This window comes from Oryzias latipes, chromosome 16, assembly GCF_002234675.1.
Source record: "Oryzias latipes chromosome 16, ASM223467v1".
Classification (NCBI taxonomy): domain Eukaryota; kingdom Metazoa; phylum Chordata; class Actinopteri; order Beloniformes; family Adrianichthyidae; genus Oryzias; species Oryzias latipes.
Window position 1 is genome coordinate 10,775,140 of NC_019874.2, and position 72,089 is coordinate 10,847,228.

The 72,089-nt window shown below is 39.9% G+C and overlaps 2 protein-coding genes across 2 annotated transcripts; both read right to left on the reverse strand.

The window, feature by feature from the left end:
• Positions 1-27,146: 27,146 nt before the first annotated feature.
• On the reverse strand, positions 27,147-29,459 carry opgb (osteoprotegerin b; the record flags this gene model as incomplete). The annotated part of the gene is given in 4 exon segments (NM_001252239.1): positions 27,147-27,372; positions 27,457-27,538; positions 28,647-28,826; positions 29,078-29,459. Coding segments are annotated over 4 exon segments (870 nt in total), but the record flags the coding sequence as incomplete, so codon positions are not given.
• A 2,909-nt stretch (positions 29,460-32,368) lies between these two features.
• tnfrsf11b (TNF receptor superfamily member 11b) lies at positions 32,369-52,941 on the reverse strand. The gene is made up of 6 exons (XM_004077752.4): positions 52,787-52,941; positions 41,300-41,527; positions 40,818-40,962; positions 36,810-37,025; positions 33,724-33,948; positions 32,369-33,648 (listed from the first exon to the last, which is right to left on the reverse strand). The coding sequence occupies exons 1-6, from the start codon at positions 52,826-52,828 to the stop codon at positions 33,254-33,256; spliced, it is 1,251 nt and encodes a 416-aa protein (XP_004077800.1). The 5' UTR covers positions 52,829-52,941; the 3' UTR covers positions 32,369-33,253.
• Positions 52,942-72,089: the final 19,148 nt, after the last annotated feature.

Genomic DNA, 72,089 nt, shown 5'->3' on the forward strand with positions numbered 1-72,089 from the left:
CGTTTTGTTGTTTTGTTATGTGTGGGAGAATTAAGACTACAAGCCGTCCCACCGCTCTGGGTTAGCAGCTGCAGGACTCAGGAGGAACCGCCAGCACACAGTGGCAGCGGTTTGTTTACAACGGGACCTATTTCCTCATCCGGGGATTTTTTACACTACTGCGCATGCCCAAATTATTCATTCCGACAGAAAGTGTGACCCATGGGAACGTTTGTTCTAATCGGTAGACGGTTTCCTGATCCCATGTGCACGGGTGAATTTTAACCCGACCATTGATCTGATCAAGATATTTTGCCCATGTAACCGCGGCTACTGTTTGGAAGAGAGAGGTTCTGAACCTTTTTGTTAGATAATGGACAGCGCACAAGTTGGTGAATTGGTCATAATAAAGAAAGGATGTTAATTCAGCTTCCTTTAATGGTTCAGTGATTTAATGGTTCAGTGATTCTTTAATGGTTCAGTGATTCTTCACAGTCAATGAACACGAGTCACAGGTTCACCTGCGCATTAAATCAACAATCTCCATCTCCAATTTCTAACAAAATTTTCACTTTATGAAAATCTGGTAAAACTGAAGCCATTTTATTAAAAAAAAAAAGTACTTTTTAAAACCTTTTTTTAAAACTATATATACTATAAATGTTTAAGCTAACCTCTCCCAAAGTGTTGTGCAGAATACTCACCACAGTCATGGTGTCTCCACTTCTGTCACAAAGTGTGATCTCATTCATTTTATAGGACATTTGATTATTTTGATTTGATTTGAAATGGTTTATTTCAAGCAATCAAATAGAAATAATACACAAAAGCAATACAATCATCAGTTATACATTCATACAGCAACTAATCAAACTTAGGATAATTAGGCATATTAATAGATATTGCTTGAAAGGGATTGGAAGGAAGCGAATTTGTATGATCCCACTGTAACCATTTTATTACATGATTTATCATTATCTGGTTCCTAGCTTTTATCAGACAGAATTAAGAATCGTAAAGTATCAATAAAGCACATGACAAAGATGAATTACTTAATTATTATGTAAAAATAACTATTTCAGAAATCAACATTGCAAATGCAGATCAGTTATCTAGAATATATGCAGATTATGTTACTTATAAAAGTCATTCATATGATTAAAATATAATACTTTATCAGTAAAATACACAACACTGTTTCAGAGATTTTTATAGCAAAATTTCATCAAGTATCAAAAGATAAAAACATGTGCAAAATTAAGTTACATTAGAAAAGATTTTTCAATCAATTTATCAATTTCTTTTTGGAGCAAGTGAAGTAATATCTTCTAAAGTCAATCAATTTAACCATTTTCCATAATTTATCAATCATTTGTTTTACTATTTTTTTGTATTCTTCATTTTTTTATGTTTTCTTTAATTTTTATAATAAAGTAATGCTGTAAGGGAAAATAAAAAAGGGTCCATAATCTGTCGATTGTCCAAGGTTGGCATTTCTTCTTCTGCTGATTGTCAGCCGTTCTTCTGGGTTCAAAACAGAGTTTATAGTTCTTTTCGATGTTATGTCTGCAGACATTAGATTCAGGTCCATATCCTTCTTCAGCTGATATCAGCGGCGGTGAAAGTTGAGGTCAAGTTGTCTGCAGGTCAAACTGCGGCCCGCGGGTCTGTTTTAATTGGCCTGCAGCAAATTTTGAAAATATGATTGAATATGGCCCGCACGTGGCGCTTGAGCTCAACTCTGTTGCACTTCTCAGTTTCAACACTAGATGGAGTCAGTCACAGAAAGGTCCTTCTCCACTAAAAGAAAAAAAATGCAAAGAAGAATATATACGAGTCACCACAAATGGCAGCACCGAAGAAACGCAAGATAGCAAGTGAATGTAGATTTCAAACACGGTGGGAAAATGAATATTTCTTAGTGCTTCTCAAATAGTGAGGGGCGCCCGAAGCGATGCCAAGGGGGGCGCGCGGTAGTGGCTGTTTTAGGCACAGGTAATACGGGCAATTGTCCGGTGCCAAATTTGACGTGGGGGAGGCGGTGGTGACAACGGCTCAGTGCTTGGAAAAATATCTGGTCCACTATTGGGTTCCTATTATCTGTTCTATCAGAGTTTGTAACAGCCTGAAGCCTTTGAATCCCCGTCCCTACAGCTGCTCCTGTCTGTGTCACACGTAGGGGTGTGTATTAGCAAGAGTCTGGCGATACGATACGTATCCCGATACGCGCCCTGCGATACGATACGTATCCCGATATTTTACAGAAACATGTTTTCTGTTTTTTTAAAATGACTCAACCTGAATTTTAATGTCTTCCACTGTAATAAAATGGTCAAATTCGGTTAAATGATCACAATGTTAAGCACTGTAATTGTATCTCATATATAAGTTGCGTTTACCAAAGCAAATTCATAGTGCTTTTATTTTGGTAAGTTAAAATATAGAAAGGGAACTGTCAACATTGTCTGATTTAAAAAGTATATATATATTTTTTTCAGTGTAAGAAAAAACAAAGAATGAATGGGCCTTAACCAATGAGTTTCTATTAGGGAAATAAAATGCTGTTTATTTTCAGCATTAATGTAGCTTCTCTAGTGCTTTTAAATAGTTCAGGAACCTGATTGGTGCTTTAAAAATAAAGGGTGGGGGACACACTGATTCTTTCCAGAAACAATAAAGTGTGATGATGAGGCAGCATGACAGAACGAAGGAAAGTTGCTTTAATGTGACAAAAAAAGGGGCTTTGTTTACATGTCTGCTCTGTTGCACCTTTGCAGCCACGCTTCTCACACACGGAAGTAAACTGGTAACGCTGATCACCACAACGTCAGCCTTTTTCAGAGCATTGTACACATCCCTTTGATCCATCAGGTCCCTAAACTAGAATCCATTGCTTTGAGGTTCTGCAGAACTTTAGCCCGATTTGCTAGCACGTTAGCAGATGCTAAGCGCATTAGCCTATTAGCTGCTGCCGTGCTTCATTGTCTATCTTATTTATCTGAGCTGCTAAAAAGCACAGCAATCCACGTTTTTATATCTTACTGGCAGCAACATGGCTCAGAGTTTCTGTTTGGTATCCATTCCAAGTAAAAACTAAATAGTTCATGTCTCATAACAACAAAACAAGCTGCCTCTGGCTGCTGTCTTCCTGTTGTCTTGTGCAGAGTAGAGCTGCTCAAAGAGGCTCAGTGTTCTCTGCTGCCAAATAGCGGTCGGAGGGTGAAGTGGACAACAAGAGTCAGACGCTGAAGGACACTCAGAAATAATTAAATAAATATCGATCTGGCAGCATTTTGAATCCATATAAGTATTGCCAAATGACGTATTGCGATATATTGCCGAATCGATTTTTTCTTACACCCCTAGTCACACGCGGCTGCGCGAGTGAGAACGAAACGGGAGGGGTGGTGTGGGCTCTGTCTACCAGGTGAATGGGGGTACGCGCACCACTGCTAGCGCTGCCTGTTGCCCAACACCAGGATCACCACGTGCCTTTAGATTCCTCAGCTCATGCTAATAATGTCATTCTTTATGAACTATTGTAGACATTTTAATGACGTTTTTATTTCCCATCTAGAGATAGACAGAGATAGAGTGAACCTAAAAGGTGACGAAAATGCATTCTGAACTGTGAAAAAGTATTCCCTTTATGTAAAAAAGAACTTGTTTTGTTTTTGGAATTTTTTTTTTGTTCATAGCTGCATATTTTGTCACAGAGTGTAATTGTAAAATAATGATTTTTAAATTGTGTGCGTTTAATATTAAAATTGTCCTTGTTGGTCACCCATAAGCCCTTTTTTTTTTTGGTCTACTTTTCTGAGAAAAAAGTCGTCTCTTAATAAACTACAAAATCGTGCACTCTGCCAGTCAACCACACTAACGGCTACGTATGTAAAGATCTGCTGGCTTCAGCTGCTCAATAAACCAGTTCTGAACTGCCTGGTAGGAATGAGGTTTCATTGTCTGAGTGAATGTTTCATTTTGACGTGCGCTTGTTTTATGTGGCACAGATCAGCATCACTGCTCCCTCTGAGAGCAATGTTCTTCACATTATAGGTGAGTTAGAAATACACAGTAATCATCTGTCAATATGTCACCTCTTGTTTGCGGCCCGGATCTTTGCTCATTTTTCTGTATTTGGCCCTCACCAAAATAACTTTGGACACCCCTGGCATACGGCCATAGCTCCTTGGGTAACTTGCTTTCCAAAAGCTTACATTTAGCCATGTCAAAGAGAGTCCTCCAATTGTGTTCAGCAGTACCATTCTGGTGTGGCGAGTATGGTGTATATGTTTCATGCCTAATCCTATTCCTACGGAGTAGTGCTTGATGACCCTGTCCAGTAAATTCAGTACCATTATCAGATCTGATACATTTAACTTCACCATATGCAGCTATATCAGCTAGGAACCTCTCTGTAGCTTCCACAGTATCACTTTTGTGCTTTAAAAAGTACACAAATACTGCACTGGAGGAAAGTGCATATAACCTTCTCTGGACTCTGGGTTAATGGGGCCTGCCAAGTCAGTATGTACCAACTCTAATGCCAACTTTGCCCTCACATCAGACTTCCTGTTCCTACTTTGAATGAATTTACCTTGAACACACACTTCACATTGCAAAGATTTTGGTACTTTACCCAGAATTGACAAGCCATCAACAATACATTCCGACTTCTGAACATCATTATAATTGCAATGTCCAAAAATCTCATGCCACGTCTGAATGTCATGGCAACTCATAGACAGATCACAGTTATTATTCTCAGGCACCGTAGGCAAATTGAACAGTCTATTATGTTCATGAATAAAAGAACCGTGTACCGTCTTTATACTTCAGGACGTCTTCACCCTCTTTGAAGATCACTGTTGCTTTGTTAGAAGTTGCAGCTCTCACGGAGAAGATGTCTTGGGGATAGGAGGGGATATACAGCGCCTGTTTCAGTGTTGCACAAATGTGACGTCCCCTGCTGTCAACCAGCCACACCTCTTTTTCTCCTCTGCGCTCTGCAACCCCTTGCACCTTGTTCCATCAGCCAGTTCCACACAGTGTGTCTCAACCTGGAATTGCTCGTCAACGCTCTTAAACTTAGCAAGATTGATAACGATGTTGCACCAGTGTCCACCATCAACCCTTGGGTTTGGGATTCTGGGGTCTGGGGGCTGGCTGCCCTCGGTTGGTGTTTTTCAATTCAATTCAATTCAATTCAATTCAATTCAATTTTATTTGTATAGCCCAAAATCACAACAACAGTCGTCTCAATTGGCTTCGAAGTAAAACATGAACTCAAAAGGATCATGAATAATTTTCAATAGGAAAATACTAAAATGAACTAACAAACTGACTAAGCTATACTGGCATCCCTGCCCTTAGACCCCCCTTCGCGGTAAGGAAAAACTCCTAAAAAAAACGGATTCCGGAAAAAACGAAGAAGCCTCAGGTGTGCCCACATGAAGGAGGGATCCTCCCCCAGGACGGACAGGCGATTTACCAGAACTCTTAGAGAAGAATTAACTTATCTAAATCTACAACTACATATATAAAGTCCAGCAGACGAGCTTCATCCAGCCGTGGTTGGGGGGACAGTCAGGGGCGCGAGTCGAGCCTGAGACAGGAACCACAGCCAGGTGTAGAAGCAAGAGCAGAGACGAGGTACTCGGTCAGGTACAGAGCAGAGACGAGCCAGAGGCAGGATCCACAGCCAGGTGTAGGAGCGGGAGCAAAGGCGAGGTACACGGTCAGGAACAGGAGCACGGATGAGCCAACTGGAGTCTGGAAGCACTCCCACTCCCCAGGAGGGGAGAGGAAAAGAGGGACAATACATGAATCGCACTGCACCAAACAGAGGCATGGAGAACTAAATGATAAATGATGATCAAAAATAGAGAAGAGAGGAAGGGTAGAAGTAGATGAGAAAGGAGGACAGAACCCCAGGGCACCATAGTTACCCCAGCTTCAACTTCTAGCAGCCTTTTAAAACAAATAGTTATTGTTATTAAGTTTAATTGAAACACATTAAGTTAAATAATCTCTGAATACTAACTAGTCTGACAATAAGCCTGTCCAAAGAGGAATGTTTTCAGTCTAACTTTGTATGCAGAAACTGAATTGGCCTCTCTTACATGAGCTGGGAGCTTATTCCATAAAACAGGGGCTTGGGGGCTAAACGCTCTACCTCCAACCGTACTTTTACTAATTCTAGGACACGTCCTCCAAATCCTCCAAATCCTCAACGTGTCTGTTAGACCCAATTCCCACTAGACTTTTTAAAGAAACTTTTCCCCTAATTAATGATCCCATATTAACAATGATAAATGCCTCTCTGGAAACGGGTTACGTGCCACAGTCTTTTAAATATGCAGTTGTTAAACCTCTTCTGAAAAAGCCCAGTTTGGATCCTAGCATCTTGGCCAACTATAGACCGATATCAAACCTGCCCTTTATTTCTAAAATCCTAGAAAGAGTTGTAGTTAAGCAGCTTTACTGCCACCTACAGGACAACAGCCACTTTGAAGACTTTCAGTCGGGGTTTAGACCTCACCACAGTACGGAAACTGCACTAGTTAGAGTCTCTAATGACTTGTTATTGGCCTCAGAAAAGGGACTACTTTCTATTCTGGTCCTGTTGGACCTCAGTGCTGCCTTTGACACTATCGACCACGGTATTTTACTCCATAGATTAGAGCAGGACATAGGGATCAGAGGATCTGCTCTCCAGTGGTTTAAATCCTATCTGTCTGATAGGTATCAGTTCGTTAATGTAAATGGCCATTCCTCTCAGTGCACTCGAGTCAACTATGGAGTCCCACAGGGCTCAGTCTTGGGACCGATCCTGTTTATGCTTTATATGTTACCCCTAGGAAACATAATCAGGAAACACAGCATTAATTTTCATTGTTATGCCGACGATACGCAGTTGTATTTATCCATGAAGCCTGACCAGAATGACCAGATAGAGAAACTGAACGCCTGCATCAGTGACATCAAGACCTGGATGACAATTAATTACCTCCTCTTGAACCCAGAAAAAACTGAGGTCATTATACTTGGTCCTAAAAACCTCAGAGATGCTCTGTCTGCTCAGATAGTCTCCCTGGATGGCATAAGTATAGCCCCTAATTCCACAGTTAGAAACCTTGGGGTTTTACTTGACCAGGATTTATCATTTAAGGCTCACATATCTCAGGCATGTAGAACTGCCTTTTTTCACCTGCGAAATATTGCTAAGATCAGAAATATACTTTCTAAGAGTGATGCTGAAAAACTCATCCATGCATTTGTTACGTCGAGGCTGGATTACTGTAACTCCTTGTTAGCAGCGTGTCCTAAGAGTTCCTTAAGAAGTCTCCAGCTTGTTCAGAACGCAGCTGCTAGATTGTTAGCTGGAACCAGCAGAAGAGATCACATCACTCCTGTGTTAGTTTCGCTCCATTGGCTCCCAGTTGATTCTAGAATTAAGTTCAAGATCCTCCTGTTAACCTATAAGGCCTTACATGGAATGGCCCCGTCCTATATTAAGGACCTCATAGTCCCTTACCAACCAATCAGAACACTTCGCTCGCAAAATGCAGGACTGCTTGTGGTTCCTAGAATTAGTAAAAGTACGGTTGGAGGTAGAGCGTTTAGCCACCAAGCCCCTGTCTTATGGAATAAACTCCCAGCTCATGTAAGAGAGGCCGACTCAGTTTCTACATTCAAAGCTAGACTGAAAACATTCCTCTTTGGACAGGCTTATTGTCAGACTAGCTAGTATTCAGAGATTATTTAACTTAATGTTAGTTTGTTTAAATTAAACTTAATAATAACTATTTCTTTTAAAAGGCTGCTAGAAGTTGAAGCTGGGGTAACTATGGTGCACTGGGGTTCTGTCCTCTTTCCTTTTTTACTTCTACCCTTCCTCTCCTCTATTCTTGATCATAATTTATCATTTAGTTCTCCATGCCTCTGTTTGGTGCAGTGCGATTCATGTATTGTCCCTCTTTTCCTCTCCCCTCCTGGGGAGTGGGAGTGCTTCCAGACTCCAGTTGGCTCATCCGTGCTCCAGTTCCTGACCGTTTACCTCGCCTTTGCTCCTGCTCCTACACCTGGCTGTGGATCCTGCCTCTGGCTCATCTCTGGCTCGTCTCTGCTCTGTACCTGACCGAGTACCTCGTCTCTGCTCCTGCTCCTACACCTGGCTGTGGTTCCTGTCTCCGGCTCGACTCGCGCCTTTGACTGTCCCCACAACCACGGCTGGATGAAGCTCGTCTGCTGGACTTTTATATATGTAGTTGTAGATTTAGATAAGTTAATTCTTCTCTAAGATTTCTGGTAAATCGCCTGTCCGTCCTGGGGGAGGATCCCTCCTTCATGTGGGCACCCCTGAGGTTTCTTCGTTTTTTCCGGAATCCGGTTTTTTTGGGAGTTTTTCCTTACCGCGAAGGGGGGTCTAAGGGCAGGGATGCCAGTATAGCTTAGTCAGTTTGTTAGTTCATTTTAGTATTTTTCTATTGAACTCTTTGTATTCGTGATCCTTTTGATTTCATGTTTTACTTCGAAGCCCATCGAGACGACTGTTGTCGTGATTTTGGGCTATACAAATAAAATTGAATTGAATTGAAAATTGAACAAGCAGTCCTGCATTTTGGGAGCGAAGTGATCTTATTGGATGGTAAGGGACTATGAGGTCCTTAATAGAGGACGGGGCCAGTCCATGTAAGGCCTTATAGGTTAACAGGAGGATCTTGAACTTGATTCTAGAATCAACTGGGAGCCAATTGAGCGAAACTAACACAGGAGTGATGTGATCTCTTCTGCTAGTTCCTGCTAACAATCTAGCTGCTGCGTTCTGAACAAGCTGGAGACTTCTTAAGGAACTCTTAGGATACGCTGCTAACAAGGAGTTACAGTAATCCAGCCTCGACGTAACAAATGCATGGATGAGTTTTTCAGCATCACTCTTAGAAAGTATATTTCTGATCTTAGCAATATTCCGCAGGTGAAAAAAGGCAGTTCTACACGCCTGAGATATGTGAGCCTTAAATGATAAGTCATGGTCAAATGGTCTAACTGTGGAATTGGGGGCTATACTTATGCCATCCAGGGAGACTATCTGAGCAGACAGAGCATCTCTCAGGTTTTTAGGACCTAGTATAATGACCTCAGTTTTTTCTGGGTTCAAGAGGAGATAATTAATTGTCATCCAGGTCTTGATGTCTCTGATGCAGGGGTTCAGTTTCTCTGCACTGAGGCTGCACTGAGATCTAACAGGACCAGAATAGAAAGTAGTCCCTTTTCTGAGGCCAATAACAAGTCATTAGAGACTCTAACTAGTGCAGTTTCTTTTTTTTTTTTTTTTTTTTTTTTTTTAACTTGTCCTGTCCAACAGCAGGGCAGACAGACGAGAGCTGAGGGCCTCTTGTGTTGGACATATTTTGCTTTAACAAGAGGGGTTATTAATCTTCTGACAAACCAAAGGTATGTCTGAATAAACCCCTTTTGTAATTGAGGCCAAACTTTATTAATTTCAATCATGTCTGAAAATCTTTGGTGTTGGACCGGACGGAAAAGGAAAGAGGGGAAGAAGAGAGAGGGGCGCTAGAGAGGGGGGGGTAGGGGGTGATAATAGGAGGGGAAGGGGGATAAGACCATGAAGCAGCATACAGCAACAAGTTTACTGGTTGTTAATCATTATGGTAAGGTTCAAATGCAGTACAAAAAGGGCGGGGCCCGTCCACACAGACACTCAAATGTTATAAACACACCTGCTAGCTGCAAAAATGTCCACCTGTCGACATGTACACAAAACAGATAGTGTTCACACACGCATACTTATGCCTTTAAACCAACTAGTGTGAAATATTTCAGTCATTCAGTCATGCAAGCTATTAGTGCAAAGGTGAGCTAACACCAGTGCTCAGGTGAAGTTTTATGTTCTTCTAAAATGGATGGTGGAACGTGAAAAGAAGGAGGGAGAGTGCCCAGCCATCCCCACCCCAAGACCCCCACCGCAGCAGCAGCGGCAGCCGGAATCCCCCCAACGCCACACGGGAACCGGCAGGGAACAACCGCCGCCCGGGCGACCAAGCCCGCCACCCAGGCCAGGGCCAGCAGGGCCGCCGCAAGGCCCCCAGAGCCAGAGGCCAGGGAAGCACGGAGGGAAAGAGAGCGCCGCCCCAGCCCAACCAGGAGAGCAGCCCCCCCGCCGCGCCGGGAGAACCCAACGCAGAGCCCCACCGGAGAAGGACGCCCACAGCCCCAAACGAGCACCCCACCACCACCCAGGAGTTCCGGGCATCCCCCCGCCTCAACCCCAGGTACGAGCCAGGACCCCCCAAGGGAGACCCGCTCCGCACTCCAGGCAGCCATCCGCCCGGCCCACGGTTGGTCCAGGGAGGAGCGAGGCAGGGGGCCCGCCGCCCCCGCCCAGGAGGGGGGAACCCCGGGGAAAAAAAGAGGGCCCACAAGGGGTGTTATAAATATGGCCCGACCAGGCTCGGCCACAGTTGGAAATTTGGCGGGGCCCAGCACTCAGGAGCAAGGACCAGAACCCACCCCCCAGGGACCAGACACCCCCGGCTCAGATGTAATGTGAACTCCCCCACCGCGCGGAGAGAGAGAGAGCACCGCCGGGCCCAGGAAGCCGGCACCCCGGGGACACGGCCGCCGTTGCAAAGGGACCCGCACCCTCCACCAGGGAAGAGGCAGGGGACAGATGGACCCAGGTCCCACCTTCATTGCAAAATGTGTGTGCGTGTATGTGTGTTTGAGATGGTGTGTGTGTGCATGTGTGTGTGTTTATGTTGGGATGTATATATTGAGGGGGGAGGGGTGTGTGTACTAAGGGGGGTGCAGTTAAAATTGGCGGGTAGGGCACTAAGGGGACATCTCCTGATTACTCACAGTGACGTCCCCTCACCCTCCCCACCAAGGGGCCCTAAATGTCTAAGGTGCGGTTAAAATTGGCGGGTAGGGTGCTAGGAGGACAACCGCTGCTTGCTGGCAGTGATGTCCAAGCACCCCCCCTACCAAGGGCCCTACATGTCTAAGGTGCAAATAAAACCGAAAGAGGGGGGGCCCACTCCATACGGCAACCATAGGAGGGGGGCCACTGCCTAGTAAACCCCCCCCCCCAAGGCTCATCGCAGGCTAAGCCCCCCACCCCCTCACCCTATTATGAGGTTATATGAGGAAGGGGGTAAGTTGGGGACAGCTGATAGACTGTCCCCCGGTGGTCAAACAGCTGTCCCCCGCACCCCCCCAGCAAGGGGGCCAGGCCCACCCAGCCCAGGGGCCCCACCCCCGGAGGCGCCGACACCCCAGGCCCAGCACCACCCCCCCCACACAGAGAGAGAGGAGCCAGAAAGCGCCGGCCCCCCCCGGAGCAAGCCCAGGCCCCCACCCCCAAACGCCGGCCCTAGAAGAGCTCTGGTCAGGCCTCGACGGGACCGAGGCAGCCAACCGGCCGGGGAAACCGCCGATGGCCTCAGCGGAGACCCCGACCCGTCAACCCCCCCTGCCCCGTACCAATAGTGGACCCCCCCCTCCCCCAGAATGCCCCCCCACAGGTCAGGGCCGACAAGACCCCCCACCCCACCCCCCCCCAGACCCCGCAGCCGAAGCGGAGGACACCCAGAGCGACCGGGGGCCCCAAGAGGGTTGTCCCGTCCCGCCCCAGAGCCAGGGAAGGGCCGATCCCAGCCCCAGGCGTAGATGGGAAGCCCAACCAGCGCCGCTGGGCCCCCCCCCCGAGCAGCGCCCCCCGCCAACCCCCCCCAGCACAGGCAAAGGGACCACCCCCCCAAGCCAGGCCAGACCACCACCCCACCACGCACCCCCACACCCAAGCCCAAAGGACCACGCAGCGCCCCAGCCCGCCCCACCCAGGCGCCGGACCCGATCCCCCGACCAACGGAGCCCCCAACAACCCCCGCCAGGCACCGGAGGCCCCGACCCCCACCCCGGCCCACGGCAGAAGGGCAAGGAGCAGCGACGACCAGGCCCCCCCCACCCCCTAAGTCACGGAGTTAGCTATGGGAGACCAGAGAGACCGAATTCTTTCGAAGTTACTTGAACTTTGGGCTGACATTTTTTCCAAGCTGATATGATCAAGCAGCAGATTTCTGTGTTGACTTATATTTATATTTTTTTTGCTTTTCCAATTTATTAAAATAGTTTTTTTAGCAATGCAAAGAGTTATGAAAATGATAGAGCCTAATCCTCCTTCTACATCGATGGCACTCATGTCACCAAGCACACAAAGTGACGGTGAAGCTGTGATTGAAACCTTAAGCCAGACTGATAGATCGGCACATACCTGCCGCCAGAGAGCCTGGACAGGCGTGCAGAACCATAGTGCATGCATGTAATTGTCGGGTAGGTTACTGTCACAGTGCTGACAAATGTCTGAGTTACTGAGACCCATCTTGAACATCCTCTGTCCAGTGTAGTAAATTCTGTGAAGAGTTTTGAAATGGATTAGCTGCAGATTTGGACTTTTTGTCATTTTAAAGGTGTTTAGACAAAGTTCTGACCAAAAACTTTCATCTGTGCTGATGCTCAAATCCGCATCCCATTTTGTTGTCGGAAGTGAAATATTGTTATATAAATTGCATAAAAGTTTGTATATTTTGGAGAGAGTTTTATTCATTGAGAAATTGATCAGAGTGGTAACTACATCTGGTAGCTTTAAATCGTTGTCTCTGTATTTAAACTTTTTAGTAATAATTGATTTAAGTTGCTGATATTCCAAGAAGTTATATATTCCATGTTTGTCTTGAAGTTCCTGGGGAGTTATGAATCTTCTATCAATAATTATGTGCTCTAGTTGTTTTATGCCCCCTGCTTGCCAAGCTGGGAAGTGGATAATTTTTTTGTTTATGAGGATGTCTGGGTTGTTCCAGATGGGTGTCATTTTGCACGATTGAATTGATGATTTTGATATTTTTAGAAATTCCCACCAGGCTGTTAAAGTGGCATTTATATTAATACTTTTGAAACAATCCTATTTTTTGACTATTTGGCTAATAAATGGAAGATCTGACAGGTTGATCTTTCCACATAACGCCTGTTCCAAGTCTAACCATGAGTTGGTTTCTGGATTATTTTTTAACCATTTTAAGATATATTGTAATCTATTTGCAAGAAATTAATTGTGGAAGTTAGGTAATTCTAATCCTCCACAGCTTTTTGCAGATTTTAAAGTTTTTAGACTAATTCTTGCAGGTTTATTGTTCCATAGAAAGCTTGATATGGATGAGTCTAATGTTTTGAACCATTTTAATGGCGGTTGTGTGGGAATCATTGAGAAGAGATAATTAACTTTGGGTAAGATTTTCATTTTTACCGTGGCTACCTTGCCCATAAGGGACAAAGGCAGTTTGGTCCAGCGTGTTAGATCGTCCTGTATGTTTTTCAGTAATGGGGTGTAGTTTAGCTGCACCAGTTCTGAAATTTTGGGGGAAAAATAAATACCTAGATATTTTATATTGCCTGATTTGACTGGTATTGTGAGTCCTTGCTCCGCATTACTGTTCAGTGGTAATAAAACAGATTTATTCCAATTAATGGAATAGTCTGATATAGAAGAGAATTCATTAATGATTGTTGCCGTTTCATTTACAGAATGTATATTACTTAAAAACAGTAATATGTCATCTGCATAGAGACTAATTTTATGATGGCTTTGTTTGGTTTTAATTCCTTTAATACTCTCATTCTGTCTTATTGCTGCAGCTAGAGGCTCGATAAATATTGCAAAAAGAGAGGGGGAGAGTGGGCAACCCTGTCTAGTTCCTCTTCCAAGAAAAAACCTGTTGGAAGTCTGTTTATTAGTTCTAACTGATGCATTGGGGTTGTGATATAATATTTTGATCCAATTGATGAATGATTCTCCAAACCCAAACTTATGGAGGGCAGCAATGAGGAACTTCCAGTTTACTCTATCAAAGGCTTTTTCAGCATCCAGTGATAGTATAGTCATTTCCTGGTTTTTGATGGTGGCAAAGTCTATTATGTTAACGAGTCTGCGGACATTATCATCCGAGTGTCTGCCTTTGATGAATCCAGTTTGATCAAAGTCAATTATGTGAGGAGTGACTTTTTCTATTCTCTGTGCTAGTGCTTTGCAGATAATTTTTACATCTGCATTAATTAAAGAAATGGGGCGATAGCTTGAAGGACACGTTGGGTCTTTGTCTGGTTTTAGAAGAAGGATAATGTTGGCAGAGTTCATGTTAGGTGGTAGAGATTGGCTTTCATTGATAAATTTTACCGTTTTATAAAACGTTGGTGCCAGTTGTTCCCAGAATTCCTTATAAAACTCTGCAGGAAAGCCGTCAGGCCCTGGTGCTTTACCATTAGGCATAAGTGACAGAGCTTCATGAAGCTCAGACAACGAGAGCGGAGAGTCTAAATTTGTGATTTGATCTTCGTTTAACTTGGGCAGGTTTATATTGTTGAGAAATGAGTTGATGCTTTGTTCTGATGGATTGATCTGTGGAGTGTATAAGTTTTGATAAAAGTCTTTAAACGCATTATTAATTTTTACCGGGTCATGGGTGACATTCCCTGTTTGGTCCATAATAGAAGTGATTGTTGATTTTTCTTTATTAATTTTAAGCTGATTAGCTAGAAATTTGCCAGATTTATTTGAGTTTTCGTATCTTTCCAGTCGAAGCCTTTGTATCTGGAATTGTGTTTGTTTATTGATGATGTCATTTAACTGCAGCTTTAAATTTTTCATGTCGCCCAGTATGTGTTCCTGTGCAGAAGCAGCATAAGCAGTCTCCAGAGTTTTTATTTTATTTTCTAATTCTAATAAATCTGCTTTCTCTTTGCGTTTTTTATGCGTTGAACAAGAGATGATTTTCCCTCTCATGACTGCTTTTGCTGCTTCCCAAAGAATACTTGGTGATATTTCAGAAGTATTGTTGAATTCTAAGAAGGTTGCCCACTCTTTTTTAAAGAATTCAATAAATTCCTGGTCTTTTAACAGAGATGTATTAAACCTCCAGGTTGAACCCGAGGGTCTGGGTACTTCCCTTGAAATAGTAACAGAAACTGGTGCATGGTCACTGATAATAATGGGATGAATGTTGGAACTTTTGATTTCTTTCAAAAGGGAGTTACTGACTAATAAATAATCTAAACGAGAGTGTGAATGGTGAACTGGAGAAAAAAAGATGAACCCCTTAGTGCTTGGATGACATGAGCGCCACGCGTCGCAGAGACCCAGATCATTCATGTACTGCTTTAGAATACTTGCAGACTGCCATGTACGCTGATTTGCTGCTGTGCTGAGTCTGTCAAGTTCAGGGTCCAAAACCAGGTTGACGTCTCCTCCTATAATGATTGTGGAGTCAGAGTGAGCTGAGAGTGAGGTGAAGAATCTGTGAAAGAAGGAAGAGTCGTCAACATTAGGGCCATAGATACTGGCGATATAAAAGTCCTTATTCTGAATGGATATATTAATGATTACAAATCTGCCTTCTGGGTCAGTAACTGTATCCTTATGAGTAAATGTAACATTTTTATTAATCAAAACTGCAACCCCTCTTTGTTTGGAGTTGAAACTGGCAGAATACATAACTGGATACTGGGAATAGCACAGGAGTTGACCAGCTGATAAAGATAAATGGGTCTCCTGCAGCAAAGCTATATCTGCTTTAAGATCATTCAGGTGATTTAACACTTTCAATCTCTTTGGCCCAGAACCAAGTCCACGCACATTCCAGCTAACGATGTTAAGACTGCTCATAGCTGTTCTAACCGGGAGAGTGCAAGGCTAAATAGTGCGTGTGCCCGTCCGTGTGCGCGTGCACGCTGTGCGTTCCTGCTACACTGACAAGCGCTGTGCGTTGTGGGTGAACGTGTCTTGGCTATGAGCTGCATGTTACGTGCGTCCTGTGTGAGCCTAAGTGAGGTTTTTGCAGTTTATCAACGTGTGTGTGCGGGATCGCGTGTGCATGCTCTTATGCGCGCTAGTATGCGCGCGCGCCCGTTCCGTGCATAAATAAATACTCACCGAGGTTGCGTTGACTTTACCTGATTCACATATGAGAACATGGGAAGGGGGGGGGACAAGAGAAAAGAGAGAGGGAAAGAGAAAGAACAAAAAACAAAAACAACGAAACAACAACAGAAACATGAATGTGAGAGAAAGAAAAAACACTTTTCCTGAGAGGTGTGGATTATTGATGATCCGATTATTTCCTATTCAATTAAATAAGTTTGCGGGTTTCTTCTGGGCAGCGCAGATGTCAGTGCGCCTCTGAAAGCCTTCAGCACAGCCAGGGTGTTACCTCTGGGTCCCGGAACAGCTTGCCATTCACAAAAAGTTTATCTGCTCCAGCAGACAGGTGCTTCCTCCTCAGCGGGAAGAGGATTTTCCGCCGGCGGAGGATCTCGCCTGGAAACTGATCATTCACGCTGTAATGTGTGTCTTTCAGCTCTCGCCCTCTGCTTTTTACCTGCATCTTTTGTTTATAATGTTCAAATTTAGCAACAATAGGACGGGGACGCTGATTGTCCGGCCTCTTTCCTCCGAGCCGGTGAACCCTGTGGAAGGAGATCTTCTGGACTTCTTCCTTGGGGAGTTTCAGGTGGACCTCTATGAAGGACTTAACAATGTTCTCCGGGACTTCTCCTGCCTCTTCTGGAATCCCTGCGAACACTAGATTGTCCCTCATGCTCCTCGCCTGAAGATCCAGGAGGGTTTCCTTGATGGATCGGTTTTCCTCAGAGAGACGGGCGGTGTCGTGGCCCAAGGTCTTGACGGTCTCTCTGAGGGCCTGGTTCTCCGCTGCGAGCTCCTGCACCTGCTGTTGGCTGAACTCCAGAGACTCTCGCAGACCTTGGAATTCCTTATGGAGGATCTCCAGCAGATTTAAACGGCAATCAAGGCTGGAGAGCCTTTTATCAATTGAATCCAGGATGTCACTCATGTTGCTGCCTGGAGAGGAGACAGCCCCCGGGGAGTCTTCGGGACGGTTGCATTTGGTGGACGGAGTGGCGGTGTTGGATTTCTTCATGAGGCAGGTATTGAAACACTCGTCGATGTAATTCTCCAGATCCTCCAGGTCCTCCAGGTCATCCAGGCTGGCAAATGCTTGACAAACTTTTTCAGATTTTTATTTTTTAACTTTCTGGATTATTTAAATATGGCGGTGTAATAAAATAAATCAAAAATGTTTGTTCACAACTTACACGCCGCCAAGTAAACTCACCACACTCCTCTCGTCGGCTCTCGCGATACTACAGCATCACGTGTCCTAACTATGTGCAACTAACTAGTGCAGTTTCTGTGCTGTGGTGGGGTCTAAACCCTGACTGAAAGTCTTCAAAGTGGCTGTTGTCCTGTAGGTGGCAGTAAAGCTGCTTAACTACAACTCTTTCTAGGATTTTAGAAATAAAGTGGAGGTTTGATATTGGTCTATAGTTGGCCAAGATGCTAGGATCCAAACTGGGCTTTTTCAGAAGAGGTTTAACAACTGCATATTTAAAAGACTGTGGCACGTAACCCGTTTCCAGAGAGGTATTTATCATTGTAAATATGGAATCATTGATTAGGGGAAAAGTTTCTTTAAAAAGTCTAGTGGGAATTGGGTCTAACAGACAAGTTGAGGATTTGGAGGATGTAATAATTGATGCTATTTCCACTTGATCCACAGCAGTGAAGCAGTCTAATGTTACAGAGGTTTCTATGGATGCCTCCACTTCTACCGCTCCAGCCTATTCTGGGCTGATGGTAGGAATAACTTGATTTAACTTATGTCTAATATTTGAGATTTTACTATCGAAAAATGTAAGAAAATCGTCAGAGCTGAGAGAAACAGGAACATGTGGTTCTAATGAGCTCTGACTGCGAGTTAATTTAGCAATAGTGCTAAAAAGAAATCTTGGATTATTTCCATTCTCTGATATTAAGGTTGAATAGTACTGGCTTCCAGCTCTACGCAGAGCTTTTTTATAATTTAATAGGCTATGTTTCCAGATCCAGAGACTGCTCTGAACCGGAGCGGCGCCATTCTCTTTCCAACTTACGGGTTTCTTGTTTAAGAGAACGAGTTTCAGCGTTAAACCACGGTGCTACTCGGTTTTGTCTGACGAACTTAGGTTTCAGGGGGGCAACAACATCGAGAGTACTCCTGAGGGCTTGCAAGGCATCATTAACAAACTGGTCATTTATACTAGGACTGATGCTATGGGAGCTGGACTCAGAGTATTTTCTCAGAATATCACTAATTACTGGCTGAACTGTGTGTTTAAACTCAGACACAGAATGGTCAGTTAAGGTTCTTCTAGGCTGTTTCTTATTCACTGGGGCAGTAGCATATTCAAATGTAAACTGGAAGGTAATCATAAATGATGGGGTTAAGAGGAAGGACACTCAGCTGGCTGATCTCTATACCATGGGTTAGAACAAGGTCCAGGGTGTGCTTATGACAGTGAGTGGGTTCATTCACACTTTGGGTGAAACCAACATAATCTAATAAAGCTGCAAAAGCATTTCCTAGACAGTCACTGGGGTCATCAACATGAATATTAAAATCCCATATTATTATAGTTTGATCAGAATCTAAGACAATAGTCGATAGGAAGTCGGAAAACTCAGTTAAAAATTCTGAATATGGGCCGAGGGGGAGGATAAATAATTATGAATAAAACAGGTTTTCGAGCCTTCCTGTTTGGGTGATTTATAGACAATATGATGCTTTCAAATGAATTATAAGCATTTTTAACTTTAGGGCTGAGAAGTAAGCTAGACTGTGATAATACTGCCAAACCACCTCCTTTCCCTGAAATCCTGGATTTCTGATAATTAGCATAAGTGTGTGTGTGTGTGTGTGTGTGGGGGGGGGGGGGGTTGCTTCATTCAATCTAACATAGTCATCCTGTTGGAGTCAAGTTTCCGTCAAGGCTAAAAGACTGAGGTTGTTATCAATGATTAACTCATTGACTAAGAGGGACTGGAAGTGGATTGAATGTTTAATAAACCACATTTAATGACATCATATTTCTGCTTGTGAGTACTGCTGTCTGTCACTTTAAGGTTTCTATGACGCGCTCCTTTTACTTGTCTTTCAGCAAATAAGCTAAAGCTAGGACCTGCTTGACTTTCTCTGCATGGGTATTGCACCGGCACTAACCCTAAGGGAGGTTCAGAGGAGCGTTTTACACTGCTGCTCTGCGCCTGGGTCTCGCTCTGTGTTGTCAGGTTGTCAGACAAAGGCTAGCAGAAATGTTTCTAGAAAGAAGAGCGGCACCGTCCAGAGTAGGATGACACCATCTCTCCGCATGAGACCGGGCTTCCCCCAAAACGCACTCCAATTATCCACAAAACCAATGCCGTTTTCTGGGCACCATCTAGAAAGCCAGCGGTTAAATGATGAAAAGCGGCTGTACATTTCATCACTGACTAAGTTCGGCAGGGGACCAGAGAAAATTACAGTGTCGGACATCGCCTTAGCCAGTTTACACACCGAAGCTACGTTTAACTTAACCACCTCTGATTGTATCCGTCGGGCATCATTACCGCCTGCGTGAATCACGACTCAACGGAACCTGGACTTATTCTGAGCTAACATCCTAAGGTTCCTCTCGATGTCACCAACTCTGGCCCCCGGATAACACCTGACAGTAGCCGCTGGGAGCTCCACGTTTCTAACTTCAGAAGAGCCGATAACCAGAGTTGAGGGTTCAGTGGGTGTGTCGCTGAGGGGGGAGAACCTATTACTAAAGTGGAGTCTCGGATGCTCTAAGTTTTTGCGTTTAGCACTATGTTTCCTCCCAACCGGTGCAAACCACTGACTGTTTCCCGGCTGTTGGGAAGGCGGTAGAGTGTTAACTAAGTTAGCCCTGGGAGCGCGGCCCGCGCTACGAGTAACAACCTAGCTTCCACTGTGCGGAGCCGCGCTTCTAACTGCTCCAGCCTGGCCTCCAAGTCTAACACAAGACTACACTTAACACACCTACCGCTATCTTCACTAAAGGAGGCAGGATCCTCACTAAACATATGGCACATGGGGCAGGAGAGAGGGGGAAAGGCGGAAGGAGTGGTGGCCATGCTAGGTTCTAAGCTAAGGCTAGCGGTGTTTAGGTAAAGAGAAGTGGTTTATTTAGCAAAATGAGAAAAGTGAACAGCAAGCGGTTTAACAGTAGTGTATTCGCTACTAAAAGGTGCTAGATGTGAATATTAACCCAGATAACTCTTAGAGTAAGCAATACCAAACAAGAGAAGAGCAGTCAATCACGACTAGCACTGGAAAAGGCCCACCCAGAAATGACGTCACATGCCAGCCCGTGGTTGGTTGCTTGGCGCTCGGCCATGCCCCCGGGGTCAATGATGCATCCACAGCAGAGGGGTAAAGGGGTTAAATGTTTGCTTTTATTTTGGGGTTTCTGTGGACAAAGGACTTACCGGTAATTTATTTATTTTCATTTTATTTAAATACTTTACCATCATTTTTCTTTTTAAGTTTTTGTTATTTATTATTATTATTATTTTTAAGTTATTATTATTGTTTTTATTTTCTTTTACCCCCACCCCCCTTTTTTTCCTTCTTTTTCTGGGGGTGAGTATTATTTGATATTCTGGAACATTGTAAAAGTAATAATAAAACAAAATTATAATAAAATAAAAGTTTTATTTCTCAGTTGAACCTATATGACCACATTACAAGCATTTTCAAGTTTTTAAGTGCATTCAAGTTTTACACAGCGTTTAGAATGACATTGCTAATGCTTTTTCACAGCTATTTTAATTAACAATAGGATCCCACATAAATGATTATTGGTTTTCCCAAAAGCAGCTTTTGTTCAGCTGTAGTACACACAAGGCCACATCACAGGTCTGACACTTCTCTGCTGTGTCCTTCCTGATTTTGTCCACCAGAGGGCAGACCTTGCGTTTCAATCTGCCTCAATTCGACTGCTAGTCACCACCTGTGACCATGGGCACAGGAATGTGATCAGCCGTCCTGCTCAAGGAAACATGTAAGGCCCTGTATTTTGTAACTAGTACACGCACATACAATTTCAATGGGAACATCCCAATTGTTAACCCTGTCCTTTCCAGGTTATTGGCAGTGGAGCCAGGTAAGTCATCTTTGGGAAATTATTCCAACTATTTCTTCCATTTTTAATATTATTATATGTAAAAAAACAGAAAACTGCTTGTTACCGAACCCATAGGTTACATGGGTAACTAAAAACCTGATTAACCATCAGATCAGTAACATTTATATTTTTACAAAGCATGAAAGAAAATAAATGCCTAAAATAAGCTTTTCATCTGAACATCAACTTCTTACTTTAGTGTGATGCCCATCCTTCAGTTCAAAATTTACCATTTCTTTCAGTTCCACAAGACTAAAATTCATAGTATTTTTCCCATTTCTTTACTAGTAATATATTTTTTCCTATGTCTTAATAATTGTCTCCACAAGGTGACAATTTTAACCCAAAATGTAGGAACTTCATGTAGGAACTTAGAAAAGCTGCATGACAGAACAAAATTCACCTTTTCTCAGTAAATTGTACTGAAATGCATGTTTTTTCAAAACTGTGGTGTTTCCATTAACCCTTGTGCTTTCCTAGGCACTTTAACATTGGGAATTGGGTCATCTAGACCCCACAAGACAGTGCGCTGAACCTTTTTTCTTCAATGATTTGTGATCATCATTGGTGTCCATGGATTACATGAAATCCTCTTCACCTTTATCCACCTCTGTCATGGTAAGAATAACACGTCAATGTAAGGTATGGGTCATAGGATAGCACAAGGGTTATGCGAATTTAATATCGCAAATCCAACTTGGACAATTTCATAGTTGATGGAAGCGTAGATAATCAGTCACACCATCCTGCTCTCCCATCTCAAGAACTGTTTCAACATCACTGGCTCTGCTCTGCCTGGCTTTAGTCCTACCTTACCAACCGTCAACAGTTTATCAAGGGAAACAACTGTGAATCCTCCACAGCTCCTCTGTTGCAAGGTGTTCCCCAAGGTTCGGTGCTTGGCCCACTCCTGTTCATCCTTTACCTCATTCGCCTTGGCAACATAATCCAACAACATGGTCTAAATTTTCACTGTTATTGTGATGACATACATCTCCACCAAATCCATCAGCTCCACCACTTACTTCACACTCACCCGCTGTCTAACAGACATCAAAACATGGCTTGAGCACAATTTTCTCAAACTCAACGGTGATAAGACAGACATAATCATAATTGGCCCCAAACCATCACAAAATCCATTCCAAATTCTCAGTGACATTTCAAAAACATCAAGCTTTTTTGTCACCAGTCATCTGTAACCTTGGGTTTCTTTTTGACACTAATCTATCACTTGAACAACATGTTAACCAAATCACTCGGTCTGCCTATTTCCACCTGAAAAACATTGCCCGCCTTCGCTCATCCCTCTCCTTTGCAGCTGCTGAAACCTTCTACCTTCCGGTTAGATTACTGCAACAGCATACTCCATGGTACACCCTCCAAAATAATAAGTAAGCTGCAATATGTGACAGACAGGGCTGTGGGTGGGTTGAAGATAAGAGTGGGGGATACAAGTGCTGATTTGAACAGGCTATTTTTAACTGTAAGAATTCTACCAGATCTGCTGGAAAGACAAATATTACATCCGAAGGCGAAATTCTGACACTAAGATGAGCGGAAGATATCTGGCCATCAATACACTGTGGGTTAGGAGGAGGGATAGGCAGACAGGGAGCAGTGTGGCAGTGTGCACATGCAAGTATGGGTGGAGATACCTGCATGCTCCGGAGTGAACAGTGTGTTCATAAGGGGAAGCAGATCCGCCCCAGCCAGACCAGGGGAGGGGGGGAGAGACCCCCAGGCCAGGAGCACCCCCGGCGTCTGGGCCCCCATGCCACAGGATAGGCGGGCTTGGCTGTACCTCTACCCTCTGCAACCCCCTCACCCGCCATGATCCTCGCCCCCTTCCTCCCATATCACCCCTAATGCCCTCCCCACTCTTCAATGGGGAGGGTGAACCCCTGCGGGTCACAGTGAACCAGCCCCCAGGTCTGCCCCCCCCCCCCCCCATGCACTCTTGCACGCACACACACAATCTTCTGGCACCGCATGCCCGACCACCACGACAGTCGACAGGATACCCACAAGCCAGGCCACCCTGAGAGGACCAGGGGGGTGAAGACCGGCCGCCTCACCCCGACCCCACCTATGTATGGTGGGTGTACTGTGTGTGTGCTGCAGGTAAAAGATAATGAGGGTTTTTGAGAGAAGTGTGGTCTTGATCATTTTATAGTGCCGGTAAATGAATTTGGATGTGTGTAGGCGAAAGTAAAGGTCAGTGCTTTAAACAAAACAGAAATGCATAATGTGTTTTGAACATGTTCATGGCATTTCTCATTAAGGAGGATGCATATATATATATATATATATATATATATATATATATATATATATAGTTCATTATGAAAAACATATAGTATTATGAAAAAATACTCTGAAATGGAATTTAATTTTATATTCAATATATATATATATATATATATATTTATATTCAATATATATATATTTATATTCAATATATATATATATATATATATATATATATATATATATATATATATATATATATATATATATATATATATATATATATATATATATATTGAATATAAAATTAAATTCCATTTCAGAGTATTTTTTCATTTAAAACGTTTTAAATTAGGACCAGTTGAAAAAATTATGTTTGAATGCTTGTAGTTATGACCTAAAATCTCCAATTGGCAGACCACAAGCTTCCTGATCTGCTCAATTCCGTGAAGCATTCTAATGAACTACTGCTGCTCTGCAAAAGCTAAGTCCTAGAAAGCAACACGGGTTTTTTTATTTAGGCCAAAAACTGCACAATCATAACTAAAAAAACACTTGCAATGTTTTTATTTTAGATCATAAGCAGATTTTAGTGGCTTTAGTGACTTCAAAGAATTATTTAAATGAGATGAGAAAAAGAGAACAAAAGTCACATTATGAATTAAAACTTTCAAAAATGTTCTATTATAAATTTATATATTTCAATCAAAATAAAAGCCTTTATTTATCCAGATTCCATGTTATTTCTTTCTGCAATGCGGCGGATTATCAAAACACACCATGTATCTGCTCCTGGTCCAGCCCTTCTGGCAAATGTTTAGAACTGTTTTGGCCCACGAGTCAAAACATTTGCCCACCCCTGATCTAAAACCAGACAGATTTTTTTTAAATATCTATTTTTAATAATAAAAAATTAACACAACGGTTCTTAAAAAATGTGGTAACATTTTTTGAGAAATTTTTAGTAGTTTACTGAACTAAGTGATATTTTTAGTTGGTAAAGCTTAATATCAATGACTTTTTTCTATTCAAAAGTTTCAAGTTAAATCAACTTAAAAATTGAGAAAAATGTACTTTTAAAACACTGCTCATTTTGCATGGACGCATTGTGCGTTTACTTAAACATTTTCTTTTTCCTGTATCTAGATAAATAAATAAGAATGTTTTAGGATCTTCGTTTAAATCTTTTCTGTGATTTTAGTTCTAATACTTTCAAGAACGACAAAAGCAAAGAACTACAAGCAGGCTGGGTACTAACCTCACCTATTTATACAAGCTACACTATGAGCTGCTATTAAAATTTGAAAAGCCACAATGTGTCATAAACATTATCCTGTGTATGTGCTCGTCACGATGTCACCAGGCTGTTTTGTTCTTCCTATTTAAGTACAGTATGTACTATTGAGTACGTACTTAAATAGGAAGTATGAACAATTTATTTTTGTCCGTGGTGATGCAGAAAATGAGTCACAGCCAGAGTTTGCCTTGTGAAACTGGATGTAAGGCTGCAGATGCAGGCAGGGACCGTAAAATACAAGAAAACACCTCAGACAAACCATAGCAATTTTTCACCAACTCACCATAAACAATCTCAAAAACACCACAAGTGCTCATTATTGTTAAAATAAACATCATAGAAATCCTCAACATTATTACTCTTTATGTGTAAAAGTTGAGTTCCAAAAATATTTTCAATCAGTACTGAGTTTATTTTCAGACATGTACTTTAATAAATTGTGTGACATGAACAAAACCCCTTGAATACTTTTGATAATGCAGCATGCTTGTTCTATATTAGAGAAGACAAATTTCTACTTTTGCATGAATTGCTCATCAATAAAACAGCTTTAGTCAGGTACATAAAGGTTTATTGTCTTAGGCTATGACCGAATTGAATTGCTACCCTATTCCCCAATTACAAAAAAACTATATAGTGCGGGACCATGTAGTGCCCTGGATTTTAAAAGCAATTTGGACACCATGCTCACTACTTTTTTTCTTTTAAACGCCGAATATGATGTCATAGTTTTGATTTTAGTGTTTTATGATGACTTATGAATACACTGTGTTCTGATGATAAAAATGATAAAAAGAACATTGTTCCAATGCAATGCATTATGGTTTATATTCGTCAATCTAGTTAGCATTGATGCACACTTGTTTTTTGCAGAGACTTCAAGGAAATTTCGAGGGCGATCGGATTTTTTTAAATATAGATTCGGACAGCGCACTTTAAAATGGCGCCGTTAGCTTTACCTTGGTAGCCTTTTTTGATGCATTAAAGACCCACTCTGATGAAAATAATGCTTTTGGTGTTTTTAACGCGTTCTTGTGGCATTTCTAATGGTGGAGGACATATATAAATATATAAATATATTGTATACACAATTACCTAGAAAACATTTCAGAGTATTTTTTCGTTGTGAAGGATACGTTGTGAATTAGGAGCAGATGAAAAAAATGCTGTTTGAAAATGCTTGTAGTCATGACCTAAAATCCCCAATTGACAGACCACAAGCTCCCTGCTCTGCTCAATTCCAATACCTCTACCTGCAGACAAATAGATCCATTAACGTCTTTGTTTTCCTTGTCCGAACTGTGACGTAGAACCTACAATGACAAGCCATAAACTCCCTTCTGATGCATCCACTTAAAGATGACTAAATCCATGTTCATCTTCATTTTTCTTGTTTGAGGTGGCATCTGGCTCAAACTGACTGGAGAGCTCTGATATCGCTCGCCATTTTTATTGCACCAGTTAATTTGGAGGTTTGAGGTAGAGACCAGCTTGCCCCACACCAACGGTCCCGCTCACAACTCCGAGATGCATTCTAATGAACTACTGCTGCGGTTCAAAAAAGCTATGTCCTAGAAAGTGCACAGGTTTTTTAACTTAGGCTAAAAACAGCAAAATCATAAATTAAAGACCACTAGCAATGCTTTTATATTAGATCATAAGATGATTGTAGTGGGACTTTAAATAAATATTAGCAAGCAAAGAATGTTGTTTCTGTATAAAAACATTCAAAATGTCTTAAACTTTAGATGTCTGTTATATAATAAATTATATATGTTAAGGCAAAACAATATTATTTATTTGAAATGTACAGTGCTGTACAATGGATGTATGCAATAAGACTGAAAAATATAAATGGTGCAGCGGTAGGGCGGTCGACCTATAATCGTAAGTTTACAGGTTCAATTCCCGCCTTGCACGCCCAATGTGTCCTTGGGCAAGACACTGAATCCCACCTTGCCTCTGGTGGTAGGTGGGCGCCTGTGTTTGGCAGCAGAGCTAACACCAGTGTGTGACTGGGTGAATGGGTCTGTGACTGTAAAGCGCTTTGGGCCTTGTAGGTAGAAAAGTGCTATATACAGTAAGTATACGTCATTTACCATTTAACATATAAAAAAGGTGTATTTTATTTAAAAGTTGAAATCCCAAATTTGTATACCATTGTACTCCAATTATGACCTGGAACTAAATCCAAATGTTCAGACCATGAAGTGTTTCCATAGCTAAACAGGGACAGCATTTTTTTATCTTAATATTTTCATTTTACATATAAAGGTCCATTTTAATATTTTTTTTCAGTAACATATTATCACATGGGAAATGAACAAACAAATTTACTAATCAGGTTACAACATGTGGTGGCTTAAATATGACACTCAACCTGGGTCACCGCTGTATCTATGCCTGGCTTTCTGATAACAAAAACATACTAAACAAATCTTTCATTAGCTGCTCAAGAATCACACAATAAGAGGTAGACTAAATGTCTCACACTATTGGACTTCAAGGAAAAAAAATTGACATATTATGGAAAAATCAAGCTACAATTGGGGCTTTGGAGGTTTATTGTATGAAGTCTTGCGTCTATTTTTTTTGCCAGAGTGGTGAATGGGGAGTTCCTCAGCTTCTGTGGGATCTGTCTGAGCTGCTCTGCTGGAGTGTTGGCCAACCACTCTCTGATTTGCTTCAGAGGACTGACTTTTTGATGGTAACAACTCCGCCCACTTCTTCTCCCTGACTTACGGACAAACCTATTAAAACAATAAACAGTTATTTTGTATTTATTGATTTTAAAAAATAAAGATTATTGCATTATGAATTAAATATCTTCTTACTTTGCCACAAATCTCTTCATTTTTCTGACATGGCGCCTGGGCACATCAAGGAATGCTGAGAGGAACTTGCGCAGCGTCTCATCTGAGAATCAAGAAAATTCATGCCAAAATCAATTGGGAGGCTTCACAGTTCACACACGTTCTAGTGGCCACTTCAAGTGATAAGTCTATGTAAACGCACGTAAATGCGCATTTCAGGCTTCCATGTTCCAAACTCTCACATTGACGCCCACCGTTTTTTGCTCTACGTGCAAAATGCGCAGCCATTTAACACGTGTTAAAAGTTAAACCAGGTCAAACTTTGACCAATCAGGGCTACATGTACAAGAAAGCGTTTTTCCACGTTTTTGAACACGTGTCACATGCCCAATGTAGTTTAAAGCTACGCTGACACTAGCTGCATCGACTTGAGTCAACTTGCTTCCAATGAGGGTCTACGCAAACGAACGTTCATGCATTGCAACACAGGTTTTTAGGTCCAGTCACATGATTTTTAAACAAATTGTTGGATTGTTGATCGCACGCTGGAAGTTCAACCAGTTGAACTTTTGACAATTAAATCGCAAAAACGCTAAACTTTGACCAATCAGGGACTTGAGTTTGGTAGGGACGTGTGGATAAAGTCCTTTTCAAACACAGAACTACCAACCAATGTAAACATGATCACGAAGGAGAAATTAATAACTGCAGTTTATGTCCAACACTGGGTTTTTCATAAAACCCAGAGCTGTGAAAGAAAAAGCAAAGATTGGCAAGGATTTGCACCGCCCCAACATTTTCCCCCGAGCTTCTGCCATTTGTAGGTGGCAGACAAGCGCTAGTAAGAAGTAAAAAAGAAGAGGAACGGCCTTCCTGCCGTTACCTGCTTGTGCAGTGTGTGAACACCACCAGCTGAATGCGCTTTCATGAAACTGTGTATAGCATGTTCTTGAACCTGCAACACATGCTAGGTGTGAATGAAGCTTCACATTCCCGAGTCGCAACGGAAGTTTCCAAGTCAGTTTGTTGGCTCCACTTATAAAATGCAGGGCCACTGAACGTATGTTAGAAGTTCACCCAATTTGAACTTTGACTAGATTTAGTAGTGACATTTGGATGATGTCCCCTCCCTGCTTGTTCAGAGTGAAAACACTTGTTATGTACAGTACCTTCGGGAGCATAAATGCAGCTGAACACTCACATGTACTTACCATCATTTGCAAGATCGTCGCAGGAGCCACATAATGTGTCGTGGTACACAGAGCCAGGCATGAGTGGGAGCTGCCCATCTGCACACTCCTGATGCTTTACGCACATATCCAGCACGGATGAGGACGGGGAAAAGTAGCCATCTGCGCATTTTTTACAGATAGTATCCTGCTGGGAGGTACCTGTTGAAAAATAACAAAAGCTGTTAATGAACAACTTTACTTTCAGGAAATCTATGTTTGAATTCAAAACCCTGAGATTAATATGTCACATAGCTATTTAATATGTAAATTTAATTACTATTATCTGTATGTTTTAGGACGAATAGTCTACATCAATTTTCAAATTGTGAACCACAGGCGTTGTCCTCAGCCTTTTATTATTTATTCTTTTTCATTGCTCATTGAGATGTCTCTCGTAGGTGCAGTGATACCTTTGGTCCTAACCCCATGTCCAGGGCCACATTCCGAGTGTTGGATACAGAAGTCATCTTTCATGTAGTAGCCTTGTTTGCACCGGCAGACCCTGTTTTTAGTTGCAGAGCACTCGATTTCCACCTCTTGGTTCAGTGAGCAGATGTTGTTGCAGTACAAACATTTGGGCAGGTAGTTCCACAGCTCGGTGTAGTGGGCTGCCCCACACGGTAAACACTTGGTGTCCGTGGTGGCTGTGCAGTGAGCTGCCATGTATTTGCCTGGTTCACACTTCTTGCATGTGAGGATTTTACCAGTGGACGGATCCCGGTGCTTGTAGGTGGGTGCAGCGTCATCCTCACAGTGAAGTGCAGGGAGCAGGAACAAAGCTGTCAGGTAAAGCTGTAGAGAAGATCAAAGGTTTAAACATATTTCTGCATCTATTCAATAAAATCTAACCAATTATAGGCACAGAAATACTTTTTAAACAGTGGGAAATGTTAGGGAATTTTTCTATAACCCTAAAATTAATAAAACATTTACAGTCGTCTCTGAGGAATCTCTCACAATAAAGCGTTATTGCAAAACTTAATAGTGACTTCAAGAAGTTTTTGACATAAATATTTTTGCAATTTTTAACTGTAACAACAGTCTGTTTTTAAAGATCGCTCTGGTACAATTTTACACATTTTTACTTTTTATTGTTCTGCAAAGTAATCCCTCCTTCTGCATTCTGTTTTTTAGTTTTATATTACTAAATTTGAACTTTATGAAAATCTTGTAAAATTGATGCCATTTTATTTAAAGAAAAGTACTTAAACTTTTTTTTAAACTTGATCTTCCAGAAACGTTTAAGTTAACCTGTCCCAAAGTGTTGTGCAGAATACTCACCACTGTCATGGTGTCTCCACTTCTGTCATGAAGTGTGATCTCAATCCTTTTATAGTACACGAATGTGGAAGTGCGTAGGCGACAGTAAAGGTCAGAGTAGAATGCTAACTGAATAGAGAAGGAACCTGAAAGTGGTTGATTTATTTTATGGAGAAGCTATAACCAGTTGGAAAAAGCTGGTTAAAAATAGATACAGCTTCCCAAGCATGACATCGTTACATTTCTTTTTTATTCAATAGGATGTTCAAAGTAATTTCTTAAATGGCTCAGTTTACAGTCTCCACCTCTTAAAGAATTCACTTCAACGGCCTTATTAAGAAAAATAGTTTGGTGATTGCCAGAGTGTTGTATTTTCCCTCAGTGTACTGGAAAGCTTTAGAAATATTGTAAAAATGTTAAATAAATGTCTGGTTTTACACAGTTACAAAAATATTGGTCTTTTTTTCAGTTTCCAAGAAACACTTCCTGACTGACAGCTGCACATGCATGTGTCAAAACCAAAATTGCAAAATTTTGCAATATTAAGTGAACTTGAATCATCCTGTCTACTAACTGGTGATTCTTTTTAAAAAAACAAAAATGTCACTGAGTCACTGGGTGTACTGTGAGAATTTGCTGATTTAAGGAGAGAGACAGTTAAAAAAAATAAGAGTCAAAAGGTCCCTCTGACCTCTTCCTTTTCCTTTTCACAATGATAAATGACAAGGTTTATGATCAACAAGCTATATTTCATTTCACTCTGTAGGTCACTTTGAGCAGCTTCTGCTTTGCAAAAGAAGGAAAAGGGCTTATCTTTTTTCTTCTGTGTTAGATGTACATCACCTGAAAAAGCAGATGTAGAGTAAAAGAAAAAACAAATGAAACTGAGCAATTTAACAGATAAATCTACGGAACCCGTGTCCTGACATTAAAAAAATCAAATATATCTCGTTCCACAGAGATTAATATCTTGTTACCACAAATTAATATCTTGTTCCCACAAGATAATATTCCATTCCAACAAGATAATATTCTGTTCCCTCGAAATAATTAATTCATGCGAACAGAATTATTATTCACATCATAAGTCATTCATAAACACGAATATGCTCTCCACCCGGCTGCAAAAGCCGCTTTCAGCAGTAACTTCCCTGTCTCTGTGACCCACATTCGTTCAAGAAAGCAAAAGAGCTCCGCGGCAGAGCTATGTCCGGTGAATCGTATGGCAAAGCAGCAAAACTAGGTATCATAAATCTTATGATATTTTTCTTATATTTATTGAGACAATAATAAATTGATCATTCTTGTTTTTCTTTTTCCTTTCTCTCCCTAAAACTCTCCCATAAACGGTACGTTCAGTTTTCTCTTTAAGCTTATGCAAAGTAATCTTTTTAAACAGATTAACAAATTTACAGTCATTTTAGCATTTAGGTACAGTACTGTTGCACTGCTATCAAATATCTAAACGGCTGACAGGACTCATATTTATGCAATCGCACTGTACTTCTTTTGAACTGCACCTTGCACAATCATGCTTTCTTATTGGACACATCAGACACAATTTACTCATTGCACTTCTGCTTAAATCTATTTTGCATTTTTAACTTAATGCATTTTTATTTTGTTTTGTATTTTGTTACTAACTGCATTTATTACTAGCATGCTGTTGTATTTGTTTATGTACGTCAGCAAAAGGCATACGACAAAGGAAGGATTTCATTGCACTGAAACTTATCTTCTCTGTTGCAGATGACATTTGAATCTAGAACCATTTGCGTCATCATATTAACTTCCAAACTGGGCTGTTAACTGGATCTGTAAAAGCGCCGCTCCTAAACAAAAAGACTAATCTTCTATTTCAACATAAAATAGTGGCCGTGGACGGGATAGGCTCCGGCAGCCCCGTGACCCCGAAAGGGACAAAACGGCAGAAGATGAAGGAATAAATAAATTATTAAAAATATTAAATAAGTAAATCGTTTTTGCACAAATACAACAAATATATTGATTGCAAAAAAAACAAACAGCATTTTATAATAAGATCATGGCAACAGTCACCGGTGGTGGCATTGCGCTGTTGTGTTTTAGGAATAGCACAACTTACACAACCTGCACAACTTGTGGTGAAAACAAAATAGCTTACCAATAAAAAAAAGTCCTAAAGGAAATGGTCAGCTCCTTAAACCCGGGAGCCATCTGAAGGGGTTTGCAGCAGAATATTGATCTTGAAAATCATAATACTGACTTTCATGCATTAAAAAAAAATCTCTTTCACATTATCTTTGATGATCTTTGCATAATCACTAAAAATGATCAAATTGTCCAATTTAACCAGAAATAATATTAATGAAATACACTTTTACATTAATAAAAAATCAGGGACAGATTAAAGATTCACTGAAACCTAAAACAAAAGCTCCATTTGGCCATTAATTAGACAGTTTTTTTTTAACAAAAAGGATTTATTCAAATTGTTTTAAATGTTCATAAATCACGTCATTTCAATAAAGAACCAGCAAGGCAAATATACAAAACAGACCATATATTTATAGTGAAAAAAGTGATAAAAACCAAATGTAAAAAAATCTCATTTAACAAACTTGCAGCATTTGAAATCCAGTATCTTTGATAAAAAGCTATAAAAATGTTTTTTTTAACATGTTTTGGAAATAAAATAACATTTTAAATAAAATAAAAAATACACTCCTTTTTACATTCATGAGAGAGAGAAAAATAACACATTAAAAGAGCTTTTCAAATCAGAGTTCCAGAATAAAGAACAATGGACAACTTGGAAAAAATAATGTATTTCATTATGAAATCAAATCTCTGCTCTCAAACTGGTAGAAAGCACTAAAAAAAAAAGAAAAAACAACACCTCAGAATCTGTTGGCCAACTTAGAAAAAATGATATTTACATCTTTAAATAGTGTTTCCTTTTGTTACAGATGATGGTCAAAGGTTTCTGGGAAAGTGATCTTTGATCGGGTCAAGAGTGTGATTCTTCTTGTTCTCGTCTCAGTTTTTTCTTTCATTTCAGGTTCTTTGAATCAAGCAGAATACAGAACAGAACACCAACAACAGCATCTGGTGTTACCTCACAGGATCATCATCCTCGTTTTGGTTTAAAGCTTAGATACAAAAGGTTTTACATTCTCGCTCATGATACATCTCATTAAAAATCATGTCTACATGCAGAATTTTCTTGAAGAAAACTTGGCATTATTTTGGGATCCGCATCTCCGTCTCATGATTTAACTCGTTGTGTGTCATGCATTAGTGTTTGATTGTGCTGCAGACTGCGCCGATTTGGGCGCTTTGGTGCTTTATTCATTTAGAGGCTTGTGAGGTTTGAAACACAGCTCATCCTGCAGCATGCTAACAAACATCTTCTCGTACATCTTGTATGTGGACGTTGTTTCTATGATTCTGCTGATCTTCTTGAGGCCTTTCAGGAGATAACGGGGTGCCCCCTGGCTGCGCAGCACCCTCAGACTATGGGACAGGCCCTTTGCCAGATCTATATTGCTGTTTGCTGCTTTCCAGAGATGGAGAATCTGCAGGATGTGCTGTCTGGGCAGGCAGGTGGAGAAAACAGCCAGTACATCCACCTCCTGAACTTTTTTCCTTGGCAGGCTGTTGGCTACCTTCATGAGGTCCTCAAAGGTGATGTTTTTTAGACCATTGCAGCGGGAGACTTTCCTCTCACAGTGGTTAACTCCTAATGATGTGACATGCAGCTGTTAATAAAAGTTTGGAGGAGGAATCCTTGATGCCAGATATTATTGTTTCTCACCTTGCATGATGCCATTTAGCTTGTCGTGGTCCTTATTTTGCTCCCGCCACATCCGCAGCAGGTGCAGGACCTGCTGCTGAGGAGAGCAGGCCTTCTTCAGCCTCTCCAGGCTTTTGTGGTCCACCCTGCGTCCAGGAAGACTGTCCAGAAGACGTTCAAGGGGAACTGAGGACAGATGCAGTGAAGCCAAGGACTGGAAGAAGGCCTCCTCACAAAGGGTCACATCTGATAGAAACATGGGAAAAAGGTAGGGCGGATTTAGCCAAAAAATGGTTACACTTCACATCCCAGTTGCATTGGGCAAGAAGAAATTACAATCATCAGGAGCAAATTATTAATTTAGTTCACTTTATAAACTGTTGATTTTTGTGTACTACACATTAAAGATTGTTAATTCATAGTGGTAGCTAATAAACATTGGTTGATTAAATTCCAAACCATTTTTTTTTTAAACTAAAGGTTGCCTAATGGTGTCTTAGATAACAAAAACCTCTGCAGGGCAGACAGGTGGACTGCAGGAAATATTAAAGTCGTAGACCACTCTGTGAACCTGTAGAGTGACGGGTCGTAGCAAACACACCATGCAAGAGTAATAAAGGGTGAAAGAAGTAAGACACAAACATGTTGTAAGGACTTTTCACCCTCCAAGTGGGTCCAATTACTACATACACAACAATATTACAAATATTCCCCGATACACTTGGGATCCATTTCCATGAGATCCCTTAAGGTGGCTGTAAGAGCCTCAAGAGAACTGCAACACGTATCTGTCCCCCCCATAAGTTGCGGCCCTACCTGTCTACAACCCTCTACCAAGGCTCATGTTAGCAAAGATTTTTTTTTTTTACCGCACTGACTTTTTCAATGCACCTGTTAACTATCAACTAATTGTTAGTCCAAAAACATTCTTCATAGGTTAATTGGTTACTTTAAATTTTCCATAGGTGTGAAAGTGAGTGTGCATGGGTGTGCGACAGACTGGCGACCTGTCCAGGGTGTCCCCTGCCTTTGCCCACAAGTGGGTGGGATAGGCTCCAGCAGCCCCGTGACTCCGGAAGGGACAAAAACGGGTTTAGAAGATGAATGAATGAATGAATGAATGAATGAATGAATAATTGTTAGTTTTCTCAAAAGAGCTATGAATTGAATTGAGCAATACTTAACAGTTACACCCAGGACATCGCTAATTTGTTTCTCACAAGCTTTTCTATAAATTTATAACTATTACATTTCCGTTTTTAAATTTTTTTTACAAATAAATGTTCTTTTGTTTCTTAACTAAAAGTAATTGATAACTTTACCAGGTAAAGCTTAACTACTAATTTGTTTGTGTAAATAGTTACCTAAGCCTCAGTTTGTGTACCTGATGCCTAATCTTAGTTTCCTTATCTAGTTTCTCTGTAAAAGTGAGTTTATGAGCTCAGACATAAATAAGCCTTCCTTTTCACATTACACATTTAGGGCTATCATAAAAAAGCAAGCTTTGCAGCAGCATTTCCTAGATTTCTATAAATGTATTTTAAAAAGTATATCTTGATGCTCACACGGAAAATCCCTTTTCTTGATAATAAAATATACTTGTCTCTCTCCCTTTTTATTTTTGTGTTATTACCACAGCTGTTTTGACACATCAGCAATCTTCAAGGTATGTTTTAAAATCGCGTTGATGATTTTTCCATTATGTTTGGTTTTGGATTTGCACTCCATAACAACTGTTCAGTTTGTGTGTATGTGCGTGTGTTGTGTTCCTTTTTAACCAGAGAAAAAGGATCTCTTTTGTCAGTTCCCTTCTACTGACGGAATCAAGCTATCACTGTCATCAGGCAAATACGCCAAACTAAATTGCTTTTTTCCAAATGAAGCACAGTTTTATTCATTTTTTCCTCCTAAAGCTGCCCAGGTGTGCAGAAGCTTCCTTTTAAGGCAAAGTCATAAAGAACAGCAGGATTGTGACATAATAAATTGAAAAAAGAAAATAGTGCAACTTTGGATGTTCTTGCTTTGACTGAAGTCGATCCCAATTCAATTTCTGCAGTAAGGATAGTAGGTACTTTGTGAAAAATGTATTCATAGTATTTTTGTTACTAGTCGGTCATGGAGGATCTCTGTGTAACCCTTGTGCTATCCTAGGCCCTTTAACGTTGGGAGTTGGGTCATCTAGACCCACTAGACAGTGCACTGAACCTTTTTTCTTCAATGATTTGTGAACCTAACTGGTGTCCATGGATTACATGTAATATTTCCCCCTTTTATCCACCTTTGTCATGGTAGGGAGAACACGTCAATGTAAGGGTAGGGACATAAGAGAGCACAAGGGTTAATAAAAAGGAGATGAGATAGTTGGACTAGAGCTGCCTTTAGATCTGATGAAGTTTCTTTTTTTTTTTTTTTCCCTGAAAGGTTAATGATGCAACTGTGGCTTTTTATGACTGACACTAACATCCTGGTGGTTTGTTTAAATTCTTTTCAACTTTGGAAATCCCACTGCTTTCATTTTTGTATAATTAAAAAAATTCTCTATTGGTGGATGTATGTCATTCGGGGTCAAGTAAGTAGCTCTAAGACAATCAGTTAAAAGAAATGTCTTTCATTTTGGAGCTCCTTAGTTTTCTAAGACTCTAGGAATGTAGTGTCATAGTTGAGGCGTCCTCTCCTGAATTATATGTGAGCATCTGTTATAGTTCAAGTCTGAGTAATAAAGCCTAACTGGCTTACTTTGCTTGCCTCATTTTTCTTTGTTTTTCTGTTTAAGGATGTGAAATATAAAGCGGTAATTGATCCGTTATGGGTCATTTTGAAAACAGAGCCATAAACAAACATTTCAGCCTTGAGCTTTTCTCTCCTGTGATGGTTTTAAAGAATGCCAGAATCTGGAAAAGAATGGAATGAGGACTATGAAGCTGACCAAGGAAATCCCCTTCTATGAAAAAGAACTAATTTTTGCGATATTTTTTTTTCCTGATGGACTTTACCTTGCTTTTAGTTTGGATTTATCCGTCTGATAAATGCTGCCATGTGACACTGCATGACTCTGCAACTTCTGACATTCATGTAACTAGCTTTCAGAGGATGTTGCGTGTTCTCACCAGTATGGCACAAAATGTGATTCTGAGAACAGTCCAGAGTTGTTCTCTTTTCTGGTGAGCCACAGAGACTGTTGAAAGTAGATGTCCCCCATTTGAGTGTCCACAGGCCCAGTTCTGAGCAGTTCCTGTGGGGTCGACATGGATCAGTGGAGGAACCTCCGACGGAGAAATAACCATCAGCGCAAGGTTCACACACAGTGTCGCTCACTGGGGTCCCTGGAGGAAACAATAAAAAAGGGAAATCTTTCAGAACCTCTGTGTTTAGAACAAACTACCAGGAAGCCAAAAATCACAAAACTCTAATTAACACGCGTAAGCGTGATATAGTGAAAATGTTTTTATTTCGTGAAACCTTTTTCTGAGTTTAAGCTTTGATCCCCAGATGTAAGCTGGTCATGATATGATTGAACCTCTTGACCTGAATAAACTGTAACTGGGTTTGAACTTGCTTTTTTGTGTGCGCACTGCACCACAACCCTAAAATGTTTATTGTCCAGAGTAACAGTCACTAACAGTCACCCGGTAAATTTTAGCTCTCTGTGTTTGGTAGGTCGTCCCGGATCAATGGCTAATCATCAGCACATGCTTTCTTAACACCCATCAAACAAAATCTTCTCATCTAAGTGTCAGGGTTTTCACTCCAAAACCTTTGTGTTTTTCTTGTTTATTAGGAGAATGCTTTGAAAGATAAAATATCTCTTGACAGGCTGGAAATGTGAGTCAAAGAGACTACTAGCCCAGTCTAATAATAATAACGCATTTTATTTGAAGCACCTCTCTCATTGCTCAAGTTCACAGTGCATCAGCACAACAAAATCAGTAAAACAAATATACTGTATATATAAAAGTCATTCATTCATCTTCTGCTGTTTCTCCCTTTCAGGGTCGTGGGGCTGCTGGAGCCTATCCTGGCTACTTGTGGGTGAAGGCAAGGGACATCCTGGACAGGTTGCCAGTCTGTCACAGGGCCACACATCACACCCATTCACACTCACACTTATGGACATTTCAGAGTGACCAATTAACCTATCAAGCATGTTTTTGGACGGTGGGAGGAAGCCGGAGACCCCGGAGAAAACCCACGCATGCACGGGGAGAACATGCAAACTCCACACAAAAAGGTCCCCCATTGATGTTCTGTTTCAGGTCCCCCAGCTGGGACTTGAACCAGGGATCTTCTTGCTGTGAGGCAAGAGCACTAACCACTGGGCCACCGTGCAGCCCATATATATAAAAAACTGGTAAATTTTAGCAATGAGCTGGCAGAACCCAGAGTCAAAATCAACCAAAATGAATTGTCTTTAGCCGCTATGCTGGAACCAGCTTTATTTATTCATATATTTGGGTCAAACTTTATTATTTTTTGTGTGAACTACTTGCTACATTCTTATGTCTTTTTTCAAAGGGATGTTCAGTTTTAATGCACCTTAACCTTTCAGCTTCTCTTTTAAAAGCGCTTAATACATAGTTTTTCTATGTTTCCCGAAAGCTCAGCTGTTTTTCGGTATGTGAGAATACGCGACTATCTCTATATCGGATTTGATTCTTAGAACAGTAACCACTGTCACATGTGATACCTCAAGCATGACAAGTGACTCGAGTGACTGTCAGAATGAGTCATGTATTAGTTGCAACACCCACATAGTTCCTTTGCGGTCCTCTGTTATGAAAAAATTTGACCTATACGTCCCTTTTTCTGGCTGAAAGTAAGAATCGATTTCAGAATACTTCTGTATTTCTGATGTTTACTAGATTTAATGCCCCATTTTATCATTTGAAACAGAAATGTTTGTGGGCTGAGAAATTACAGTAAGTCTAGTGGATTTCTGGTTTGGAGCCTGCATGAAAGACAGTTCGCGTAGTGGAACTTGTGTCATGACATCAGCATTCAGTTTAATATAAGTTACAGAAGTGAAAATGTGTGGGAGGATGTTTGCTGATTAACCCTTTTATCAGCTTCCCGCTCTATGGGCACAACATGCTCTCTCTTCTAGCCACATGGCAGAAAAACATCAAACTGCTGGTCCATGTGCAAATATTTCCTGCCCCTTCTGATGACAAAGCACACACAGTACAGAGTCGCAAATTTATCATCACCTCCCAATAATATGCTGACTTCAAAAAAGTTAATGTTTTGCAGGTTTTGCAAATGTAAAAGCAGATTACAAATGCAAATGTGTAGGCTTTTTTTCTCAAACCAGGTCCTTTCCAGCAAAACAGTTGGTATAAAAGGCTGAATGTGACATTTAACTGAAATACTTAAACCTCAGATTAAAACAGAACAGACACAATAAATCTAATATGATGGCACATTTTTGGTTCTAATGTCATAACTGTAGTCTAAAGTTACATAAATAATGAAGGAGCCTCCAAAGTGTCTAAATAGATTTGCCTAGTTTCATTCATTTTTGGGTTGGTTTTGGATCAGCAGCAAGAAAAATTTTGAAAGTGAAGCAAACTAAAATCGGTAATCAGTAGATCAAAAAAAAAGAAGAAGAAATACTTGTGTTTTTGGAAAAGTCAAAACCGCAGCTTGAGAGCTTTCATAATAGTAATAATTCCTTTAGTTTCCAGATGTCAAGAGGAAGGGATTCCCTAAACTGCTGTGTCATGTCTAACTTCTTCTAATCATCTGACTCTGTAAGAGGATCCTTATGGAAAACATTACATTTCTGAGCACTATCAGCATCAAAGGGGTTGGATGATAACCGCAGTCGCTGGAAAAAATATTATTTCATCCTGGCTACAGCTTGATCTTGGTCAAAGACCAAGGATGAGGTCATGAAAAGCTTCGTGTCAGTTTGTATTGTGGTTAGAGCAGACATGCCAGATTCAGTTCTTTACTACTTTGAAATTCAGCACCATCCTCTCCCTATTTTGCTAGCAATCAGTGGTGACAGAGTCCAGATGGAATCAGGAGAAAACACCAGGTTTCTAACATTAAACTAACATGATCACTGATGCCAAATTGTTAGAAAAAAGGAGGAAGCTTCTTTAATTCCTTGATAACACATTAAATGTTCATTCTGCTCACTGTTCACAGATTATTTGCTTGTTTTAAGGCAACAGAGTTTAGAGTAAAAGTGAACAAGTAATCTAAAAAAAAATTCAGTTGTTGAATTCTGCCTTTATAAAAATTAACTAAAACTGCTTTATTACAAAATTAGAAATTAGGAATCAAATCTAAAATGTATTTGTCTCATACTTAGACGTACAAAGTACGACATGCAGTGAAGTGTATTGTACGATTGTGGAGCAGTCAAAATATAAAATAAATCATTTTGAATTTTTTTATGTTGAGAAATTAGTGAACAAAATAAATATTTCCGTTGTACGTTTAAAGACTAATTGCCTTTTGTTGTCTTTAAAAAAAACTAAAAAAAACATATATTGGAGATTTAATCAACAATGCACTGAGATACAATAAAATACACAGTGTTGCACCCTAACATTTAAGATGTTAAAAAAAATAAAAAAAATAAAAAAATAAGATGTTAAGCAAAAAAGTTTTTTTTAGGATCAATAATTTTTTTTTAAATATTTAAATAGAGTCTTAAAATCCCAGGGAAGCACTACAGTAATAAATTATGTCATAATGCCATTTTCTTTTTTTCCTCTGTATTCAGATGGATAATTTTGTCTGTCTTCATTACAGCACTCTGCAGATATATACAGCTCATGCTATGCATTATAATGTATAATTTCTTTCTGTATTTTTCTGCTTTTGTAGACTGATACTCATTCAAAACCACAGGATTATACATCGTCTTTTTTCTTATTTCCTCTTGTTCTATTTTTCCATAACCAAGTAATATCCCTACTTGCAAGAAAGGCCATACTGGCCTTATAGAAAGTAGTGAATTAGATTTCAATGATATGATTGAATTGATTAGAACAGACATAAATATTTAAATTTGGTTCAGTGATTTTATTTTTTTGTTGTCTTTTGTGTTGTGCCTTAGGACAACGTCAGATTGAAATTGGCAGAATAACGAGGCAGAAGCTTACCTAAAGTTGTCACTCCATAGCCAGGTGGGCAGGTACTGTGTGCAATGCAAAACTCCACCACTAGGTGGAAACCTGGAGCGCACTCACAGATCTGGTCATGGGTGCTGTTGCACTGCTGCTTCACTAGCTGTCTCTCCTTACACACCTACAGACAGCAGGAGCAGAGAATTATGTGAAGCATTGTGTAGATACATAGATTTATATTTGTAGATGTGAGGAAATGAAGCACATGCTCTCGATTTTGAATGTAAAATTAATCAAAAGTGAAATGGAAGGGTTGCCAAAGGCAGACTACTAAACAGGAGTGTAATTCAGAGTTGGGCAGTAAAAATGTGTTGACAAAGGCAATGAGGGAAATTTTGAGAAACAGGCAGGTTTTGACCACTTCAAAAATATGTAAGCAACCTTCATGGGGTGGTATGAGATGGTAAAATCTACTGAGTCATAAATGTTGCTGGTTAGCGTGCTGCTGTCATACGTACTGAGGTGCAGTATTGGCAAGTGTCACCCCAGTGCCAGTTCTCTGCAAACTGCCTCTCAGGGCAGGGGTGGCACTCTGTTGCCTCGCCTTTGGTGCAGTGTTGCTTTACAGCTGTGCCAGGGGGGCACTGGCTGCAAGACAGGAGTTCGGATGTCACGGGGTCTTTGTGCAGGTACATCGGTGGCATGGCTTGTGGCTGATGAGCCCAGGACAGAGATGCCGTGAAGAGCTGCAGAAACAAAAAAGTCAGCTAAGCAATGACATAACAGCAGGGCCAAACCTCGACCTAAACCCTTGTCCACTCCTTTATCAAATAGATGCAGAAGTTTTGATGTTGCTTCAAACTCTAAGCTCCTTGTTCAAAAGTGTTCATGGAGAGGTCAAAGTAACAAAACAAAAAAAAAGGTTCCAGGTAAACAGGGTTTGAAGTGTGCAGCTAAAAAAAAACTGTTAAGATACCTTGACACCAACGCGAGACTAGCACCACTTTGACATTTCCCACCAAGCCTTTTCCAATTGTAGGTGCTAGAAAACAGTAGAAGAAAAATAAGAAAAGCCCCTCCCTGTTTATCCAGTGTGAAAACTATGCGAGCAAGAATGAGCTAAACGCAATAGAAAGCAATACAAATGTCCAGTGTTTACATAGCTTCTTTAGCTGAAATTTATTTGCAGGTTTTGCAACACAAAATTATTTTGGACAGCACCAATCATACATATTTGTTCCTTAACACAAATATTCTTTAGATGAGTTTTAATTTTTGAAACGCGTTAATAATAAAATTGAACTGAAATGATAAAACTAAATGTAATTTGTTGCCATTTTTCTCTACATTCATATAGATCATTAATAAAATTTTATTTGTCTATCAGTGTTTTGTTATGCTTTAGTTTTTAAAAATGCATTTTAACCCAAATGCATTTCAAACTGAGCAAAGATGGACAAAGCTGCTGTTTTTTGGTGCACACTGCCTAAACCTGCAAAGCATCTGACGCAGCTTGAGGGTTATCTATAGCTTTTTAATGTTCTTCCAGAATGACAAGCACACCACACCCATCTGTGCCTGCGCACACACAAACACACCCACACACAGTGTGTCTTACGACATTAAAACAGTTCATGTACTATCTGCTAAACAAGAGGAGACAAACTTTGGTTGGACCTAAAATACCCGACCGAGTCCATAAGACATCTGACAGCGAGACAGGATGAGGCCAGAATCAGTACAAATCTCACAGACTGTGGGGATTGCAGAGGTTCATCATTAAAAACTGGCTTTCGTATTGGTTACATCCTCTCTTGGACAACGAACTAAGAACAGATCTAGCCTGCACTGTGCATGTGTGGTTCCCCCCCTTTTTTTTTCGTGTTTGTGCATCTTTAAAAATGTCAAAAACGATGAACAATGATAAATTATCTGCCAGTGCGGATAGGCAGGAATGTGATTGTTGTTGTGACTGCATGTTTGTCCATGTTGACGTCCTCCAAGTCGGTCTGCATGCACAGCGGCCTTCTCTCCCAGTCGTTGCGCAAACTGAGAGCTATTGGAGGTTACTGGGCTTCCCCCATTTGCCACCAGAGAACAAAACCCACAAGACCCCCTCTATGTTCTGCAGTGTATCACATCACACTCTATTGAACTCCTTCCTACTTTTATTTATTTGGAATTTTGATCTGATTGACCATGCAACCACAAAATTCTGTGCTTTGAATTGAAAAACGTTTATTTTAGGGGCCAGTACGCCATACAGAATAGAAAAAAAAACTGTGCGGGTGTAGGGATATGATCAACATACATATGATCAACCACATTACTTCTTAAGCCACTTTGAAGCTGCTGTTCCTGATAGAAGTTTTGTTTTTCTCCAAAGGCTTACTATGTATAAACTACAAATGCTGTATATTTCTGTGATGGAAACAGTCAACTTTTATCATCTGCTTCTGGTTCCGTTTGGGATGGATGTGACTGAAAGTACTGTAAAAATAGATGATGGGTTGTACATGCTATAATAGAACCCCGAAGCTTCAAACAGCTTGGCGAACACAGCGGTTTTCCCGGCAAAACCTTTCGACCTCTGAACACTGCGTTTGAGGAAAGGCTTTCATCTGCAGCAACTCGCCAAAGGAGCATGAGCCAAATTGTTTGTAGCATGGGTGGCCTCATCAGAAATCAAACCCATAATCACAGCCTCACTCTTCAAATTAAGAATTGTAAACATGTAGTATTAAGAAATGAGGCCACAACCAATCAGTATAAAGACATCAGGAGGGTGGAGTTTGAAAGATTGACAAAGGGTCTCCAGGGTTTTTGGTAAATCTGGATGTAGTTAAGTTTCTTTTTTTTTTAAATAAATCAATTCAAGATCAGTTCAATGACAGGCAGACGTATCATGAAAAAAATTTAATTACTTAGATTTCTATCTTGCATTAATGGAACTGAGCTGTAGATAGCTTTTGTAATCCAAATGGTTTAACAGTAACTTAGTATAAGGTAAAAAAAAAAAATTCCATTTGAAGTCCTATTTTAGCAATCTTTTGATTTCATATAAAACAGTCCCAGTGGTCTTTTGATTATGATCGTTCTGTTTTTACTTAAGATCACAAAACCTGTGTAGTTTTCTAGGACATAGTTTCTGCAGACCAGCAGGAGTTCAATAGAAACCTCTGAGTTGAGGGCGGGCCTGTTGGTGCAGAGTAAGTCTGCCCCCACTTCCCATCTTCCAGATCAGAGCTTTTAAGTCACTGCCACAAGCTTTTTAAAACGGCATGTTTTTGTCTGCTCCTGATTCAGAACAATTTAGAAAAAAGAAATACTTGGAAATTCAATTATTATTCAATCTGTCCTTCATCTTGAGAAAAATGCTATAAAAACTTATTAAAAACACCAAAAACACGTTTTTTTTTATCTTTAGGGTAACACCTATAGCATTCTGTCTAAAATATTTTTTTTTTTCCCAAATCTGTCAGGGAACTTTTTGCATTTGCGTCTGCATTATCTTTTAACACGTCACTTTTAACAAGCAAATTAGTGTTGTTGTTTTTTTTTTACTCAAATCTGTCAAGTGTTAGCTCTTTCCCTCTTTCTGTAGAAGCCAGCTCGTCAGTTTTCATCCACCGAAAGACGTCCTGTGGCCTGAGTTTGTCCATCAACAACTAAAAGAGATATTGAACTTTTCACCTTCTTTGACGCCTTAGAAGCCGCAGTCTGACGACATCATGGATGACCGCTGGAAACCCAAATTATACAGCGGCTAGGGGCAAATGGAAGCCATAATTATACATCATCTGCAGAGCACAGCTCCACAAGAGGCAAAGCCTTTAAGGAGCACAGCCAGCTGTTCAATGCACATGTAGAGACAATGGTCTCTCAGAAGACAATTTTGAGCAAGGCAGGACAGGTGTAACACAAATCCCAGCAAGCAGAGATAAACTTCCTCACGTTGCTTTTCTTTTTGGATAAAGCACCATCAGTATTAAGTTTGGCAAATTCATTATTAACTACATTGTTAAATTTGTTACTGTTAGGATTTTTGGCTTTTTTAAAACTTAATTACTTACAATGCTTTCCTTCTGAAGTTCTATGACACTTATTTATTTCTAAATAATGCTTCAAAATGCTCACCTATTTTGTGAACCAATGCTCTTTTAGCATCTCCCCATGTCTGTCAGTTAAGGTAATCACCCCCCAATAGAAAGGCCAGGGCAGCTCTGACTGGTTAACTTAACTGATATACACTTTTAAATTAATGCTGATTGGCTTGACTATGCTCACTTCCAAAAAGGGGTAAGCACATTTTGTCCATGCACAGAAACACAGACATGGGGGAGATTTTGTAAACAGACAGAGACCGCCTGGGGCAATAAACTGTTTTGCAGCTTCAAGTGAAATTATTTTACCTCAGCTTCTGTGGCAAGTTCAGCCTCACACTTAGCTTTCTTCAAAAAAGTGTCAACTGTAAATTGGAATGAAGAAACAAATCTTTTATAGTATATACAAAAAAAAACCTCCATCCACTGCTACCTTTGTAACCCTTGTGCTATCCTAGGCACTTTAACATTGGGAGTTGGGTCATCTAGACCCACTAGACAGTGCGCTGAACCTTTTTCTTCAATGATTTGTGATCTTCACTGGTGTCCATGGATTACATGAAATCTTTCCACCTTTATCCACCTTTGTCATGGTAGGGAGAACACGTCAATGTAAGGGTGGGGTCATCTAGGATAGCACAAGGGTTAAGATATTCTTACGGAAAAAGTATTTTCTCAGCAATCTTTCAAAGATAAAGCACCTTTATTTAATTTAGCTCAAGATCTTGATTCATCAAAAATTGGTGCCGTAATATTGTAATGTTTCATTTTTCAATAAAAAAACATTAACTAAATTTCGACTAAATATATGAAGAAAGTTTTCGTTACTATAAAGTTCTGTTTTTTTCCAGTGTAAATCTAACTTTCTAATCATTTTTAAACTAAGAATTTATAATTTAATAATGATAATTTTCATACTTTTTGTGTACTGATTGTGGTAAGGTAACACAAATGGAAAGTTGCATCAAAATGTAATCAAAACACATATAATAAGGAATTTGATAAGTACTAATAAGGAGTTTGGAAGCATTCCAACTTTGTAAGTAATGCAACATATTTGCTAATAAATTGCAGCAGGTATATCCTGAGACTATCAATTCTGCACCAACCTCTGTGGTTTATATATAATATATATATATATATATATAATATAAATATATATATATATATATATATATAAGCTCAAGGCCCCAACTGACAGTGCGCTCAGTGAATGTCTCAGGCAATGGAGAGCAGAGGATACAGTGCTGGAGGACAGATCCTCATGGGAGGACAAACCCCTGCATGGGATGTACCACCGGACCATAACTGAAGTGGCTGATATCAAGAAGTCCTACCAATGGCTAGAAAGGGCTGGCCTACAGGACAGCACTGAAGCGCTCATCCTGGCAGCTCAGGAACGAGCCCTGAGCACCAGAGCAATAGAGGCTCAGATCTACCACACCAGACAAGACCCAAGGTGTAGGCTGTGCAAAGAGGCCCCTGAAACAATCCAGCACATAACTGCAGGGTGTAAGATGCTGGCAGGGAAAGCATACATGGAACGCCACAATCAAGTGGTTGGAATAATATACAGGAACATGTGTGCAGAATATGGACTGGAAACCCCAAGGTCAAAATGGGAAACACCTCCGAAGGTTGTAGAGAATGAGAGGGCAAAGATCCTGTGGGACTTCCAGATCCAGACTGATAGGATGGTAATGGCGAACCAACCAGACATTGTAGTGGTGGATAAAGAACAGAGGAAAGCCGTTGTGGTGGATGTGGCAGTGCCAAGCGACGGGAACATCAGGAAGAAGGAACATGAGAAACTGGAGAAATACCAGGGACTCAGAGAAGAACTGGAGAAAGCCTGGAAAGTGAAGGTGACAGTGGTGCCTGTGGTAATTGGAGCACTCGGGGCAGTAACCCCCAAGCTGGAGGAGTGGCTACAACAGATACCTGGAAAGACCTCAGACCTCTCAGTCCAGAAAAGCGCAGTGCTAGGAACAGCTAAGATACTGCGCAGGACCCTCAAGCTCCCAGGCCTCTGGTAGAGGACCCGAGCTTGGAGGAGAAACCACCCGCGGAGGGTGAGAGGGGCGTTTTTTATATATATATATATATATATATATATATATATATATATATATAAAGAAAAAACACAATAGGGGAGGGATGAAATAAGATTGTTTTTTTCCCCACTCCCTTGTAAACAACAAATCATAGTCTAATATTTGACTTTAATTGATAATTAATATATTCACTAAATCTAATATGACTTGTTTGTGTGCTGCATGCATCGCTGCAAAATTTTTTTTATGATTATATTTAGTTACACTGTCAAGAAGATGGCATCATCTTTGTTAATTTTTCTTTATTTTCTAATCAATGTATTACCGGTACTTGAAATCTCACATGGGCTTGATAAAACTCGACTTTGTAATATTGTATTGCATAATTCCGTTAGTTTAATTCTTGAAATAAACCAATAAATCATATCAACAAAATCTGAAATGGCAGCCTTGAACCATTGAGGCATAAGGGCTGTTTCAATGGACATGTATTGTTCAACCAACAAATGTCTTTTCTCCTCCTATCTGTCCAAATTGTTCACAGTAAGTGTCTGAATTGGGTTGGTATAGTTTGTTCCAGGTCTTCCATAAAGAAGCTTCTCAATAAAGCTGATAAGGAATCTCACATTAAATTCTTTATGTCTTTAGAGGGTGTTTTTGTACCAGAACACGATGAATTTTGCAACAAACCTTAATCTTTCAGTGAGGTGTATGCATTCTCTGCAAGTCTCACTCAAGTTCTTGCCGTTTTGTGTATGTGGTTTTTTTTCTCCTCCTGGGCCTTTAATAAAATGTATGTAACAGATCCAATATTTTCCACAAAGGGGCGCTGAGGAGCATCTTTTTTTTAAATCAATATTGGATGAATGGGTTTATGGTGGCTGTGCAAATCAGAGTTTTATGTGCTCCTCTCATTATATTCTAGCAGTAATTTAACAAGGTTTTCGAAGTTTGTTTCTTCTTTGATAGGAATAACAGCAGCACAAGTACTCACAACCATTTCAGTGCAACTGACAGTTTGTGTGCAACACCCTCATGCACACAAACTGTCAGTTGTCAGGACACTTTATGAAAGGACCTGCATCTCCACGGACAATGTGGGACAGACAGCAGCAGGAAAGACAAAACCAACGGGCATTGAAACGGTGCCAGTATCCAAGAAAGGCTATAAACGAAGGAAAACAACAGGTGGAAAACACGAATAGCAACAAAGAAAAACTACAACCTTCTATACATCCGGGATATAACTGAACTGATAAAAAAAATCCACGAAGAAAAACAACAAAAAAAGCAACCAAACCTCACATAAAACTCAAACACGTATTGGTTCACCTGAAGAACAAAACTAAACAAGAAAAGAACTGCAATGCCAATAAAGTCAGAGAAACCCCATGTACATTGACACAAGAAAAAGGAGAATGGGAGAAACAAGAAGGCTCACAAGATTAAAAAAAAAAGTAATAGAGCAACAAAAGCAAAAGATCAATGCAAAATGAACGATACATCGACATTAGGGAACATAAACCCTGTCAGCCATTTGGGATGCTTTTCGCCAAGCAAAACAACCAGTAGGAGGGGGCATGGTCATTGGTCACCCAAAACAACTAGACCTGTAATTTGGTGGACCACGTCCATCACAAACGACATGTCAAGACAAGTGGAAACCTTCCGAGGAAGACTGCAGGCCAGAGGTCAAAGGTCAAGGTAAAATGTATCATTACCTTTGATTTGTCCAACAAAAACTCTCTATATCCAAATATAGTACATTACCAGCTATAGACTGCTTCTTAACAATGACACTTTACAGCACACAACAATTAAAAAATTAAAACAACTAACAACTAAAACAACATTATGCAACATTTTAGGAAAATAAAACATTTCAGAAAACGAAAGGAATTTCTTAAAACCAAAATAAAAATAAGAAGAAAAAAATGTAAACACTATTAGGACATTACTGATTAGGTGATGACATTTGTCCATTATTTCAATCAAAAGTTATCTGACATGAATTGATACTGGATATTCACTGTTTTAACCATACAACTTTTATTAGTATGCAAATATTTAAGAAGCATTTGAAAAACTCACATCATCGACCAATCAGTGATGTCCCACAATACCTACTTTTATCAGATTGTTGTGTTTATTTTTTTTTAAGTTTAATTTTGTTTTCTGGAAATTGTTTTTGTTTTCTGAAATGTTTCATTTTTATTTTGTTTCGTTTTTGGGGATTTTTTTCTTTCTAAAATGTAATGTTTTTTTAATCATATGTTTTGCTTTTGTAATTGCTGTTGGGATCTTTAACATGTTTTTGATGTGATTTGTTGGTGTTGAGTTGCACTTCAGGGCCACTGTACTTCAGCAAACTTTGTGACCCTACAAAGAACCATACAGGCATGAAAGAACAGATAAACAGTCACACATTTTTTGATTTGTTTAAAGAGGTTATAGTTATGAAATTCATATTGAAATCACATTGTGATTAATGCATCCTTAGCCTAAATATATAAAAGAATTCAAGGAATACTTTTGTAACGTCCTTTTCAAAAAAAGAAGGGAAAGAGGCAAAAAATATGAATGAACTTTGAACAAGTTGACATGCAAATTCAGGAGGGAATCCATGTTTGTCAAGGTTAGTCTTAATCCTTAGTACAAAGGGACCAAACCACGACACACCAGCTCCTATAGGAGCCACATGGATTCAGTTAACTGTAGAGTGCAGGTGGTCTGATGGGGGATTCCAGCTTACGAGTGTGCGTGTGTGTGTGTGCATGTGCGTGTATGCATGCGTCTGTGTGTGCGCTTTTTGAAGTGAATATAAAATGTGTGCATTGAGTGCCAAATCTGGGCATCTGATCCACAGCCCCCACAGCACAACAAATTTGATACTAACTAAAGCAAATATAACAAAAGGACCACATAACCAGTCTTTATGCATATAGATTAGTAGCATGTTTGCTAAAACTAGTGCAAGTCAAACCCCAAAATAAGCGGCTATGCTCTCATCTCAGTTATGTTTTTCAATAAAGTTTTATGAAATACCAGGTTTGGGCTTCTGTGGCTTCGTTTACATTTACTACAAAAATGCGCCAATTTGATTTTCGTTAGTAAATTCACCTAATGGAGAAACAACAATTTCGCAAAAAACTCGCATTTATCAAAAAAATGTTTTTGCGCTTGGAGGAGGTGGTTTTTGAGGCCTATCCAAATTAACGTTCATTCATTCATTCATTCATTCATTCATTCATCTTCTTCGTTTGTTCCCTTTCGGGGTCAAGGGGCTGCTGGAGCCTATCCCAGCCACTTATGGGCGAAAGCAGGAGACACCCTGGACAGGTCACCAGTCTGTCGCAGGGTCACAATCACACACCCAATCACACTCACACCTCCAGTGTGGCCAGTTTGGCCAAATTAACATATTTATACAAAACTGCAATGGAAATACTTTTTTCAAGTTAAATAAGTCACATCACATGAGTGAAATCACATGACCAACAACCAGATACCACTGATTGCTTTGAACCAATGTTAGGACCCACAGCATCACACAGCTCATCAAAAGTTTATCTTTTTCATGATCCAATTGTTGGATCCACAGCTCCTCTGTAAAATTACCAACCATAATTTCCCAAAATCGCTTCATCCATTCATTCCAGATTTGAGGAGCTTACCGCTCCATGGCCTGAATAAGACGCAGACATCTCCTTTAAAAGATGATGATTAGCACTAGTGCCACGGTAGAAATTTGAATGTATCTGCTTTAAATCAAAGTATTGTTTTTGATCCATCGCCATGTTTTTGAATGACTTACCGCGCAACTTGGTTTGTGTTTATTTGCATAATTAGGATTTAATGTAAACAGTGTAATTGGAAAATTGAGTTTTTTTATTTTTTATTTTCAGAATTTCACTAAATTTTTACGCATATGTGTAATGGAAACGCAGCTTGGGCGGCACTAAAACTCTTTCTTATCACTTAGTTTGTTTCACAAGCATGCATGGAGATCAATTAGTTCATTAAAAAAACTGAAAAACAAACGCATGCCCACACACGAGGACTTCTGCTATCAGAACTACTGTTGGTGAAAAAGGGGAAGTTCGGTGCATGAAAACAGCTTGGACAGGTGACAGTAGCCTTCTGATAAACAAGTCGATTGTCCAAATAGCTGTTCATGGACCTCACACATACACACCTTCTGTTTTCTCTCTTTTCTCTCTCCCTCTAAGTTCTGCATTCTGCCTGTTCTTGAAGAAATAAAAAGGATCAGTCGTTTTTTCCTACAGCTTGACGTCTTCAGGTTCAGTGTTCTGTGTGTACCTGCTGCGAGAGTTTTAGGGAAGTTGGTGGGCCCACAACTAACAGCCACAACACTGAGAGAGAGCAAAGCAAGAGGTATAAAGATAACGACCCAGAGATAATAGAAGACAGGGAGCGAGGAGGGACTATTCCAACTCCTTCATAGGACATTTAGAGACATATTATGTCTTCTGCTGGTAGAAAAACAAGTATCTTCTTCCAACTGAACAGAGTGGCAGCATAAATTATTCCACTGACCTCATGGAATGGAAGAGCTGCAATGTGCCAAAGGCAGACAGAGCACACAGGTGCAAGAGGAACATTTGGGGCAAAAGAGTTTTCTGACAACTACAGAGCCACAGACAGCAGACCTGGATGCTGCGAAGATGGAGTAAGCTGATAAGTGAGTCAGTTGTTGGCAAAAACTAAGAACATATGACTGCTTTAAAGACTAAATTGCTGCCTCTTAAGAAAAAAAATCTTAAAAACTTCTTAACAGTTGAAAAAAATGACTCCAACAATTTAAAAAGCAGTTGTTCCACAAAGAAAAAAAATATAAAGTCAAGGTCAAAATATTTTTTACTACTTTTATTTAATCGGCAAGTTTCTTCTTGATTGTAAATCACACACTCCCAGGGGGGAATAATAGGATGGTTTTTTTGCATGTCATGTCAAAAAAGAAAAAAGAAAAGAAAGAAATATCAGCTTTTATTTGCATTCAAACAACAAGAGTAACATCCTAAATTGGCCAGTTGTATGCCTATAGGTACACTATATATACAAACAGAATTCCAGGCCAAGAAGCAAAACTCCTGCATGTGTCTTTCAAAGACAACAAGGCCAGATGGAAGAAGCGCCAGCTTCTGATCTGTATGTGCCCTGATACCCATCTGTGCAAAAACATATGCAAAACCACAAAGGCTCCAAGGCAGCACCTCATGCAAATCAGAAAACGCCAGACTCAAACCAGTAGGTAAACATTTTTGTTTACATGATATTTAGACATACAAACATGATGCATGTGGCAGAGAAATTTGACGCCAAATGAAGGTTCATTTACGCACAAGAAAAAGGATTTAAAAACAAAAACTCCGTTACCAAAATCAAACAATCCACACATGATTAAAAAAGCAAGTATTTCAAAGCATTGGAAATCAACGGTTATATTTTCTGTGTAAGAGTTTGAATAATCTTTGGCACAGGCTGCGCAATAATCTCAAAAAACGCGCACATGAAAACACTCTAAGATTTTGATGTGGATGACTATCACACTCGTGTGCGTAAAAGGGAAGAATAAATACTAAAATAAAAGATAATTAACCTTGAATAATTCTCCAAATTTCGTATACTTTCCAACTTTACTACCGCTCCATAGGCGGCCAGTCTGCCAAAGACGCACCATCATGCACTCTGCGAACACTGGTTATCGGGTTCCAAGTCGAAAAGCGAGTAAGAGGAGAACGCAAAAAAGTGAAAGAGGGGGGGTCGGGAAAGTAACTTTTTCGTTTTCTTTTGCAAGAATACAGCTGCAGGAGAAATTTTAACTCACCACCATTAGTTTCAAGCCCGGGTTGGATTGCGCTCTGCTCATCTTTTCTGCGTAAAAGCGATGTGCGGTGTGATGGGGTCTCCATATCAGATCCGTTCTTATACGAGAGGAGCGAGAGGAGCGCGAGTGTGTGTCCACCCACCAACCAAAAAAAAAAAAAAGGAAAAAAAGCTGTGCTCCCACGAGCTGTGTAGTTACGTAAAAAGAGCGATGTGGAGCAGCGGGATGGATGGAAGCGCGGTTTGAGGTCCAAATGCAGAGAGAAGCGTGTATCAATTCATTCACAAATTTAGGCACATGGGCTGAACTTTTGAAAAGGAAAACATGAGATCGTAAGATTTCTCAAGATAAAGAAAAATCAGTAACAGAAAAAGACATTGAAAAATGAATATTCCTGATCAAATTGAGATGCTTTCCATTTTAAAAGAGGAATTGAAAAGGCATGAAAAAGGCATTAACCCTTGAAGGGTCGTTTTTATTAAGTACTATGACTTAAGGAGAAGTTTTCACTGTGTTTATGATGCAAACTTAACATTGCCTTTACCTGTTACTCATTCTATAACATAGAAAGAAAAAAAGGTTTGTTCAATAAGGTTGTAAAAAAAATCACGATTTAACGATTTAAATCCATGTTAACACAAGTCAAAGTCTCACAGTTTTTCTAAATCAATGAAAAAAAGAAAATAATGTTAGTATAGTTGTAGTGTCAGATTGGATCTGGGAAAAACTTTTTAATGAGACTTGAACACAGACTGAGAAAAAGTTAAATTCAAGATTGAAAGAGTACCTTCCCTTTCAGTTTGTGAAATATCTTGATGTCCCAGCAGATGTGGATTTGCACTTTAGGAGGGAATATGTAAGGGTTATTGGCCGACGAAATGTGCATTATCACTTTTTAACACACGCGTGGAAGCCTGAACCGTCTGACGCGAGTTTTAAAAGTTATAATGCACACTTCGAAGGCCATTATCCCGCTTATGCCATGGTCACTTACAAAAGAAAGAAATATAAACCAGTTTTTTGTCCTTAATTCTTGTTTTCATTTCGGATTTGGATTGCTTTTTTCAGGAAAAGCAGACTATTTTTTACGTGGTGAAGCGTGACTGCGCCCCGCAGCACAGCTGCAGTCAATATTCAGCAATATACAGCGATATAAATGCGCTGATCGTCCCGATGGGTTGAATAAAGCATCAGTTCAGAGAGAAAGTTCACCTTTTACGGTTGTTTTTGTCCAGATGATGAAGCTATAGGTTGTTTTAAAGAAGCCGGCGCAGTGATACAGAAGATTTAAAATAGGTGACCGGAACTTCTTTTTTCATCGTGCGGTTATGCTGTGGCATATCAATTTTTAATGCATACCCAGCAGCCAATCAGAATCGAGTATTCATCCAGACCATGGTATAAGAAGTGATAATGTACATGTGCACAGAAAAACAAAACAGCATGCATTGATGATGACCCTGTGAACACTTTTTCATTTTTTTTTTCAGTCGTGTTCTTGGTTTTGGTCGTGTTGTGTTTGGTGTTTACCCTCTGTTTGTCAATTGTCTACAGCTGTCTTGTTTTGTGTTAAAGTTCCACTCCAATTGTCTTTTTATTTTTTTTTTCAAAGCGTTCTCATGGATCTTTTAATTATGGCCAGCAGACTGCAAGGACCATATTGCTTTCGCATTTGAAAAAATGTCTGCACCTTTGAGCAAAGATTTGACCCATACCACATGCTCGAAAAACAGACCAAAATTTGCACACACCTGGTGAAAAAGAAATTATGAGCATAGTGGGACCCCCCACCCCCCAAAAAAACATAAAGAAAGAAAAATAAATGACTTAGACTTTTTCCATTAAGCAAGAATAGACTCTTGCCGCATGCCTGAAAACTGACCAAAATTTTGACACACACAGTGGGCAACATTCTAGTGGGCGTAACTAATAAGAATGAATCGGGCAAAAATTTCCTTTGGGGCTTTAGAAAATATATTTAGAATCCACAATCAAAACTCATATAGATGTGTCAGAGATATCCAAAGTCAGTTTAAAAATTGTTATAACAGCCAGACAGGCTACAGCTTCGCAGGTATTTTTTTGGGCAAAATAAGAAATTTGGCTATTTTCATGTTTTACCACAAAATGGGAAAAGTAAATTTTTCTTGAAGCAATCTTCGCAAGATTTCCCTCACATGCCGCCAGCTGGAGTCTATAACCCAGGGGTCGGCAACCTTTTTTACTCAAAGAGCCATTTGGGACCGCCCCTAATAAAAAAGAAAGCACCCGGAGCCACAACCCGTTTTGACATCAGTATATATATTATGCATGTATATATTATTCAAATGTGCTCATTACGTCGATCGCGATCGACCGGTCGATCTTCAATGACATGAGTGTAGATCGCGGGCCAGAAAAGATTTAAAAAAAAAAAGTACTTCTTTAAAATCCACCAGCCAATCAAAATACTCACTGAGAAGTACGGGACTTGATTGACATGTAGATTGGCCAATCGGACATTGTCTGAAGCATACATCGTTGCAAATGCACATTGTGTTCTTTAAAAGATGATACCGCGGCCGCGTGTGGCAGGAGCTACTGGTTCTGGTCTGATCGCTGCATGGAGCGATGTGTTTGTCAATGCATGGTAGACAGTGAGAATGTGGAGAGATCAGGTTTATTATTTTGAAGAGTTCTACTTGGTAATCATGTTTCCATGTTTGAGTTCATAAAATCATCCCAGGGAAAGTCTCTGCTTCAACTCCCACAATGAAAGCTGCGTCTTAATCTGACGCCCGTGTTTGCATCTCTCTGACAGAGTTTGAAGCCAAAGCCCCTCCTCCGCCTCTCCACCTGCTTTTCCTCTCTACCTGTTCACCTGTTCACATCCTCTGCAGCTGCGAGTTGGTTCCCCCCGCGCTCCTCAGTGTGTCCTACACAGAGAGCGCAAAATACGCGGAGCCATGGGTTGCCGACCCCTGCTATAACCATTGCAGAAGTGTTGGTGACCATTCACCTAGTTAAGAGGCCTCCATCCTACAAAAACAAAAACACCTTTATTACTAGCCACTATTTAAAACATATAACTTTTCAAGCATCATAAGAAAGAAATTACGGTAAACATTTTGCAATTAGAAACTGTAGATTTTGTTTGGGGAGGGCATGGCGAGCTTGTAAAAGTGGTGTTCTCTTGTTACTCCCACATTTTTTAACGGGATATTTTCCTAATGTGAAAATTTAATGCATGGATCCCTGGCTAGAGCTGAACATAATAATGTAACATGGGATACAAACATAGAAAGAATGTGGGGGTGGTAAAGAAACAACCGTGGTTATCTCAGTCAATTCTTCTGAAACATACATTGATCTATTTGGTACCTCGAGGCGACCAAAGCATGAAATGATTGCTGTGCAGTAAAAATCAACAGAAAAGCCACCCATTTGAAAATGTTTTTTATATTAGTATGTTTGTGTGCCGGGGCTTCCGACAGTGGCATGGTATAGCAGAGGGAATCCGCCTGCCGGGCAAACCCACCAATCCCCCACCCCCACCACAGATCATCCGTGTACACAAGTCAGATAATCAGCTTTGACACCTTTTTGCTTTCCCATGGGTTTTTGTCATGTAAAATCTTTTTTTCCTAATGTTTGAGTTTCTGACACCTAGTTTGGTCACCTGGATAGGTCAGGTTACTGAAAGAAATTCTCTTTGCTATGAAAAAAAAATTACATTGTGAGAAAGTGAGGTAGTTTAAATATGATTGATTATTATAACTTATCAAATAGTGGAACCTAATACACAAGACAATAATTAAATCTGCTTTTTTTCTTGTTTTTTTTTTCAGTTTTACACCATTACAATTTATTCAGAATCTCATAACAAAACATATGAAGGACAGATATAGTAAGGTTATTTTCATAACAAAGACAACAAAATATTTACATTTTTACAAAACCATTTATACCCCTGACAAAATTTGGACATTGCCTTTTATTCAAATGTAGATGAAAGCCTTTATTCCCCCCTTATAATGGCTTTTGGATACACATTTATGCCTCCTGTGAAAGGCCTTTGGAGTTAACTTAAGAAGTAAGTTGGTGCTTGAATAACAGAATCCAAGTATTGCCAGGTTGTTGGAAAACTCCAGCCCTGACTTTGCTTCCAAAATATTATTTGCATAAAGCTGCATGAGTATGCAAATAAAGCAAGTTTTAAAAACATTTGAGAAATGAATACGTTTGAGTATTTTTGCAATAAAAATATAAATGACGAAGTTAAAAAAAAAGATAGATCACAAACCTTTGCCATTTTTGATTTAAATCATAATAATCTTCATTTTTTATGATTTGACTGAAAGCCACAAAGAGCTGCCATGACCTTAGAGTTAAGTTTCATACTCACATCTTCATAAAGGTTTGAACTAAAAATAGTTCAAACGCATCTGGGTCAGACTGGATGAATAGCACACTCACGCCATGATCCTAACCCTATGATACTGATGCGACATGTTTGATGAAAGAGCTACCACAACAAACGTGACTTTCTGTCAGACATTTAGCAGCAGTCCGGCCCAGCATCTGAAGACGGATAACCAAAAGTCAAACAAATATCACTGAAGCGCACGGCCTCCAAGTAATCACAGAGAACACACACTCTCTAACCAGGCTCAGAGGGATGAGAGGGGACTGCTCATGGTGCGCTCAAAGCTAACCACAGCTTTACTGGACATAGACAAACAAGGCCTGGGACAGGACACATCTTTCATCATTAAGGTCAGAGTTTGCCACAGTACCGGGACAACAAAAGTTGTTGACCTCTTAAGCACTTGTGCCTGCATCAACAGACATTCAGGAAAAGCCAATCTTTGGGTAAGACTTGTAGTAAAGGACTTGGCTTTGGCCTGCCAGTAATTTTTTTTTTAAACAAAACCAATGCAAGTCTTTTATTATTGGCTCATACATTGTGCACATACATGCATTACATACATTACAGTTATAGGTGTGTGTAAATGAACAACAATTTCTGATTTAAATGCATTTGCACAGAAATGCAGATTACTTCTTTGTTCTGTTTCATCTTCTTATTTGCATACTACTGGCAAAAAGCACATTATTCATGTTTCTGTTCAGAGACATAATATTATCGGCGGTGGACATGAAAAGCCTGCTTTCAAACTGAGTGGTTCCCAGTTTTTTTGTTTGCATGGTCTTTAGTGAGTTAACCAGTAATGCAACCCACTGCTTCCCACTCATTTCCATAACAGATGGCATATATCAACAAACAGAAAAGGGAACTAATAACTGCTTTTGTGCTGACACAAAGAAACATGACGACTTGTTTTGCTCCTTGTGCAGCAGTGACTTTTTTTTAATAGACTACAAAATTTGCAAGTAAAATGCACAATAATGTGACAAAAAATAAATAAAAACAACACAAATTACACATTGTGAATTTGATCAAAGTAAACACTTTATTTGTAAAAAAATTAGGGTTGTAAAGATTAATTAACTTATTCAATTCATGAATTTATGTTTATGTGACTTGTTAAGGCAAGGTTGTTCAAAGAATTGACCTATACCATTATAAAATAATTTCCAAATGAAATAAATAAATTATGATCGATCTTGGACGATACCATTTAAATTAAGTTTTATTTGACTAGAAACGACCAAATGCCTTCACAGTGGACAACACACACGTGATGGTAGCAAAAATTGATCAGTCCATCATTACAGTCCAATGTGTGGAAACAAGTTGAATTTTGCAGACATGCAACCACATTTGGGATCATGTTCTAAAAATTTTCAGTTTTGCTGTAAGAAACAACAGTGGGCTGAACTTTATTGAACTAAAATTTGAACGGATTTGCGGTTACTTCTCGTTTACTTGTTTTTTTTAATACAAATTTAATTTACTCTTAATTATCTTACAAGAAATACGAGGAATTTGGAAAACGTCACCTGGTACCAGGTATTTATCTCTGAGTCACACTGAGTCACATGTGTTGGATGACTTGCCAGTCAAAGCAGTGAGTCACATGCGACCTTGCGAGAAGAAATAACAGCGGAGGGATCCCTGGATTTCCACAGCAGCTGATGTGGTCACCTTGTTTTCTCTGGTGAGGTTTCTGAAAATGATTTAGGGGAAACTCTTCTGGGCTGAAGAACTGTGAGCCGTTTTAGGATGACGCATGCAGTGAGGCTCATTCTCGGCACTGCACGTATTTGCACATCTTGTTGAAGCAGAGGTGTTACTTTTAGAGGGCTCTGCATCAGTTTTCCTTGTAATAAGAAGATGAAGATTTCCACCTGTTTCTAAGAGCACACAGTGCTGTATTTAGGATTTCAAACCAGGTTAGCTTTTAAATTCATAAGCGTAATAAAGGTCAAATACCTATATGTTCAAAAATGTTGTAGTTTGTTTTTAGATTTTTGAAGCCTGGACTATTAAATGTATGAAATACTCTACAAAACACTGATGCATTAGAGAATTGTTTGAGTAAAAGAAAATCAAATTAACAAATACAGAAATTCAAAATAAGGATGCTTTTAAAAAGCAGAAAGTTATGAATTAAGTTATTGGGGGGGAAAAAAGACAAGTTCTCTGAAGGGCAAAGCTGAAGATGTTGAAGTTGTCATTGGGAGAGATCAGAGGAACAGCTCATGTGAAGTGTTTTGGAAATAAATGCAGGGGGGAAACACATTAAGATGTTTTGGACATGTTGGAAACAGGAACAGTGATTATGTTAGAAGAAGGATGCTGAGGTTGGGGCAAGCAGGAAAGAAGCTGAGAAGATCAGAGAGGAGGTTCTTGGATGTATACAAGGGATTATGAGACATAGTTTCTTGTGGCAACATCTACTGGGAGCACTCTAAAGACATTAAGGTAATATATATTTTTAATAAGAACTCTGATTTGAGAGATTGTGCTCTAGCCTAAACCATTCAGAATGTGTTCCTCAACCAGATGGTAAATAGGATGTACTTCTATAGATGGACAAAGTATGACAGAGTACGACTCCCAACTTCCACACTCAATGACATCGGTGGCTGGAGGAAGTTCCTGCACAATATTACTTATTCCCTTGAGGCTGTTTTCTTCACTTCAAGGAATAATGAACTTGGTCATTTGCTCCTGGGTCTGCTCCCTGTTGGCTTTTTTGGAAACTAATGACCAAGATAGATCTATTATAAGAAAAAACAGAGTAATGAACTAGACCAGGGGTCTTCAACTTTTAAATAGTAAATGATGTGTACTTAAATTAGAATGCTTTTTGTCATCCTGTCGCAGCATAACAAAATTACAAAATTGAGTGTTGTATAGCGCTTTACTATCTTCCTTGAAAGCCAAAAGCCCTTTACAGTCACAGTCACATTCACCCATGCACACACACATTCACATACTGATGGCACTGATGGCACCAACCTACTACCAACCGGAGCAATGCAGGGTTCAGTGTCTCACGGACACTTCAACCAAACCTGCAATCTTCCAATCAGAGGTTGACTGCTCTACCTTTGCATAATGGCTGTGGCTCATGTGACTAATTGGCCACCAATTAAAAAAGCCCTGGCCAAAAGGTTTAAAGATTTTTAGCTGAAGGGTTGTTAGTTTTAAGTTCCAGTGGGCTTGCTTTAAAACAGGAGTCCCCAAATCCAGGCCTCGAGGGCTGGTGTCCTGCTGGTTTTCCAGAAACCCTGTGTCATGGTGCCTCTGTCAGCCCCACCCCTCTTTGCCCTGCTCCGAAGGATTCCCAGCTGTTGCCACTAACCTCATCAGCCTGCTGCCTTCTTAAGGAGATCTTCAGCCAGTATTCGTCGCCAGTTCGTTGCTCCTCCATGGTGCTTGTCAGGTTACTCATGTTTATTCCTAAGAAAAATTCTTGTTTTAGTAATTGTGCCTTTTCGCCTTGCTTCCAGGATGTTATCACCACGAGTGCTACCTGGGATTCCCTCCGGAACGGTCCGATTATTCCACGCTCGCCTTGTCAGCTGTTTATGCCCTCACAGCCTTCACAGAAGTCCTCCAGTCACGCCACGTCTTCCTGCTACTCACCTGCCAACTGGAACCAAAGATCCCGCTTTTGGAAAATCACCTGCAAGAAAAAAGTCTCGAATACCATGACACCCTGCCTTATTTGCTGTTGTTTGCGTGGATCAGGTGTGTTTAGCCAGTAAGAAGCTTCAATGGCAGGTTGGTTGGAAAACACGTAGTACAACGGCCTTCGACGCCTGGATTTGAGAACCCCTTCTGTAACCCTTGTGCTATCCTAGGCACTTTAACATTTGGAGTTGGGTCATCTAGACCCACTAGACAGTGCTCTGAACCTTTTTTCTTCAATGATTTGTGATCTTCACTGGTGTCCATGGATTACATGAAATCTTTCCACCTTTATCCACCTTTGTCATGGTAGGAAGAACACGTCAATGTAAGGGTGGGGTCATCTAAGATAGCACAAGGCTTAAAAGATTAAACCATTGATTCATCCATCCCCATTATCTCGGTATGGTACCATTGAGCAAGGCTCTTTTTTACAGTTGCTCTAGTGGAGTTATTCTGGCCACAGGCAGATTTATGGTTATACAGATCAGCTGATGGATAGAAAAAAATATAGATGGATCTCTTTTTGTCTTGGTGATTAATCTCTTAAGTTTCCTTTTGCTCCTGATTTTACTTTATTAAATAAAGCTGAAAGAGACTCAAATGCCCCAGAACACTCAATAGGTTAGATTGGAACAAAAATTCAAGCAATGTGAAGTAATAACGACATGGGCTGTGTTTGCTTCCATAACTCTAGACCTCATTACAGATATAGGGAAAAAAATTGTTGAAAGAAAACTCACGCAACACAAGAACAAGTCATTAATGTTCATTTAATTTTTTTTTGTCTTAATTCTTAAAATATGGCTTTTCATTATCCTTTGGTTTCCTCCACACAGCCCTGTCGTGCTGAATTTTTGCTCAAAGGTGAGTTTAATGGACATGAGTTCAGTGTTTCCTTTATTTCCAGTTGAGCTTGTCATTCCATGCCAGACCTAAGCCCTTGAAGGGATGTATTTAAAGAAAATTAATCAAATTCTGCTGCCAACCTGTCAAGTTAATGTGGATTGTCTGCCAGTATAATGTATTTTAATAAATCACTGCCAAGAATGTTTCCCATTCAAGGCTCGTAACATTAAGGGGGTTCAGATACAGGCAGACAGAAACAAAATCCATTGATAAGCCAGACTGAAGTTTCTAGAACAACAAAAGTATTGTAAGAGAAATTCAACCTCATGATTAATTAAATGCAGTCAAGCAAAACATATACCATTAATAATGAAGATATAAAGAAACACAGTAGCCATGAGTTCAGGTGAAATTGAACCCCTTTATGTAAAAAAACAATTTTCTCATAAGGATGAATAAAGCAGTTTAGAGACAACTCTACACTGGGGTCTCCACACTCCACTTCCATGTTTCTACTACACTTTCACAGCCAGGATATATTTGAGAGTTTTGTTTTTAATGACCTTGCTGTCGGCAGGGGAATTGGGATGTTAACAAGAATTTAAGCTTTTCTAAGAAACTGTCATGATGCCTTTGGCAGTCTCTCCTCCCCCTCCCCTCTCTGCTCTGCCTTCCTGATTGGACCCAGCTGTGGACACTCACCTCATCACCTGCCAACCTTCTTAAGTAGATCCATCTCCAGCATTCTTCGTCAGTTTGTTGCTCCTTATGGACAATTTACCACGAGTGTCTACCTGGATCTTACCTCGGCAAGAGCAGTCTGATCCTCACCAATGATCTTAAGCCTCCAGCCACGCCACAACTCCAGCCAAGTCACAATTCCAAGCCTTGTCAAGTCTTCAAGCCACTTCACGTCTCTAAGTCACGCCTAGACCTCAAGCCACGCCACGACTCCAAGCCATTGCTCCTGGTCGCTACACCAGTATCATCACATCGTCGGAGATTCTCCAACATACTCGCCCTCGGATCCTCGTCCAGGAAAATAAACTCCTTTATTCACCATCTCAGTTTCCTGTGTTTCCTTCCAGGTTCCACCGTCTGGGTCTGTTTCGCCTAGCGTTTCATAACAGAAACCTTACTTCTAATTAATCAATTCATATTAACTATAATAAATACCTCTCTGGAAACAGGTTATGCACCACAATCTTTTGATTATGCATTTGTTAAACCTCTTCTGAAAAAGCCTAATTTAGATCTTGGCAATCTGGTCAACTACAGACCAATATCAAATCTCCCTTTTATTTCAAAAATCCCAGAAATAGTTGTAGTTTGGCCGCTTTACCGCCACCTACAGGTCAATAGCCTCTTTGAAGACTTCCAGCACTCGTTAGTCTCTAATGATTTGTCATTGGCCTCAGAAAAGGGACTACCAGTATTAGTTTTCCATGCCTCTGTTTGGTGCAGTGCGATTCATGTGTTGTCCCGCTTTCCCATTCTCCTCAGGGAGAGCGAGAGTGATTCCAGAGTCCAATTGGCTCGTCTGTACTCCTGTACCTCACCACATACCTCGCCTCTGGCTCATCCTGTGCTCTTTCGTCTCCCAACTCCATCTGGATGAAGCCCATCTGTACACTATTTAAACATGTAATTGTAGAGTTAGATAAGCAAATTCGTCTTTAAGAGTTCTGGTACATCGCCTGTCCGTCCTGGAACAAGTGTCTTCTTCATGTGGACATCCCTGAGGTTTTTATTTTTTATTTTCCCGCGATCCCAATTTTTTTTAGGAGTTTTTCCTTACAGAGAATGAGGGTCTTTGGGCAGGGATGCCCAGTTTAGCTCAGTCTGTTTTTAGTTTACCTACTGTATTTTATGACTGATTTCATGTTCTTATACAATTACTAGTATAAAGCCCATTGAGAAGACTATTGTTGTAATATTGAGCTATATAAATAAAATGAATTGAATTAAATAGTATAATTTGAATGTGATTTTTATTTTTTATTTAAATGGGAAAAGTAATGTCTTTGGGTGTAGGCCAGTCATCTAAACTACTTGTTCCTCTTTTATTTGCACCAAATGCAGGGCCATTGCCTGCACCTTCTTCATACTCTGTTTGCACTATCTTTTCTATTTATTGTTCTGACCATTGTGTTATTTTTTATTTTGCTTACTGTTGTTCATTTTTATTCCCAAGTGTTCTATGTGGCACATTGGCACTGCAGCAAATTCCTAGACTGTGAAACTGTTTTGTTCACTGACAATGGCAATAAAAACGCTTGAATCCATTGAATCCTTGAATTTGCAGCATGTCTGCTACGGCTACAACAGAAGACATAGTTTGATGTGCTTTTATCAAAGCTTAGTTTCAACCTTTGTGTTTTTCTGTCATGTTTTCTTTAAAGAACTTCTGAATTCCTAGAGTCTCCTGTGACCTGTGCTCTTGAAGCTGAAATATGTCTGTTACCAATATTTTTTCTGTTGAGGTCTTTGAGAATCTGACTGTCAAGCTTAATTCTAGTCCTTAGATCAACTCATTATTATTACAATTATAAACCAAGTCCAGATTAGTGCTTCTTTACCTATTACTTTGCTGGAAACAACTTGAATGAATGAGAATCTACACGAACCAGCACATACTGTAAGTACTAGAACTAACGTACTGTATTGGAGAAATTAAACATGTTTTGTCTGTGTCTTAGACTTGGATACTATCTATCTTCATTTTTGTTGGCATTCCCCATTTCTCAAATCAACAGTCACCCCATAATTTGAGAGTTATCGTTAAACATTCTTGTTCAGAATTATTCAATCAGAACTTGACCGTGTTTCCACTTGAGTCTATGTTGTGGTGCTGTTGCCTTGTTCCCTTATAATCTCTGCAAGGATTTTCCATTGAGTTAATCTCCTACAGCCCTGGTTAGCCTGGAAAAGATGAAAAACAGGCTTCAGAAACAGCAGTGTGTTTTCCTGCTCTCTCCGCAGGATGCCACTGGCATGTAGGCCACTAGGCTTTCCCAGCACTCGCCACTTGCTGAAGGAAAAGGCCTGTCTGCCCCCGTGTCTGAGTGCAGTGTGTGGGTGGGCGTGTGTGCTGTGCAAGCACTGCCTAATGAGTGAAGATAATTACCACAGAAAGTGAACAGTGTGCACAGTGTGACACTGAGCAGAAAAAGGAAACACTATGTATATGTTGGCCTCCCTCCATATATTTGAATGTATTTTCCCTTTTCATCTCTGAATGTAAACATTTACTGTAGGTTATTCCAGGATCTTCTGTCCTTCTCATCACACTCTAAAGTTTAATATTTATATATTCCTGCTTTATGAACAAAATGTAGTGCAGCTCTTTTTAGGCATTCAACAAACTGCTCCTGAAAACGTTAACAAAAATACTAGCTTTTTGATTTTATGTTTTATATGATTGAGTAATGTGAAATTGTTCTGATTTCACTAAAGTGGTGCCAGCAGCTTTTAAAATTCAAAGTAGGAAACATTTTTTTATAGAAATCAGTATTTTCTTTCTATTTGCAAACTTTTATTTTGCTTTATCTTTACATTGAAAACAAGGTATTTTTTTTAAATCTTAAGTGCGCCTTTGACTGGATCTTGTTGGATCCCCACATCTTCGTGCCTAAATTTTAAACCTTTGTGTTTACCCGAGTACCAGTTTGTGAAATGATATTAGAACGAGCTATTTGCCATCCAAGTTTTTAAAGTTATTTTTGCTTTCTCTCATCATTTGCATGACCTGATTTTTATAAAATGTTATCTTAGAGACTTAAAAGATTGAAATTAATCTGATGTGGGCTCTATCCCTCGCCAAGTAAAGCAAAGATTTGACCCATCTATAACTCAACTTAACCTTGGCTTTACCTTGATCTTGATCAAATTTTGCAGAACTATTTTTCCTGTTGTCAAATATGCTGACACCAGGTGTCTCTTTATTTAGCTGAAGGCAATAATTACTTCAAGCCACTTCCAGCACCCACCGCAATAGTTTAAGTTAGCAACTCAACTTTTTCTGTTTTTTTTTTGTTTGGTGCAGAACTTTAAGAAAACTTGATAAAAAAAGTTTAGTTTTTTCAAAAGGGATCTATACAAATCTACACCTGGTTACAACAGTAGTTGTAGAACCTCGAACGTAAAAATAAAATCCACCAAAAACACAATTTAGATTGTAGTTTTTAGCTATGTAATTGCAACTGCCACACAGAACAAATGGGAAAAAGGAAGTAATTAATGTTGAAATAACGGTATATTGACAAAACTCTATATATTTCAGAATGTGATGTGAACAAAGTTAAATATTAACTAATTAGGTAACCCATTGTTATTTTATGGGATTTTTTTAAAAACTAAAATTAAAATACACCAAAAATCATACCTTTTGCTATTTAGTGAAATATGAGATGAATGGTAAGTGGCATATACTTAAATAGAGCTTTTCTACCTTCATTGAAGGCTTATAGTGCTTCATAAACTCATCACCCATGCACACACTGATGGCTGCTCCGCTGCCTAAAACTGGCGACAACCGAGCAATGTGGGGTTCAGTGTCTTGCCCAAAAACATTTTAGACACATGGGTGGGCAAAGCGGGAACCGAACCTGTGATCCTCCGATCATAGGTCTGCCACTCTAATCCTGCACCATGGTCGCCCTGTGAATGATTATTAGATACTAAAATACATCATCAAATACTGTCAATAAATCATTTTCTTCTCTTAAACACTGAAAGTCTAAAGTGGATAGATTAGTACAAAATGCAGTGTAAATGCCTTGACACACTGCAGTGGTCACAATGGCTTACATGGAGCAGTTTTGTCCCAGGTGCAAGTCAAGTTACAGAAGAGAAGCAGTTCTGACTGCTGTTTACTCTGCAGAACTTTAGAGATCACAAGTTTACCTAAAGAAGTTTGCACATACTACTTCTACAATGAGTTTTACCACTCTAATAATCTGAAGTATATTCAGTAAACAACAGGAATTCATTTTCTGGAACATTCAAGAAAGACTTACAGTTTCCTGTAAAAATGAACATAAGCTGCAAACAGAAATCCAGATAAAACCTGAATGCAGACTATTTCAGGATGTTTTGCTGATGCTTTTGTTTATATGCAAAGCATACTGTGATGTGTGAGCTTTGAAATAATTTCTCTCTAGTTCTCAGTTGAAGTCAATGTTGGACACAATATTAAACTAAGCTAAACAATCTTCTGCAAATGAGGTCTCACAAAAGGTAAACACATGCAGTTGCAGTCTATTTTTGAATAAATAAGTCTAAATATCACTTCCTGGGCTTTATAAACTGCCATTATTTTTTTTAGCTGCCCTACTTTTTTCTTAATTACTCAAACTGGGTGGAATTAGTCAATCCGAACCTGGGATAATCTGATCCAGTCAATCAGCAGCAAGTAGGGCAAAGAAATAGGGTGGTAGATCTTGAGGTCTAGGGTTGGGCAGTTCTGTGCTTGATCTGTGGTGCCATCAAAGTCATCATGGGTGGGGCCAGGCTAGCAAAGCGCATATGACTAACCTGGGGAGGCTCAATGTCAACATGACACCCTGGCTGATGCAAAACAGAAAGCTGTTTGGTACCATGCCAACACAATGTGGAGGGTGTGAAAACAGAGTGGTGAGAAAAGAAGAAATCCACACAAAAAGATCATACAAGCTGATCACAAATGAAGGTGTCAAACTACCAGAAGATGTTCTGAACATTTAAAGTTTATTTGGGATGTTGGAACATGTGAGAATACTTTAAAGGTTCTATATTCTTTTCTTAAGCCTTTCAGAGAAAACTAAATCCATATATATGATCATGTATTACCTTTGGCACACTAAAGAACAAATTATTTATGAAATATGAGTTATTTTCGTGAGCTCTTTTCCTACTCTGAAGTAAGAGAACTAAACCTCCAAGGCTCCGCCTTTCCCTCCTTGTCGGTGCCACATATTTAATGACGTCCTCCTAAAGCCGCCCTCGGCAGCGTGTCTGCGTTTTTCCCACGAAAACAAACAACACCAGAACTTTTGGAAAGATGGATGTGCATACTGTTTATCTACCTCTAATGTCTGGGGCGTTTATTCCAAAAAATTTGCAGCCGGCTATGCGTCTATTAGAAGTAGACGTCTTTTGGAGACAGCCGTTTCTTCAATCCCAGACAGAATGGTGATTGCTAATGCGTTCATTTTGCGTCGAAATTCGGTCACAAAATACAGAAAACATCACCAGATGAACATTTCAGGATTTATTGAAATAATGAGAACTTCTTGGATATGTAGAACCTGCTGGCCCTGGTCTGGGTGGTGGACAGGATTGCACTGCGGGCTGATTTCCTCCATCTGCTATACTGTACAGGTGTTGGGGAGTCCTGGCTGCCACTGCTGCTACGAGTGTGTGTGTGTGTGTCTGTGTGTGTGGGGGTATTGGTTTGGAGATGACCGGGCATTCTCCCTCTTTTTGTTACATTCTTCTTTTTGTTACATTCCATCATCCACCCCAGAAGAATATAAACACTCACTCGAGCACAGGTGTCAGCTCACCTTTGAACAAATCGTTTGAATGAATGAAATGTTCTACATGTGTGTGTTTGTATGCATAGGTATGTGCATGGGAACTATGGTTGCATTTTGTACATGTTGACATGTTTCTACTTGAAATTTTTGGAGCCAACAGATGTGTTTGTAACATTTGAGTGTGTGTGTGGACAAGCCCCGCCCCTTTAAGACCAACATTGCACAGAGTGCAGATTTTTAGAGGAAAACTCAGAAATGCGCATTGGGGTTGTTTATAGTGAGGAATTTACATTATAATACACTTAAAAGCTCAAAAAGTTGATTTTGCATGACATAGGCCCTTTAAAATCAATCAAAAGCTAGTAAAAAAAAGCAGATCATGAAGAGAATCCTAAAGAGAGATGACTTTGTTGTGACTCAGCTTGAAGGCATCTGTTTTGTGCTATGTGCACCTGTGTTTACACGTCAAACGCAACATATAAAGGGTGACTTAAACATCCATCAAAATCCTCACTGTGTAAGTCAATTATGAAAACCAATGAATGGGACCAGTCTGTCACACGAGATCCTGTCTCAATAGTGAAGCAGAACTGTGTGCCGTAACTTTTAATTGTGTTTAAAATGGGCTGTTTTGGATATCACAGACTGAGGCAATAATGGGGTTTGTTTCACAGCATGCATGTCTCACTGCTTGTGTTGGATAACAAGCTGTATTTACCCTCCCAGAATCCCAGCACTTAAACTTGTGACTAAACATCATAACGTTTGCAAAGAAAAAAGAAAATGTTGAAGTTAAAAGTAAATTGGGAAGCTTTCCTCATTTTATATATTTATTTTTTTGTAGAGCTGGTGTTTCTTTTTTGAATGGCTCTTGACTTCCAGTCAACATTTACAACCAATAAGACTTGTTTCCTTTTTTAATTAACTTAAATTTAGATTAGATTTTAACCTGAGGAGTAGATGCAGAACTGCATGAGATTATACTGAAATGCACAGACAGGCATTCTTAGTTTTGCATATGTACTCAATCACCAGCCAGTGAAAAGTACAAGGAACAGCCACTGAGCAACGTCTCACCACACAAAGAGTGTTGTAACTGTACCCCTCTGCACGTAAGTCTGAAAATGAAAAACGAGAAGTAGTTTGGAAGTGGAAAACTGATGGAGGCGCTGATAGAAAAAAGCCAAAATAACAGGAGACGAGTAGCAAGAAAAAGAGAGGGGAAAAATAGACAAAACAAGTTAATCTGACAGACGGATCTCAGTTCCAAAATGACATCGGGAGACTTGGGGAGAGCATGAATTATAAATACAGATGAAGTGTTCTTTTGGGGCTTCAAAACGGTGCCATATTTGTTTAACAGAAGTTGTTAGGAGGGGAAATTTGGATAAGTGTTATCTAATCCATTCAAAGGAGGTTTTCTTTTCAGCAAGATCTCCCTCTCTGACCACAGCAGCGGTGTGCTGACGGTCACGCTGTGCCCAAACTCTGGGGCTGCCTGGCTATTTTGGAAACATCCTTAGGACCACATGAAGAGAAGTAGAGAGCACTGTACTGCTCTTATAAAGAAAAAGAAGCCCAGCAGCCATGTGGGCAGGACAGGCAAGAAAACCCTATGAAAACACACAGAAGACACGAAATCTAAGAAGATGTGACCTGGCACTGTAGCAGAAATAGTCTGAAAGAAAGACACCTACACTCGTATTTACAGTATATTAGCTATTGTGTAAAATGGAAAAGATGCATGTTGTGTGAGTTGGGGGTCTAAATTGAATCAACTTGTTTATTGAAGGTCTGTTTGCTCATTTGATATTGACATTTTGCACTGATTTACACAACAGAATCAGCTGATTAACGTAGATACCATCAACACGTCACTACTGTTCAAAGCAGCACATCAGTGTAAGACTTGATTTTCTCCTCTTCAGATTTAATTACTTAAACTGTTGAAGAGTTACAGAAGTCAAACGAATGTAAACACTGGAGCTAAAGCTTCGGGGTTCAACAATTTTGACAAAGATTTTAAAACCAACTCCAATGAAAATTGTGTTTTGGTGTTTTTAACTTGTTCTTGTGGTATTTTTCTCATAATGGAGACAATATATAAATAAAAGTAAGCTAAAAATTGCATTTATGAGTATTTCTTTATTCAAATTGTTGTGAATCAGAAGCAGACTAAAAACTTCTGTTTTAAAAAGCATGTAGCTGTAACATAGGTGCTACAATCAGCAGACTACAAGTTCTCTACTCCGCTCCATTCCGATGCATCCACTTGCAGACAAACACATTTTTAAGGGCAAAACTAGCAGTACTTGTTTGCCACTGTGGTTCCCATGTAGAACTAGCAATAGGTGATGGCGAAAATTGACCCCAAAGTAGCTGGGAATCTTTCTATAGGGAGCTGAAGGTAAATAATGGAGATATGAAAAGCATATCCTCAGTTGTGTCCGAATATTTTCACTACTCACTACATAGTGCACAATATAGCACATCTGCTATTTTGTAGAGCTGTCTTTATCTACCATTACAAAATCGAAACAAAACCATAAAAATTTCCCAGAAGTCTGCAAAAAACTAGTGTGCAGCAATGCTCACTCAATTGGCAAATATATACCAAAATGCATTGTGTTTGAAAAATTCTTATGAAAAAAATGAATTAACATTTTTTAAAGAAATATCAAAGTCATTGTCAGAACACAGTGGATTCAATGATAGTTTTCGTAAAATGCTACTTTTTACTAGTTTTTTACTTTGTGAAATCTGTGATGTTATATTTGCCATTTTTTAAATGGGTATTGAGCTGGTGGCTGAATTCCTTTTAAAATCCAGGGCACCTGATGGTTTTTCAGTAGTTAGAGAGTAGAGAGGGTAATTGGACATAGCCCTTATATCTACCTTCATCTGTCATAACTTACCCAAACTGTTCAATGGTAAACATGGTTGGCTTCATGCCTCACAAAAGGTATACTGGTACTGTAGTTAAAAGGGAAAATTTTCCCAACAGCTGTAAAATAAACTTTCTTTTTTCAATGTCTGACAGAAAAATAACTTTTTTATGGTTTTGCTTTGGTTGGAACTGTCCAGCTTCACCATTGTTCAACAGTTTTTTATTTCTTTCCTCAAAATCTGGAGTTTACACTCTTGGTTAGTGTTTCTGTAAAATTGCTTTGAAACTGTTAAACTTGGCTGCGATTTTCAGCCAGCCCACCACAGGTCTGTCACAATATGTTTTTAGAATTTTTGCTCATTCTGTTGGAACCAAGTTTGAAGGCCTTTTGGCTCACATGCCTTTTTAAAACTGTCCTTATGGGTTTTAAGTCATTGTCCTGCTGGGGCCACATTGTTTGGTTAATTGGTTCCTGGCAAGAGATTTAATTCCATTTTAATGGTGCCACATTTCTGAGAAACATGCATTTCTGGGATGAACTGAGATGACATCAGCTGGAATTGTGGGTTGAGCAACTGGACATTTGGAAAACCTCAGCAGTTAATGCTTGACATGTTTTTAATTGTCAACCCCTCAATGGGAGATCGTGTGTGCTCCAAAGAGTTGGTGCCATTTTTTTCAAAATCCTTACCGTGAAACAATTTCAAGCTGGTTTGCAGCTTAATGAAGCTGCAGGGGTTGTTTTGGCCAATATTTCCATTTAAAAGTTTTATTTTACAGAGGATGTTTGAGAAAAATATAGCAAAACAAAAACCTCTGGAAGACACAATCTAATGTTAAACCTTTTCTATCCCTGTCCCTGTGAAATTTTACAGTGTTAAAGACCAATTATATTGTCCTTGTCCATCATGCCTACTCTAAACTTGTAGAGAAGTGGAAAACTCAGATTTTGCCTACAGCAAGTAT

Coding starts and splice junctions, on each gene's coding strand:
- tnfrsf11b (XM_004077752.4), bottom strand. CDS start 52,828: ATGAGCAGAGCGCAATCCAACCCGGGCTTGAAACTAATGGTG. Junction 41,528..52,786: donor CGGGCTTGAAACTAATGGTG/GTGAGTTAAAAT, acceptor TTGTTTCTGCAG/CTCTTCACGGCATCTCTGTC. Junction 40,963..41,299: donor CTTGCCAATACTGCACCTCA/GTACGTATGACA, acceptor TGCTGTCTGTAG/GTGTGTAAGGAGAGACAGCT.